The sequence below is a fragment of the Scomber scombrus genome, chromosome 2 (assembly GCF_963691925.1).
Source record: "Scomber scombrus chromosome 2, fScoSco1.1, whole genome shotgun sequence".
NCBI lineage: Eukaryota > Metazoa > Chordata > Actinopteri > Scombriformes > Scombridae > Scomber > Scomber scombrus.
The window spans coordinates 29148512-29220600 of record NC_084971.1 but is presented as its reverse complement, the minus strand read 5'-3'; the positions used below and the strand labels follow the sequence as shown (position 1 = coordinate 29220600).

At 39.3% G+C, this 72089-nt stretch overlaps 1 protein-coding gene across 1 annotated transcript; it reads right to left on the bottom strand.

The window, feature by feature from the left end:
* Positions 1-20635: 20635 nt before the first annotated feature.
* On the bottom strand, positions 20636-53307 carry LOC133997379 (vasorin-like). The gene is made up of 2 exons (XM_062436958.1): positions 53135-53307; positions 20636-22777 (listed from the first exon to the last, which is right to left on the bottom strand). The coding sequence occupies exon 2, from the start codon at positions 22754-22756 to the stop codon at positions 20636-20638; it is 2121 nt and encodes a 706-aa protein (XP_062292942.1). The 5' UTR covers positions 22757-22777; positions 53135-53307.
* Between the last annotated feature and the right edge of the window lie 18782 nt (positions 53308-72089).

Below are 72089 nucleotides of genomic sequence, written 5' to 3'. Positions count from 1 at the left end.
ATAAGAACAAAAACAGCACATAGTAATTTTATTGGTCAATCCCATGCAATAGCAGTGACTACTTTTAAATTAAATTACAAAGACATATGGTTCAAATACAAAATGGTACAAATGAACTCTCCATTTTGTATTTTTTTTATTCAGTTTTTGTCCCTAAAAATGGAATACACACTCTTCAGCTGTAGTCTCTAATCACTTTTGGTCATATGGCCTGGAGCAGAGACTATAGTTGAGCTTTATGCATCATATACTAAGAATGCACCATCTATCCATCTAAGCCGTATCTTACCTGTTCCAGCTTCATGTATTTTCTCTTGGCAGAGCCTTCATTGCTGTAGCATTCCCCTGTGAACCCCCCGCCCCCGCCCCCTTACATTAATTAAGACCTGCATCAACGTCTGACGCCCACAGAATGATGGCTGATCCTCTCCTGGTCAGCGGGAAAGCTGGACTGATCTGACGATCTCAGAGGAAAGACAGAGAGAGAAAGAGAAAGGGAGACCTATAATGTAATTTTCAAAAGGGAGTTTGATTTCATCCTGCAGGTATTTGGAAAGGACGGAGAAAGGCAGGCTCCAGGGATAAGGCTCTCCTTTGTGTAAACTTTCCACTGTATGAAAAAAAGCTCAACCAGGGAAAAAAGGGACTACTTTAATTTCTGTTTGGAGGAGCTGCGGTGGAAAGTCGGGGGCAAGTGCTGGGCATGGTTTTGATTAAACATTATGAGGTACTGCAGGGAGCATTGCCAGAGCGTTTGCACATTTTTAATTCCGGCCGTCAGTCAGCACTCAATCTGCTCGTACTTTAAAGGGGAAAAGATGGAGACACTGAATGAGAAAAACAGATCTGCTACAGGAACATTACTCACATGGAGTATTAATCTCACTGGTGAATTTAAACTAAGCTAACTGAGTCTAAGTGGCAAAAAAAGGGACAGGAAAGTAAAGCTTTTCATCATGTCTTATAATCTTCTACAGCAGATTAAATTCGCCCATTTTCAGTGCAATTGTACATGTTCATATGTCCATTTTTGAGCACTTTAATCTGTTTAGCTGTTCAGAAACTCTAGATCCTGAAGACTCCACTCTCATTGGCTCTTGGTAGCGACAATAACAAGTGGACGCCAGTACTTTAAAGTTTTTTCTCTCCTGATAAGGGAAGTTCTGCATTTTTTGGGGGGTAGTTTCTTCACTTCATCACTTTGAACCAGTTTATATTTATTATTATTATTGATCTGTTTTGGGGTTATCTGTATGCCAGTGCACATGCACGCAGACTGCAATCAAAATTCAGGTTGGCCGACTACATTTGCAGGTGGTCTGACTCACATTTTGGTTGGAAATCTCTTGCATTCCTGGCAAAAAGTTACAAAAGGTTTCTGCCTCAGCAAAGTTTTTAAAGAAAAAGTCAGAGGTCATACAGCTGCACTGCCTCCATTGAATTCTGGTACAGCCATGTCTGTTGATCACCCTCTCCGCTTGCCAACAGGATGAAAATAACAACAACATTTATAGCCCATCACACTCAGCATTAACATACGATCTGTATTTGGATGAGGCAAAAACTCCGTCAGGTTTAAATGCATGCAGTGTGATCTGAATACGATCAGCCAAACCACATCTGCAGGTGATCTGGATTGTATGTGTGATTGGATCTCAAACGGGTGTAAATGCAAGAATAGCGTGATACTACCAGATGTAAATGGGGTATATAGTTACATCATTCTTCCACTGTTTAATGTACAGTAGCAGTACAAAGTCTGGACACACATTCCCATTCAGTTGAATCAGAAAGTGTATTGTATGTGTGTTTCTGGTGCTGGACCAAATCTACTGTCTGTGTCCTGTTAGCTGTTTTAATTCCAAACACAGACCTTTTCTGGTGAAATCATCAACTCTTTGACATGATAAGAAGACAGTGAAGCATACTTGCTGATATGCTGGTAGTGTTCATCAGTTTATAAGCATCTTATTGACTTGTGCTTCTTTCTGTACCGAGTTGCTGAGTCAGCCATTCAGTATAACATTAAGCAGAAATGCCTGCAGAAAAAAAGGGGGGTGTAGAAAAGGGCAGTAACACAAGAAAACATGTGAGTCCGATCAGTTTTTCATTAATTTGTTTTATATTCTCAAAGATTTAGCAGTCCTCTCCACCTCGAGAGATTGCATCATGGGAGTCGGAGTTGCAGCGGTGGTTTTCATTAGCCTGCCTTGTGCAATGCTAGCTCATGTTCCTTTTGTTTGAGCTCTAATCCCTTTATTCATAATGTAATTTCCAAACCTTATTAAAACATTTCATAACACACCTTTTAACTATTATACAACAGAACATGGTTTGGAAATCTTGGCCTACTGAGAACAATGACATAAAGCTCAAACTGGCAGGACTTGTTTGGTTTTAAGCCTGGAGGAGTGAAACAAGTAACAATAATATTATATGACCATTATAGACTTAAATATTATTAAGTTCATCAGGGCACTTTGGAACAGCTTGGTTGAAAAGATTGTGTCCATTATGAGCTGTTGAAGAGCTTCAAAACTTACACCTCTGTTTACATTGTATTACATTTATTCATGTCACGATATATCCTATCTTTTACTTTTTGCAGGTCCTCCCAGATTCTTCCTGTTTAAAAAAGAACAACAACAAATAAAACTTTACTTTCACACGGTTTACTAGTGTGAATGAAACCATTAAACCCCAGTATGCCTTCAATCAGTTTATCAAATTCATCTAAGATCTACACTGGAACCAGATTCATATTCTTCACATTATGAAACAAAGGTTTGAAGATTTGAAAACAAGATAATACTAAACAAATATATTAGAACTGTAACAAAGCCTGGAGACTGTGTGGCACCAGCATCACGGAAAGAGCTGTTTTCACTGATGCTATTTTGTACTGAAAGCACCACAGACGTGCGTTGCGTGCCTCCACGCTCACCGGATTGCTGGTGTTAAGATCTCTGCCAAAAAAAGTTTGACTACCAAAGAACAAGCAGATTTCTGTAGAGCTTCACCATAGGCCTTGACACGAGGTTGTCAACAAAGTTCTGGTTTTAGCATCTGTTTGTTGGAACACACTACTGTTTTCTTTCATTGTCAGAGCTGAGTCACGCAACGTTGGCTAATTGAAAATGACAGACTGCAGATCAGTAAAGGTTTTAAGACTTTAAGACATTAAACTTGATTCATATGAGACTAGCAGGATGCTGTAGCTTGAGCAGGGAAAAGAAAGGTCATACAAACAGAAGCAAGGAAAATGTGTCATACAGCAAAATATAAAGTAGATGTCATGAAGGGATATGTGTTTGAAGTAAATGCTACTTTTATGCATGCATAAATATCCACCCACAAACCTGCTCCTCTTCTCTGTCACACATCTGTTTCAATGCTCTGTGCCCCATTCAAACATGTTCTCACTGTTTTCTCCAGGACAACCTATCACCACACACACACTGATCTCACCAACACTTCACAGGGTCTGCTCATTTCTCAGTATGACACCCTCTCATATCTCCAATCAGCGGGCTCCACACATACACACAGACTGCTGCTGGGTTTTAATACTCAATCTCCCACCTGCGAGCTTTCTCAGTATTCATACAGCCCACCGCTGATCCCATGCAATCCTAATCTCTCTGTGTATTCGAGGGAGGGAGTGTTGCAATGTGATTAGTTTGTCCAGGGAGAGCGTGTGTGTGTGTGTGTGTGTGTTTGTGTGTATGTGTTGTTTTCGGCACAGCACATTCAGAGAGACGTTAAAACGAGTTTCTTTGGAGTTTATATCCATGGCTATTTTAAAAATTGTAAGCATTTTTGTGTTTGTTTTCACTCCGTGCAACCAGTCATAAGAAATATTCATCATATAAATAATTACATACTTTGTTAGTATCAGTTGATTTTCCATATTTGGGATTACTTACTCTACCTCTGCTCAAAAACTCAACAGGATAGCTTAAACCTAACATCAGTTGAAGCATCTAGTAGCCAAGTGGATGCATACCAAAAAACCTCAATGTAAGTGGTTAAATTCTGGCTTGTGACCTTTGATGCATGTCATCCCTCTCTCTTTCTCTCCCATTCCTCGTCTGTATCTCTACTGCTTATCAAATAACAGCAAAAATGCCACAAAAATAAATCCTTAAAAAACTTAAAGTCAACAACAAGGCTCACATAACGCATCAGGATTTGAGAGACTTAATTTTTCTTGTGTGTGTGGACACTCAGCAGGCCTACACAGTAAACATGCTGGTGTTTATTTGCAGTTTATTACAACTTCACTTAGTTTTGGCAATCATTTTTATCTGTAATCATTTTTACAAGTTGTAAAGTTCGTAAAAACTGCCTGTATTTCTTGCTTTGTCAGAATTCACTGTAGCGATGTTGCTGTATTCCCAATTCCCAGATGTCAGGAATTAACTTAGTGAGTATCATAGAAATGATGCCAAAACTGCAAAAATAGAACTGAAGTTGTAATAAACCAATATTATCCCATAATCACAACAAATGGCTGTTTTTGCATGTATCCTGTTCGACGGTCGTATGTGGGAACATGTAGTGACAGAGAAAGTAAAGCAGAGCATGAACATGTGTGTGTGTGCTTTCAGTCTGTATTTTGTGTGTTTTTCCCCCCACAATGGGCGCATAGCTGACCTCGTCTGTCTGGTCTCCGAGGTGAAATCATTGTGCCATCGCCTGCACCTGCTAACAAAGTCTGTCCCTCACTGAGTCTCACAAAATTAAACATTTCATCACACTCAGCCACTTCAATAGAGAGAGACACAATGTCTTTTGTTTGAAGAGGAAAACCTCATAACTAAGAGTGGAGGTCACTTATTTGTGTAGAGGCTCTCAGGGATTTATCTATGTGAAAGGAAATGAACTGCTGTTTGTCATTCAACAAGCTTAAAGTAGCCAAGCATGACAGAAGCGCAGATGTAAACTCTAATAAAAATGTATATTAAAAGTGAATTGTATTATCATTACGGTGCGGCTCTTTTAATATTTTCAACATCGCTCTCTTGATAGTTTAAACATCCTGAATGTATTTGGCTGCTTTTCAACATGCGGTGTAACATGAGAAGATTTAATGCAGGAGGGGTCATTTTTACTCAGCAGAGAAATGGAAAACTATTTTAAATTTAATGAGGATGAGTGAAAAAAAATATAGCCATAAATGTGTAGGGAACAATATAGGTTTTATGAAATACTGGAGACAAGAGACATACTCCACCCAATATGAAGTCTTACATTTCCTGCTCTTGCTAAAAGTAAAGTTCATAAACGTCTGCTCGCTGCCCTTTGAGGAATGATTCATAAACTAATTCTGTATCCAATAGATGTTACAAATTATCACTCACTCAGTTTCTCTTTTCCTCTTCACCTCCCACTAAACACCACTCACCAGAGCCGCGGAAATGCAGATCAAACCATCTCCAGTAGGAAATGGTGAATCTAGAGAAGACAGACCAATACTTTGGTTACAGAAACCACACTGTAAATACATGATATTCCCTTGAGTTAACAAATATGGATTATGATGGCTGCCATATCTCAGAAGTCAAAAGCATGTAAAACAGTCTGACAAGAAGCAAGAAAAAGAAAAAGCCCAATGATTCTGTGCCAATTGAGAAAAAAAAGGACTCCAACTAGCACAGTAAAGCGCACTTATCAACACGTTGTTCATCAACAAGTCCTCCACATTAAATAACAGAATAGGCTGTTTGACGTTGTTGTGTGCTTCAGAGTGACACATAACGTAGAAGCGTTTTCTAATCTGGTGCCCGAATCAGCAGTAATCAGTAGGACGACATCATTTGTCTGTGTTTTCCAGAACTGTTACAAATCACTGTAAAAAACAAGTTGTTAAAGGTTAAGGTCTAGTTAGGTTTAGGAACAAAAGCCAATGTAGTTAGCTTTAGGGAAAGGTTTGGGTTAAAATGATCACTTTGTTAATGTTAATGTTAAATGATGTGGGTTAAAATGACTACTTGATTAAAGTTAGGTGACCTTTCACATCATGGCTACAATAATAACCGCAGGATCAAGTTTAGGGGATGATTAGAGCGCTTTGGTAGCCGAGTGGTTACAACGCATGCAACCTAATCGCAGCGTCCCTGGTTTCAATCTGGCAAGGGACCTTTGCTGCATGTCATTCCCCTCTCCCTCTTCCTGTTTCCTGTCAGCCTCTAAGCCATCTACTTTCAAATTAAGGCAAAAATGTCCAAAAACCATATTAAGGAGAAGAAAAAAAGGTTTAGAGGACAATCGAATTTAAAACAAAACATTTTTTAACTTTTCTGATCTGCAGTTGGAAATGTGACACTTGTGGTTAGAAATGGGAAATGAACAGCAGCCTCCTGTGGTAAAATCCATTGTTGGGTTGGGTTGGGTTATACCATCCAGCCAACCCACTCGAACATGTCAACATACTGCAGACTTATATAGTATTTAGACAGCTGCAAGATGGTATCTGTCACTTAAACTATAACTAAAACTATATGTCATTTGTCATTTTTGGGAAACTGACATTGCGTTCTATTGTGTCATTTCTTACATTTCATCGCATATATTTTTATACAAAAACCAAAGTGTAAAAACAACAAATTGTGATTTTGCAGGTTAGCTAGTGTGTATTTAACAAAATACAATAGTATTCATGGCAGTCATGTCAAAAATACAAGCTCTGTGAAACATGCTTATGTTTGAATTTTAAGGGGAATATGTAGTTGTGCTGCAATTTTGGAGTTTAATGCAAATCCTCTACAAGTTATTTGCATTGTTGTTGAATTAAGTTGAATACAGTAATTACAATATCAAGATATTATTAAAGTGGGGTAACCAAAACCGAAATTAAAAGCTACCAAGATTGAGTTTTACCAGATATATGATGGTTTAACCATGAATTGAAATAATTTATATGAAAACTAAAAGTGTTAGCAGGGAAATAAAAATAGTGCTAGTCCTTTGATCCACAGCTGAAAATGTGGCCAATAATGTTACATAAGATTTTCCAGCAGCTGTTGTGACTCCCTGCTTCATCTTTCTTTTGTCACTTAATGACTTTTTAGGTTCAGTTTTGATTGACAGGAAAGCGAATGCCAAAAAGAAGATAAAAGGTTCATATGTGGCTGCAAGTGGCAGAAAATTTGAACAGATCAGCAGGAATAAAGGAGAAATAATTGGAATCCAGACTCAAAGCCAAGAGGAGGCGTATGAAAATTAAAACATCCTTGAAAAATAAACAGGGTTGTGTTTGTAATTTTCTCTCTCATTTCCCACCATTACCCCATAAAAGTGCCTTATCTAAGTTTAGGAACAATAAAATAGAAAGGAATTTTTAAATGATCTATTCGACTATAAAAGTTCATTCTTGTAGGTTCATCCAATATTTTAAGTCCTAAAAAAAATACAGCAAGAAGTTCAAATGTATGGTCCTGATCTGGAATCTAAAAATCCTCTTCGTGGCAAGTGTGTAATAGAATCAGCTCATTTTGAATATCTGGTTTCCTTAGCTACAATAAACCCCTTAAACACAACAAATGCCATGTCAAACCTGAAATCAACTTGTCTGATGTTGTCAAAATACATTTACACCTCCTCTTCTCCTCTTCATTTTCCTGCCCCCTTCCCAGCCCTTCTTTCCTGCCAGGTCATGTCAAAACCTGTTTCACATCTGGCCTGACAAACATCAATAAAGCAGGGCCCTTTGTTAGAGGGGTGGCAGTTCAATAACTCAGTTGGTATCAATTTGATGAGGGGAGGGGAAAAGCCTAGAGGCTAACCAGACATTTCCTGAGAGCAGGGAGGAACAACCAGAAGGATGAAGGGAGAAAGGAAGAAGGAGAAATTAGGAAAGAATAAAAAAACAAGAACTGGAAAGTAAAATAAAGATGCTAATAAATACATTTTCATGTATAAGTGCATCACAAGCTAGTTGACTGTGAAATCGAGAGACTACTGAAATAATGTCTCAGAGCAAAAACTTGTTGGCTGGATTGATGAGTAGGAGAGAAAATTAAAAGCAGCAGAAGTGCAAAGTAATTAAAGCTGACAAGAGGATAGGATGAGTTCCTGAAAATAGCAAAACACTCCAAACACATCCTTTAATTGTTGCTATAAGTGGGCATAAAAAGGCAGGCCATGGCCAATTCCTGCCAAGGGTCAAAGGTCACTTGTTGAGTGGCGAAAGGTCAAGGGGAACAGGCCCTGCAGCAAGTGTTTAGAGAGGAGCTTTGTTCTGTAAAGCTGTGAAGGACAGACTAAGAGAACATCAAGAGAAATCCTAAATGATACATAATTAAGTGCTCATTCTGTGCAAACCTGGCAACGTCTAGAGGTAGGGCATTGCAGAGATTTGGCAAAGTAGAGATTCAACTATGAGCTTAAGCTGTGTTAGATTCTTTTTAGGTTTTTACAACTCTAAAAGTGTGTCAATTTGCATCACCGTATGAAGCACTGCAGTCTGACCTGATTGGCTCTAACAAGCACGCAATGACTACCAGTCCATTAACAACTAGACATATTAAAAAAACATATGTTTACAGTACAAGGTTGACCCTAACCCTAACTCTTCTCCTGTAGCACCAAAAACCTCCAGCACCATGACTGAGTACCTGCCTCCACAGGCGGCTGAAAACACCCCATCTGTCTTTGTACCAGTAACCCGCCATATTGTTTTATTTAAATGAAATTATCACAATCAGTGCAAGATTTACAAATTATTTTGTATGTTGCGTCCTATAGAGTTTAATCTAAGTTTTAATGTATCTCTGAAGGAGGCAGTATCAGTAAGCTATCTCCATTTTCATGTTTCAGATACGTCTGTATCATGCATGATTTATGCTCCTTGCACATTGTATGCATGTTTCTGAGCATATGGTGTTCTGGCATGTATGCCTATTGCTGTGTAGTATTAGACTTGTCTGTTATGCTTTGCATTGATGGCCTGAACAAGGTGCAGGTCCCGAGTAATCCCTGCTCTGTGCAGTCATGCTATCTCTTATCACAACATGACCCTGCCTGGCCCTGAGGGCCTATTGTGCCACAAAAATACTGGAGTCTAATAAACCCTCAGCTGCTGCTTGTAATGGCCAGTGTTCACTGTAGGGACACAACTCTTTCCATCATCTACCTGCAGGTCTCTTCTGATGATTTTCTCTTACTTCAGTTCTCCTTGTTCCTACTCTCATTCAAGGTTTGAAATTCCACTCAAACTGATCCCTGGTTGCTTCTTATTGCTGTTCTCTATCTCTTCTTCTTTTAATTTTCTGGTTTAGCAAACTTTTCATGACATTCTGTCTGCAGTTATTCTCTGCAGGCACACTACATGATCTGCTGTCAAAGAAGCTCCAATGTCAGGACAGGAAATGCCACCAAAATGAAACAAAACGTTCAAGATGATACCTCAGCTGTCAGGAAAAAAGACCGCAGAACTATCATCTGTCACAATACTTTCACAAAACTTCAAAATAGAAGAGTGTCTGTATGTTATTTGAAACATTGTATTTTCAGTATATTTTCCATAGTAATACTGAATAAATACCATTACAAGGTTTTCTAATAAATTCTCTAATTTTCTGTATATATTGAATAAAAGACACCAAGTCAGTCAGAGAAGACAGAGCTAGTGCTGAGTCATGATGCTTTATTGGCACATAGCCTATGGCTAACATGAATGCAGTATGGTAACTCTGGAGGAATACACACACTACAGAAACCTACATAAGTCGCACAGTGTGCAACTCACGACACATTACACTGTCTTTTTTAACAATTCTTTGATATAGCTACCAATAACCTACCAGACATTCATTGCCATACTGTATTTAGTATATAAAAACTGGATGTAGTCACCTTGACGTCACCCATTGATTTGTGGGCTGCCATTTTGAAGCTTCGAGTTTGGCAAATTTCGCCATAATGGATTTTTGGAGTCAGAAGTTACCATATTTAGACAAGAGGGTGAACCTGACCCTAAGGCTAGCTACTATCTTGGTTAGCACGGTGTATTTACAGTCTATGGTTAACTCAGGTAATGCGAATACTGATACTAATAAGAAAAAGTGACCAGCCGAATCCTTAGAGGGTCTTTCAATGCTAAATGCTTAACGAATGCTTTTTCAGAACTGAAAATACACTGTGTAATAGCGATGGCTATGGCTAAGCCTATACTCTGTTGGGGGTTGTGCCATGGTTACGTTATATAATCAACGTTGTCTCAGTGTGTCAATCAGACGGTGGCGATGCCCTAAAGCATACCCTGCTATATTTTACTCAAAATGGGGCCACAATTTACAAAATGAACAACATGCTGTATTGAAAAGTACTTCAAACTAAATATTGAAACCATAAACACATTAAGAAAGAATTAATAAAGTGAGAGCTAGGGACTTCCATACAATCTCACTTCTTTTTGGAGCCAGAGGAGTCGCCCCCCGCTGGCCGTTAGAAAAAATGCAAGTCACAGTCACGTTGTCAACACTATGTATGACTCTTGAAAACAACCGTGGGCATGCCTCACATCTTTCCTCTATGGTTTTTAATGCATGAAATAAAGCAACAACATATCTCCTGTCCTGACAGTGGAGCTGCCTTAAGAGTGGAGCCTACACCAGAGTCATCCCCACAGAGCTGCAGGCAGAACCCCCTCAAACTTTTGGAAAATTATTTACTGTTAAAAAAGTGATATTTTTTATTTTATATGAAAGAAATCCACAGAAAAATCCGTTCTCCTCCATTCTCATTTCTACTGTCTACAGAATTTCTACTTGTTAGAAAGCTCCGGAAAACATACATTTGGAAAATGATTTTAACAGTTCCAACAGTCTGTGAGATCTCGGGTGGTCCTGTGTTGTGCTGTGTTGTAGACTTTTTCATTGAACTTAAAATTCTGCCTCAGAGAACATGGAAGTCATTAAGGGCCCTGGGTAAGAGGAGACCTTTGGGTTCCACCGGGCAAATGAATGGCAATTAAAGCTAATTCAATTAAACCTTGTATTGCATTTCAGAGAGGAAAAGAGCGGTCGACAGCTTTATCCACTGTGTTTTTCTCATGAGAATCAGGAACATGAGCTCTCAACCCAGTAAGTGTGGTAAGCCATTTTGGAGAGAACTACAAAGTGAGCCTGCACTATGTCTTGACTTAGAGCAGCTCTTTGAGTGATTAATATTGTCTAAAAGCAGCTATCTAAACAGTTATGTGGCCATCAGTGTTCTATTTGTTTCCTTTTGCTGTGCTACCACCATATTTATATGGATAAAACAATCAAAAAGTTTCTATTACACCTTGCCAAAATTAATTGGGTTGTCTTAATTAGTGAGATCAACCAAACTTGGATATGTTTGGAAAATGTAATTGTGGTCAGCTTGGCCAGCATGACTGTATAAATAAAGCCGAAGGAGTGAAAGGATTGTATGTGTCAACTGTCATTGGCTTCATTTCGTCACTTTGTCATCAGCATTGCCAATTCCCACTGTCTCCAAAATGTTTGTACACATGAGTCAGAGTTTTCCATACAGGTGACCACATTCTCCAATAACAATTTTTCATTGGGAAGTTGCTTATATGTCTTTCAAGTCTTGGTTCAATGGTTATACTGTAATCGAGGCCCCTGTTCTCAAGATCGAGGACATCAAATCGTAGTGCCTGATTTTACAGGTGTCACATTAGTGTTAACCATGTGATTAATGGAGTTCAGGATTAAAGAAAGTTAATTAAATTGATACATTTAGCTGCCTGAGATGACTGAATGGATTTCATCATGAAAAAAAATTATCCTCGTTCTCAGATCCTATTAAACATAGGTTTAGTGTTTTTTTTCTTTTTTGTTTGTAATTTGCTCATTGTTTTTGTTTCTTTTCTTTATGTTGTCCTCGGTCTACACTTGGTCTCTTATGATGAGCTTGCCAGTCAACTGTGAAGCACTTTGAACTACATTAACCTGTATGAAAGGTGCTATTGATTTATTGATAGTGATTCTTCATGAATTGATTAATTAATGACAAACCAACCACAGCAAGAACAAATGTTAAAAGTTGGAGTTGGTTAGGTACAGTAGGTCTGTGTACAGGTAGAAGGTAAATCGGGTAAACTGTAGCTGTCAGTAGAAAGACATTTACCTCTCTGCCATTTGTTGCCATAATCAGTAGATACATAGTCAAATGTCCGATCAGATGACTCGCTATTGAAAGAATGAGGCCACTGTGAATCAGTGCGTAAGTCCAGTGTAAGTGGGTGTGATTCCGACTGGACTGGATCCAAGCTGGGACATAAAACTTCAATTCAGAATTCCTCTTTAAAGATTAGAAATGCATTCCGGAAAAGGACCATAGATCTGTGTTATGAATTAGTGCCAAAAGGTTTAGTACATTCATAAATGATTTTAAACACTATGAAGTATGTGAATCCCTTTTAACTGAGACATCCAAGCTCTTTAGTGCCAGAACTTTCTCTTCAAAATACACCAGTGTCCAAAAGATATAAACCATGCTTTTAGTGTGCTAGCAGCTGTAGTAAACATTGTCTCTCTCACTGGCCCTTACATACCATGCAGGTATGCCAGCATTGCATCGATAGAAAGATATATTGCAGCACAAATGGGTTGCATGTGGAATGCATGGCTGTAATATGGTAAGTTAGGTATATACACTCAAGTATGCACACACACATACACTGAGCCTGGGGTTTAAGAGGCTTGTAGGGTCCGTTTAAACCATTATCAAATCCAACAATCTGTCTGCAGCTGGATTTCGCCCCATACACTCTTTCTTTCAAAAACTTTTCTCTGCTCGCTTCATCCATCTACCCCCAGCAAGTCATGACTGCTTTCATTACAACCAGATTGTTCAAATGAAAATAAATCAATTCTCCCCCCGTTGCCTGCTTTCTTTTTTCTCCCTCTCTGCTTCTTTCTTTTCTCTCAGCACCCTGCAGCAGTCCATGTAGACGAAGGTCTGTAAATGAGAAGCACATTGTGGGGGTAATGAGGGTGATGGGCTGTGAAGTTAGGGTTTGCTTTAATGTAGGGGCTCATTGTGATGTATTCAGTTTATGTATTGACTGCCTATACCTACAAGGTTTGTTGGTTCAATCCAGTCAATTCATACATATCAAGAAACTAAAAGGGGCCTCTGATAAGGAGCACACGTCTTGCATCGTGAATATGTTGTAAGGTTGGTGGGGAACCATAGCCTACTGTACATTGCTGCCCTTCTGTCTGAAACACTATCGTTAGTCTTTCAAAACTAATGTTGCACTAATGAAACTACAAAGTGAAGATAGTTGAAGAAAATGACATGTCTAGCCTCAATTGCACAACATGCTGATGCTTTTTTAAAATCATACTGTAGTGCTTAGATATATGAGGAAAATTTTGCAATTTTTTGCAAATTTTGCTGTAAAATACAGCAGCTTCCAGCCACTAGTGGCAGCACTGAGCTCACTGCTGCTCAGCAATAGTGAGCATGCGACAAATCTGGTTTCATCTTTAATTAAACTTGTATTAACATAAATTGTTACAATACTTTGTAACTGACTGGCATTATTTGTAATTTAACACTTACATGACCTTGATTGATAACTTGCTAATAGGATTACTGTCCCTGAGTTTCAAATTTATTTCTGTTTTGCATTTTATGAATACCTGAGAGACTAATGTTCAGGTTATCTTTGATAGGTCATCCAGGGCTGTGATAAACGGTATAGTTTTAGATCAGGGATAGCTCATCCTATTTGTACAAGTGAAGGATCTTATCTTTATTGCCAGACATCATTTTTTACGTCTGTTCTGCAGTGCAGTGCTAAAAAAAACAGCTGAAGCATAGACTTCCTAGCTGCTGCTTAGCTACCAACTGATCTCATCTGTTAGATCTGTTTCTGTAATCTAAAAGTAATCTAAATGCTTTCCCAGACACATTGCTTGTATTCTTTGACAGGTCAAGACAGCGCAACACTGAATGCCATTCAGGAATTGCAACAACATCTGTTATGTTTCTGGGGTAACACATTGTCACAAACAAAGATTTATCATGGGTATAAATGTCAGTTTTTCCAGATTTCCTCCTCATAATTTTTTTGTTTTTAATTCTAAAAAGGTTTACAAACCTTTTATGTATTAATATAAGTGTTTAAATATATTATTTAGAGAAATCTACTGTTTACCTCTCATTCTCTGTAGTCTGTCAAGTTGAATAAGAACATGCTCTCGTTCAGGAATTATCCAGAGGTTTTTCGTGTTTTCTCAAGGTTGCTTAGGCAGTAATGCGTGAACGATGGGAGAGAAATCCTCACCAAGCTGAACTAAGGAGTCAACCGAGAATGCTCTAGGCCGTCACAAGTAGACTCACTTTCAGTTCCCTCTTATAGCACTCTGTACTATTATGACATTTTATTAGGTTTATATTGTCTTTAGTCTACACTGCCCACTATTTTGCTGAATCCTAAAAAAGAAGTTCCTTACTGCCACGGTTATAGTATGCCATCCGAGGCCACACCCTTTGAAAGTGGTTCTTGTTTTAGCAAACACACAAAACAACGAAACAAAAGTGCTTACCCCCCCAGTAATTTTCTGTGAAATCCAGAGTGATAATCTTAAAAACCCGCCCTTGCAGCCACAGTGGCTTTTGTCAGTCTTCCATCTCTTTAAAGGAATCTCCTTTTCATTAGAAACTGAAAGGGTATAATCTGTTCCATGAATGTATAATTAGGTATTTGTGTTTCTCTATTGACTTTCTCCAGTATTTTTTTTCTTCTTTTTTTCTGGGTATTAAACATGTTCAGCTGGCAAGCTGTGAGTGATGCAGGTCTCAGTATACAATCATGGTTCATTCATGTCCTCTATATGCATGTATTCTGTGTCTATCTTAATGCAACTGGTTGTATCTGATTAGGATTTATAAAATGAGCCCTGCTCGTTTAAACTGTCCAAATACCATAATGAACAACGAATACGTAAAACACAAATGTTAACTATATTTTGACAGTTAGTGCACAAAGAATTTCTCCTACAATTTCATGTAAATATTATAAGTTGTGATAACACTGCTACTTTTGGGAAACTACTAGAACACTTCATAAATCCTTACAATCCTTTTTGTAAAGATTTATTTTCTGAGCTGAAAGACAATCATTTTGTAATGTATCTAATGTGAACAAACTACTTTCTCACAACATAGAAATGTGTAATTTATGATTTGGCATTTAACCTTTGACACACTGAAGCAGGAAAAGCACAGGTAATTATTACCATAATGACTGTATTTCATTGAGGTGTCAAATCCAGGGCTCTGGCATTTTACTGGCTCACAGTCATGCCTTACTAGGGCACTTAAGTGACAAGCATAATTAACGTGATTAGTTTCATATCACAATGCTTGCCATAAAAAGCCCATTTAGAAAAATACATTTGTAAAGGTAGTTTTGTCAGAAATGTTGATATAAAGAAAGCTGAGATTTGCAGAAGTGCATTACATGCTTAATCTGAACAGCAGGTCCAGTGTTTTTGTACCAGAACGGACATACCTGAATAATGAGGTCACAGTCTCTGTTTGATTGTCCGGGAAACTGAACCATGACACAACTATGAATCACAAGTCAGCCTTGGGATAACGTTTGCTGTGATTTGTTGCTATAAATAAAAATCGAATTGAACTCTTCATCTGCTTACACCTCTCTGTGAAGAATGGTACTGATTTGATAATGTAAACATTCACTTGGTAGTAAAACTGACAAAAACTCACAAGAGAAATGTTTATTTTCTTCTCCGAGAAGCTGAATCTTGCACTCTTCACTTGAGGTTTGGGTTTTGTCCCATTACACTGTTTTCATTCCAATTTACTGAGAGTAACATGTAAAACACGTAAATGCTGAATTTACAAGAAAATAACCAATGGCAAAAATTAGCAGAAGAATGCAATCTACGTATGTGATGTTATTTTGTAATATTTTCCATTGGCATCTGTTCTTGGCTATTAGAGGAAAGTACAGAAAATGACCTCCATCCACAAACCAACATAACGTCACAAAGTAATCATGTTGTGGTTGAGGTTAGTGAATGTATGAGTGTGATGAGGTATTGAGAGATACAGGCTATGTGTAATCAGCTTCTGTTGTTACTGGAAATCCTTTCTCAGTTGTTGTGTTTAAGATTGCTCTATGACAACACCGCTTTTCATTGAAAACTGACTTAAAGCTCCACATCCACAAGGAGGAGGAAAGCTGCTAAAGCCATCACTGCTGAGCACATTCCTGCACCATTAAATAAGACTCAAGGCGTATTCTAACCTAGTTTGTTTGCCCTGTTCTGAATCCATGGATAAAATGTTAAACTTGTGCATTTTCCTGTTGGTTCGGTTTCGTTACACACAGGGAAACATTCAAGCAAACCAAAATGCATCAATACAAACCATGTGAGAAGACTCACTCCAATCATTGGTCCATGATTCTGGAGCAGGAGAAAGTATTGGTCCTGAAGATGGTCCTGAGGCGAAGTATTAAATATGCAATGTACTTCATTTGGTAGTTCAAGTCTGATGTTGACTAATTTGTCAGCTAACTAGCAGCTAATTTTGATAATCCACTTCCCAGTATGTAGGGAACCTGGCTAAAGGAGCTGTTTAGATCAAACTTGAAGAGTATGCCCTGCAGTTTGGTTGATTAAGGTTGGATCCTTTTTCTACTGCAAACAAACCGCTCCAGAGTTTGTTTGGCACTGAACCACATCCTCAAAAGATCTTGGATTGGTTGTTTTGATCCTCACCTGAGTACAAACAACTCAGATTCAAGCAGACTTAATAGCGGAGGTTTGATAACAGTCTAAAGCTGTGTCCCAATTCAGGAGCCGCATCCTTCGAAGGACACATTTGAAGGCCGATTACGTCACATCGCCGCATGAAGGCTGTCCCAATTCGAAGGCTCCTTCAAATGCACCCTACAAATGCGGCCTTCTTTTCCCTCTTTTTGGAGGATAGTTTTTGGAAGATGGAAAAAAATTAAAAATTGCTCTGGCTAAATCATTTTTTAAAACTTTCTGTCTACTCTTTCACTTCCTTTTGTTCTTTCTCTCTTACTTTCGCGGACCTGGGCTTCAGAAATCGTTACGTAACGGTAAGGGCGGGAACATCTGGTGACGCGACCAGGAAATCCTCCGAAGGCTAGACTGTCCCATTTAACAACGGTTGATCCATTCGGAGGTCCCTCAGAAGGAGTCACCTTTGAAGGCCGGGTCCTTCGAAGGATGCAGCTCCTGAATTGGGACACAGTTTAAGAGTCTACAGCCATTCTAACGGCTCTGTTAGGCGGACTTATACATAGTGACCCTTTGAGCTAAATGTTAATCTTAGCATGCAAAGATGCTCACAATGACAATGCTAACATCTTGATGTTAATGTTCATTATGTTCACCATCTTAGCATACCATGTTAGCATGCTAACATTATCAAGTTAGCACAAAGTACAGCTGAGACTAATTGACTGAAATGTCATGTTATGGATGTATTAAGTCATAAACAAGTATTGGACCCATTTTAAGTATAAGACCCATTCAAAAGATCACCAAAATGATAATGTATCTTGCCAAGGACATGAACGTATGTACCAAATTTCACAGCAATTCATCCAACAGTAGACATTTCACTCAAATCCACTTGTCAACCTTGTGGTGGCACTAGAAAAAAAGTGAGAAGATGACCAAAGTCAGTGGGATTCATCCTCTAGGAAACATGAATATCTGCACAATTTTTTATAGCAATCTAAAAAGCAGCTGTTGCTGTTTGGTCCAATTACAGTCTGGACCAAAGTGGTCAATGTACTGACAGACAAATGACTCATTCATGATAAAAGCAAGAAAACACGGTTCTTTTAAAATTAGGTCTTTTTAATACTGTTCTTTTTCTCAGCATTGCTTTTCTGGCAAACATGTACACAAACACATATCGACTTTAAATGAACAAAAAACAAAAAGGAAAAAAGGACAAATCGGTTTCCCTAAATAAACAGAGAAGGTACTGTAACAAGCATGTTGAAAATATTTCAAACATTTCCTGCCCCTCTCACTGTCCAAAGCAATACTAAAAAGTCTTCCAGTTGATATATCAGGGGAGAGCAGATTGCCGATATATGAGCATCTGTGTCTGTGTTTATACTGGAATATTGACAGAGTGAAGCCAGAGAATGGTAAGTTGATTTTGGACAGTGCTGGAGTGTAGTGCATGGATTCAATTATAAAGGAGACAATGTACTGTAAATGTGAAGCAAAAATACAGACAGACACACACACACACAAACACACACACACACACACACACACACACACACACACACACACACACACACACACACAAACACAAACACAAACACAAACACACACACACCTGAGCAAACTAACTGATAACAACCAGTCATCCAAGCTTTTCACTATTAGATAAGGCAGGAACTGAGAGCTCTTTTTCAAACCCTGACTAAATTAATTCTGCATTCAAAGTAAATTTCATTACATTTCATGTTTCTTCATTATTAGTTTATGATGTAATATAATGCAATGTCTTGTATCAGTGAAATAAAGGCCCTTTTGTTCTTGAAATACACATCAGCATGTAATATGACACAAGATGTCAATAAGCCTTGGTACCAATGTTCCTAAGGCAAATCTATGTAAATACTTTGCTATTTCAGATTCTTTCTCGTGAATGGAAAAGTTCTAAAAAAGAAAAGTAGGACTAAAAGCTTGTGATATTCCCAGCCTCAGACAGGAAAAAAAGACCAAATACATCACAACAGTGCATTTAGCCTGTACATTTCACAGTCTGGTTGGCTGTAAACAAGCAAAACAGTCTCCCAACACACAAGCCAATAATTGTTGTTAACCAAAAACACACTTGATGGATGAAGTAGTGTGGGTGGAGTGGGGAGGGGCAGAGAAGACAGGGTGCGAAAGAGCTAAAAGCTACAGGGGGACACAGTCTAGACCTTATCTCAGAAAGGATATGGTCGGCAGCACCGAGAGGAAACGAGTGCTTAAATCTCATTCCCTCTCACAGCGATATACCTCAAAGCACTTTGAAGTTGCTTTCTTTTCTTGGGACGCGTGTGCAGCTTTATAAGAGTGGGCTCTGTGGCAATCTGTGTTCAGGCCTTTGAACACAGATTTTGAAACTTTGGCGGTCAAAAACAGTCTGAGGCTTGTCTTAACCATGTTTTTTATGGAGCATTGGCAGACCTGGCACAGAGAATAAAGTGTCTGACACTTTACAGTTACATTCACTTGGTGAGTTCCCCAGACCTATTTTGGGGAACCTGAACATATTAAAATCACCTTGTTTTAATTTATTATTTTAATTACAACTTTTAGTTAATGTTGTTTGCCTTTAGGGTGGATCTTCTAAGAACTAAAGCTAGTATTTACTTCAGCAATTATTGCAAGGAGCTCTGGAAAGTTTCAGCTACATGTAACATAGAAAATTCTAAAACTATCAAATTCATAATGAATTAAGCAGGGACAACAATTAATAATGTTTCAACTCACAACAATAGCAATACTGAGTGGACATCAACAGCAGAAAAAAAAAGATAAAAAATACAAAAACACAATATCATAATATCAGCTAAACATAACAGCCTTCCTGTCATAGCACAGAACAATGCAGGCAAAGTCTATTCTCTATGGCTCTTCATTCAGTCCATTTATCTTTCACAGCAAATTTATCTCCAATGGAGCCAAAAGCTTTCGGATGTGTGGAGAGAATTATTATAGGTCTGTAGACAGAGAAGAATCCAAATCCATATGTGTAGGAACCTGAAGTTTTCTTTCAGATTAGATAATGTCAACAGCAAAATATGGAGTTTAAACAGCTTTTATGGACATCAACCTTTTAGATTTACTTTTTCAATTTTTCTTTTTTTTTGTCTTTTTTTTGTCATTGCATTTCATCATGTGAACATCAGTCTTGTGGCACTTTGTGACTGGGGCACTAGAAAGGAAAATGCATATCTCCCTTCAGTGCAAGTTCTTTTCATAATTCCCATGGAGCAGCTGGAGTTGGTTGAAATCCCATTTTGTACCAGGACGTGTGGTCAAGGCAAGTCTACATCTGCATCACTGTTTTCATTTATATCACTGTCATTTCCTCCAGTTCTGTAGACCAAATGCAGTATCTTCCAAATCCAGCAACAGGATTATTGCTCATACACATAGTTTCTGTTATATAAACAAGGAATCCATAAAAATGAGCCATCAGTTACAGTTGTGTCAATGCAAAAAGGCACTTTCGTTTTCAGTCTGCTACTAAGACCCTTCTAGTTGATTGCACTTAGTTTAATCACTTGGTTAGATTTCTCCATCATCAAACTCTGCTCGATGACTTTTAACCACATCCTGTTCACTGTCCCACAGTGGCTAAGCACATTTCTAATATGCTGTAATCTTAAATTCATCATTCAGTATCTCTAAAATAGATTATCCAGTCTGTAGAGATGCCATTTGGACAAAAAAATGATAATAAGTGCCTCTTTTCAAATTGTGGAAATCTGAAACTGGAATGAAAATTTGATTTTTAACCATCAAATGAGCCACAACAGGATCTTAATGGGCAAGCCCACTCTCAAAAATCTCTCCAAGTGTTTGTAATTTATTGCATCTTAGAAATAAGATGGCTTTAGGGATGCTAAATTGTTATTTGATGGGCAGTGTCCTTGCATCAAAGGTACTTCATAGTCCAAACCCCCATTTTGTTGCAAAGATGGAGCTGGCTGAGGAGTATGACAACGATCAATCTCAGCCTGTTTGTGGGGCAGCGTACCGTTTCCCCCGTTCTCTAGGCAGGTCTTGACCCCTTCCAGTTCCATGGGATCAGAGTCAGCAGGGCCCAGCTCCAGCTCCATTTCTGCCTTGGCCTGCCTCCTCTTCCGCAAACAGATGATTGTACCAATCACCAGAGCCAACCCCAGCATGAGTGTCAGGCCAGTCACAGGGGGTATAAGAGTAAGCTGGCTCTGTGTCTCCACTCTGGGCTCTGAGGATGTCAGTGGAACCCATGCAGTGCGAGCCTCTGTACATGACCCTGTTTCTACAGAGCTGTTAACCCTTGAGTTCATTCTCTCACCTAGGGGAGTGGCACAGACGGAGTAGGTGCAGTTGGGTCTCAAACCACGCAAAGTATATTCAGGGTATGATGCCGGCACACTCAGAATAATGGGGCGGCGGTCAGGGCCTGAGAGGTTACGGTAGGTCAGCCTGATGCCACGGATGTGTGGCCGTGTCTCGATGAAGCGGTGCAGGTCAAGAAGTATAGAAGTTGAGGTCACCTGGCGTGAGCTGATGGCATCAAGCTCAGCAGGCACCACAGGGTCAACTACAGACACTTCTTTTGTTGAAGGTTTTGGTGGCTCAGGAACCTCATCCACATTTTCACAGTAGGGGCCTGAGGTTCCTGAGAGACATAGGCAGCTTAGTTGCCCCAACGGGTCAAAATGACAGGTGCCCCCATTGAGGCAGATGTTTGCTGGACAAATGTGCTGCTCGTATTCCCCACTGGTGGAGCTAGGGGAGACTGGAGGTTCTGGTGGAAGGGGGTAGCTGTCTGTTTTTGAGGAGATGGTTTGCTCACTGGGTGGAGGAGGAGGAGGAATAGCATTGGTATGGGTGGCTCCTGGAGATGTGGTGGGCATCTGGGGAACAGGAGTACTCCCAATGGGGGAGCCAATCATCACCGTTGTGGTAGGTGGACACCCAAAATCTTTGTGCTCCAGTGCTGAGAGCTTCTTCCCAGAATTAACTGGGGGGAAGTGACATCTGGTTTCCTCAGGTCTCAGAAGATTTACATTCTTCTCTTTAAGCCAGATAGGGAACCAGGCTAATGGACACAAGCAATTGAATGGGTTCTCAGCTGCTGTCAGATGCGTCAGTCTTGGGAAGGTCTGGAAGAAACCCTGGGGAAATCCCTGGAGATTCATTCCACTGAGATCCAGATCTTGGAGCCCAGTAAGTTTCTGAAAGTCCTCCTTCTTGAGCCCTCCCAACGAGTTGGCAGCCAAACTGAGCTTGATCAATCCCTTGAGGGAGTCCTGTTTTAGGGCCTGGGGCACCTCAGTTAAGTGGTTCATGGAGATGTCGAGCTCATGGAGATTCCCCAGGGAAGCTATGAGATCCTCATCCACAGAGATAAGCCCAAGAGAGGCCACCTTAAGGGCTTCCAAGTGGGGAGTCTGGAGGTCTGATGGTCCCAGGGTTGGGATCTTGTTGTGGCTGAGGTCGAGAAGCAGAAGACTGGGGAAATGAAGGGATGGCAGTGAGGTGAGCTGGTTCCCTTGGAGCTTGAGTTCCAGTAGCATCTCTAAACCATCAAAAGCTTCCATATCAATACTCTGGATGCGATTTGCATGGAGATATAGCCTCTCCAGCTGGACCAACCCAGAAAAACTTTCCTTGGAAATGTGGGTGATGTGGTTAGAGGACAGGTCTAAGTTCTTCAGCTTTGACAGCATCTCAAATACACCATCTGGAACCTCTGCCAGCCCATTTTGGCTGAGATCTAACAACTCCAACTCCCCCAGACCTCTGAAGTCATCTTGGGCCAAAGTGTCGATGCCATTTTGGAAGATGTAGAGACGTTGGGTGTTGGTGGGGACCCGTGGCACAGTGCTGGACCGTCTCTGAATGCAGAATATTGAGCCCTGGGGTGCACAGGAACAGTCTGCCGGGCACTCAAAGGATAACACCAAACCAGACGAAATGAAGACAAGAAGGATATAAGGCAGCATGGTGGCGTCAGGCCTGAAAATCTGAAAGACATAAGAGAAAGGAAACGGTCAATGTTAATCACCATTTGCTTAATATAAAGAGAAAAACAGACTCTTCAGTCACTGATGAATAAATTCCTTTCTCGGTCTAATTCCTAAAGTCTAATTCGATTTGCTTGTAAATAAATACCAATTTTACTTTGTCCCTTTGTCATGATCCACAAACATCCATGCATTCACATTAAAGCATTCAAGCACACAGACATAAAGTGCAGTACAATAGATACAAGAGCAATTTAACCCAATGAACAAAACCGTACTTCCTCAGACACATGCACCCATACACACAGAAACACTGCTCCATTATAGTGAATTTGTTTTAATTTCCATAATTAGTAGACAACCAAAGGATCAGGACCCAGAGGCCAAGGCACCAGGTTAACACAGCCCACCCAGGGTGACCCCTCCTGGGGTAAGTGAGAAACCCATTCAGCCTCTTCCCTGTGTTTATGACATGGTTCTTAGCCCGTGAAACCGAGTCTGCTGTAATGCAGCTGGACACCAGCAGCCACACAGCTATTACATACAAACATACCCAAAGCAAATAGGCTGTGAGTGTAAAGGCACGCATACACACATACACACACTCAATCACTTTTGACATATTTGCCGAATCGTGTTACCAAAAACATGGGCGCCACATACAGGACTGCAGGAAATTGGGGAGCAACAGGAACTGTTGACTTTGTATGTGTGTTAGATAGAGAGGGAGAATGGAGGAGGGTGACTATGCAATGATCAGATCTGCAAGTGCTAAAAAATGAAACTCAAAAGTTCACTCTCACAGCTCATCAGTGTTGTAACAATAACATCACATAGATATAAAGTGCCACGATAAAACTTTGACAGAAGGAAAAGAGTCACAATTACAGCCCCAGGTCCAAAACCTTGTGAAACTGTCCAACTGTCCAAACAAAACTGTATAAAGGGAGAAATGTGTGCTAAAGTTTGGATCAAATCTTAGCATCCTTTTTTCCAACTTCTTCTCCAATGGAGTTTAAAAGTAAGGTTCTTTCTAAACAGATGCACACAAAAAAGTAGGATAACAGAGACTATGTTTAGATTCACTACCTTAGGCTGCAGCAGGAGTAGTGCCTCCTTAGTGTAGTTAATGCTGTGATTCACTTTACTGCGCAAGAATATCAATAATAAGTCAACTGTATTGACCGTTCTCTTACTGTATTGGTCATATACAGTCCATATACAGTAGCATACATATACATAAATGCAGACATACAATATTGTATAAGTAATGAACATGTGGCTGATGTTTCACTGGAGTCTGATCATCTATTGAGAAAAGTTCTTTGCTCAACTCTTCACCTGGAGAATCAAGGTTTCATTGTTTGCAAGTCTGCAATAATAAAAAAATCACCTTGGAACTTCAGACCTGTTGGAGCCTAAAAAGATATTTTTCAAACTTGATTTGATTTGATCAGGCTCATTTTGGATGGGTTTGCATAGTGAGAAGCTATCCAAGAGTCACAAAGGGGGAAACTTGAGAGAAACCCTGGCAACAGACAAAGGGAGGAAAGGATAAAAGATGAAAAAGGAGGAGGCAAATATAATTACAAATGGATCTGAAGGGACTTGGAAATTCAATTTTGTGGAATAAAATAAATTATATAAAATGGAATCCACATAAATATGCTACTATAAATAAAAGATGGCTCATATATAATGTCTCATGAGCTTGCATGACACATTTGAAAACTGTAATAACATGTAGGTACCATGGGATAAATTCTTTCTCCCTTTCCTCTCATCTCTCCCTCCCTCTTCCTTGCTCTCCTCTGACCTTTCTTGAGTCACTAAACTGTTGCACTCCTCTCTCTTCACTGCTATGTGCAAGACTCCTGGGGTAGAAGTTGAGGGGAAACCTAAGATGTTTCATTAAGTCAGGAGCGCACCTCTGGCCCCATGCCTCCGTTCCCCTCCTGCCCTCTTGTCTCCTCCATTTATACCTCTTTCCTTGTAACATATGGTGAGTGAGGGCAAAGCCTGTCAGCATAGCAGGAATTTATAATATTCCTTAAAATCTGTGTTTGTCAAACAATAGGAGATGAAAGGCCAGGAGGTGGTGGAAGAAGGACAAACGGATAGGTTAAAGAACTGATTGTTTAGAGAAAGAGTGCTGATATTCCAGCTGAAAACACCAGATTAAACTTTTTTTTAATTTTTTTTATTTGGTGTCTGAGGAACCAAACTTGGTACTTCAGCAGCAGCTAATATAAACCAGAAGCTCACACTCTTGTGGTAGAGTTTCAGTGTCTTGTTCAAGGACACTTGAAAAAGATCAAACCTGTATCCAGTTAGTCACGTGACAGTCTAAACAATAGACCAAAGTGCCACACTTTAATTGGTTGGTCTATAAATGCCAGATCTCAGTTTCTAATGCTTTTCTTCAATTTATTGTCACCACAACATACTGACACTAACAATGAGTGGTAAAAGCATGAGGTGGAATACAATGTTTTCTGAGTGTGCAGAATGAATCTGCCCTGTCTTGTTGTAAACCACAGAGGGATGTCTGATCTTTGACAGGCTCTTAAGTTTTATAAATCCGTGTCCAATTATAACTTGGTTTCCGTTAGTGTCTTGTTGGTGCAGCATCTCCCTCTCGAAAATGTGAAAACGGCAGGAAAATCGTTTTAGGTAGAAATAGTCATAAGCTTCACTAATAGATGCATCTTCATCCATGAAATGTAGCTACTCCTAAAATGCATCACTGCTTTGGATTTATTAGCTGCAACAATGGCTCTATCCACACCATATGTGTTCCCTTACTTGATGCATTGCTCTCAAATAATTTAAAGCAGTGAGATATTCGGCTACATAAAGATTATGCCAACAGGACTGACGAATAGTCAATAGAAATAATACAAATATTAAAAAATATATAACTGATAATTTTGCAGTATATATATATTTATTACCCATTGACACAGTACAAAACAATGACATGATCCAGTGTTAAAATGTATCAATAGGAACCTATGTTGTGTTATGACAAAACTGCAATAGCAATCAGGTGCTTAAATGGAAAGATGTTTGGCATTGGTAAAGTCACCAAACCACTCTGTCACATCAGCTAGAAGAACTCAAGTTGTTATCATCAGCATTATTCTCCCTAAGTCGTAAAGCCAACACAAACAACAATGCACACCTTGATGCACACGTACACACGTACGCACACGATGAAACTCTGCAATCCAACAGCATGCTCCACTGATAGCAAAGTATTACTGCTATGAGAAGGCAAATGACTGCTTTTGTTTGAGGTACACATCTCAGTTGAAAGACACGCTCTTCCCTGGAATCCGGATCTGTCTTTGTGTGCAGTCACTTACTGTTTATAGAATAGTAACAGGGTTATAATAAGATCTGATCATCATTCCTTTAAGGGTGCTGCTGCTGGCACACAGGCTAAGTGGATAATTTGATGACAGAGGAGGGGAGGAATGAATGGAATATGTATGAAAGAATAATTGCGTTTGAGAGTGAAGAAAGGGGGAGAAAAGAGAAACGAATCATGCACATGGGGAGGCTTTGCATTTAACAATTACTGTGAATAAAAATTAAAGTTAACATCACAAGCCTTTCCTTCACACCATTCAGGATAAATTATTGTATGAAACGCTCGTTTGCCATTTCAAATCCCAAGCAAACAGTGTGTATGTGGTCCTGTAGCTTTGCTGTTCCAAAAGGCTTGTGTCAGGACATGCATGGCAGGTAGTTAAACCCTCCTGACAGGGTTTGTCATTTGCAACCTCCCAGCGAGCCTCATTCAAGGAAACACACAGCTTAATGGTAAGGCAGAAACACCTTCAACCACAGAGGATAAGGATTCAGTCCTCCATGACAGCATGCATCCGCCCTGTTAAAGCATCGCTCTGTAAGAAACTGAATTCCTTCACACTCCAGGGCTGCTGCTCTGTAGCTGAACCTGACCTCTGACCCCCCTGTAGATGAGGGTGAGACAAAGATATGTTCCTTTTTGGGGGGTTAAAAAAAAAAAGTGTCTCCTAATTTTAGTGATTTTTTTCTTGCCAAAAACAAAATGATCTTAATGTAAGAAGAAAGAGATCAACTGCCAAGTCCATGTTTCTTCTCCTATTGTGGGTTTTCATAGTTTATACATTAAAAGGAATTGTTTTGGAGCATTTTGGGCATATTCATTAGATAAATATGAAGCTACTACCAGCAGCAAGTTGGCTTTGCTTAGCATAAAGACTGGAAACACTGCAAAACAGCTAGTCTAGCTCTGTTCAAAGATGACCAAAAAACCACATCATTCTTTGTAACAAATTTATGACGTTTTAACGCGACTTTTGTCTTTGCTCTTTTTAATATTCTTATTTTGAGTATTGTGCTTTGCTACATTCTACTGTAAATTGAATTAATTCAAATAAAAGTACTGATTTTTATAGTTGTATAATTAGTTACTTAATACCTTGAAGATGAAGGGAAGAGTGAAAATGTACAGCCCGAACTGTGCATGCCTATTTTATGTACTTATCTGCTTTTTTAACATCTTGGCCCTCTCCTGTTGTTGATACTGAGCGGGTGCCCACATCACACAGCCAAGAATCTGACATCTACCATATTAACCACAGCAGTCAAAATATGTGGAGCATTTTTTTTTCCTGCATGCAAAATATACAGTCACATAACTCAGTGCTGCAAAACCAGTTGTTTTTGTGCTCTTTCGTGAATTCCTAATCAAATGTGACAGAGTATTCTGGTGTTAAGACTTCATGGCACACAGTATTTCTTCAGCTATTTGTATCAAGCGTAGATAAGGCTGTATGATGAAAGAGAAACATTGCCATCTAAATGACATGAAACAGGTCAACACACACCCAAGACCTGCATAGGGACACAGCACACACGGCCATTAACACACACACACACACACACACACACACAGTCTACAACACAGCTGGATTCTGTTACCCACAATACACTGCTGCCATCTCTCACTGTGTGACAGAATGAAAGGCCCACATAAACCTTTGTCCTCCCCCATGATAAGAAAAAGGTAGAGCAATGAGTGAGAGGGGTACACTGAGAGGGAAAAGGACACAAAAGACTGAGAGAGAGAGAAATGTTGTGTTTTAATAGCTGGTAGCTGATGACTGAGTCCATTCATCCAAAATCTGCTGTAAACAAAGCCTGAACTCCTCTAAACTTAAAGTGCATGACAGAAGCCAGATATAACAGTGTTGTATGTTCTCTCAACCTGAGGTGGGGGGGGTCATAGAAAGTCTTCTTCAAGAAGAACTACTGCTTCTTGGATTATAAATATTACCCAAGAAGAATTCAAGTGTGAAACTAGCAGAAATGTGTATCAGGTCACCCGCTTGCTCCTGCATGTGCATCCTCGTGTGTGTGCACGAGAACTAACTAAAACATGGACCCACTCTTAAAAACATTGCTCCATAGCACTGTTAGTGGTCAGAAACTCTGCAGGGTACCTTTAAGTAACAAGTGCAACTGTGCAAACAACGCACTTACAGTAACCCCAGGGCTCTGGCAAAATGCTTTTTCTGCATAGTTGTACTTGTTATTTAGTAAAGATGAACTACTTAAAGAATATTTATATTCTTTTAGTGATGAGCAATGGTTCACTTATAAAGTTGAATCATTTAGATTACTGCTAATTAATTTAGATTACTTCTGGTCAAGCATCAACTGTTTTGATTGTGAGTTTGGTTTTCAGGTTTCAGGTTTCTCATTAATTTCCAAACCTCATCTGGAATATCCCAAACACTATCCAACATATTTAATAAGTGGTTCTTCTACAGCAGAACTTTTTTTTCTCCCTATTGTCTTTTCATTGTATTATTCTCTTCATGCCTGTCAAAGGGTGAGTATCGAAACATCAAATGAAAGCAGCCCAACTCCTGTGGTTATATCATGCCAGGAAGGGAGGTGGTGGAGGATTGTGAAGATAAAATAAGTCACAAAGGAAAACTGGAAATACTGATGACAAAAACAACTGTGATGGCTGCAATAATAAAAAAAAAAAACAACAAAAAGGGTGCAGAGATATGAGATCAGTTGTAATCACTTTACCACACTGTAGGTGTGGCTCAACGAAAACTCAACACACGTGTCATACTTTGCACAAAAGTATCCCCTAAACTGTAGACGTAGAAGAATAACTTTTAGGACTCAACATTAAATATTTACTCTCTACTGCAAATTGAGAGATCTTCAATTAAAGTATATCCATCATGACTGCACAGACACTGATTAGTATTACTTACAGAAAGTTACGGTTCATTAATATAAACTTTAAGGAAAAGGATGTACTGTGAGTGAAAATATAACAACAGTCATTAGAGGTGAGGAAAAAATCAGTTAATAAAGATTTGCAGGATTAACACTTTAAGGAAAACGGGTGAGGAAGGATTTGGAGGGACTTTGGGAGAGGTGAGGGAGGAAAGGAAGGAGGGAGAGGAACCGGAGAGTCAGGAATTAATGTGCAAAGAAGCAAAGACATCATAAATCGTGTTAGGAAGTTGGTCCAAAGGGAGATTACCTCATTTTCATGGAGAGAAAAAAAGGGGACGTGAGTTAGTGGTACAAACCTTACCTCAACTCCCACACCCCCGAAACTCCCCAAAGTGGAATATCCTGTTACATCATGCCTGAAAAGCTTACCAGTAAAATCCGTTTAACGACTTCAATATCTCTAAAACTCTTAACACGAAAAGCTTTTGTATAAGCAGATAAAGTACTATATGAATATCTGCTGCCTGGATGTGTGTGCACATGCACCAACGAGCATGGGTAAAGATATTATGACACTCATTAATCCCAAACACAAATAGACACACAAGTAATGTCTCAACAATTGCTTTTACGTTTATCTTCAATTGGTGTAGATTAGCCAAACTTTTTTCATCACTTGCTACTACAGGTGTAAATTACCGAACTGTGAAAAATACAATGTGACACATAAATGAACTGACTGACTTTAACCGCTGCACACTTCAGCAAATTTACATGATATGCAATCCTGAGCACTGCAGCCTTAGCACACCACAAACTCTGCAGCCTTTAAATGAAAGTAATACCAGTACATAACACAATCCAGTCCTGAAAAGACGACAACTATTAAATGCAGTAGAATAAAGCTCAGGGAGTCTAAGAATGCATTCAGAAGAAAAATAAGCACACTTTTAAAAAAGGGGCTTCACTGAAGTGAGCATGTTGTTTCAGGTACCACAGAAAAAAGGTAATATAATCCAGGAAGTTCAGTTTGAGTAATACATCCATGAGTTTGATGCCTTATCAGATGCCAAAACACTGCAAAACTATTTATAATACCACTAGTTGGGATTTTACAACTCTGGAAAGTTATTACGCCAAAAATCATTTCATTCTCTGGCATAGTGATTGTAAGTTTTGCCAGCAATTACACCATACACACTGCAAAGTAATCTACTTAGAATGTGTTGGCGCACTTGCGTAATTAGAAAACTCAATGAGGGACTGAGGGACTACACTTTTTTTTTCTTCTTTTTTTGGATGACCCTGCATTTTGTTGCCCGAGGTCTCTGCATCGGCACTCGTGCTTTGTCAACACAGTGGTCTCATTGAAATCAATTTCCTTTTTTTTTTTTTTACATTTTTGGACGATTTTGTGACGAGATACTGTTGTTGTCGGCACTCACTTGTTTGGGCTAAGTTGTAGTTGTTTAGTACACAGTGCATACCTGTTAATGGCGTAACGTCACGTGGATCCAGACAATAATGCAGACATTCAAAGTTGTAAACCGTTGCCAAACAGTAGCCAATGACAAATGGAAGAAATACAGAATATCAAGCGAAAGGGTAAATGAGACAAATAGGAACCAATGAAGCTGAGGTTGTGCAGACATCATTTCGCTCGTTTCCACTGAAGTCACAGCGCACAAATGTTCTTAAAAGTTATTGCTGTTAGTCTTTGCTTCCAGGTCTCCATCCAAAAAATGAGCTGTTTAGTGCAACAGCAGCCAAGCTTTATGATGTAAACTAAACAGAGACTGTGAGAGACATCGCAGCAACTTAGTCATCCTCTATGCAGTTAACACCTTGGTGGTGACAACTGTTGTCTAGACGGGCCAGTGACAACTGGATTTAGTCTATATTAGTATTATGATGATTGATGTAGTTACATTTTGCAGGTCATCGTCTATATTTTTGGCTCCCCTGTTCTTCACCCTGGATGACAGTGAACCAACTGCATGCCTGCAGTGAGGCGGACAAAAGCCAAACTGCCTCTTGACTCAATACAGGCACACAGATATGTCATTAAACACAGTAGAGCGCGTAAAAGAAAAACAAAAAACAGACACTTAGTATTTGCATGAAAGCCCAAGTAGATACACTGAATACAATCCTCTCTTTCTCTTTCTCAAGCAGGATTGGAATTTAGAGCTTATCTATTCTTCTATGTCTTAACGTCTTTCTTAATGCTGTCATTCATTCTGGCATTGTGCACTCACACAGACAAACAAACACACAAAGGGAGCATGACTCTTCACCTCTGGGACAAATTAATAACAGTATGTCCATCTCCACCTGTTATTTGAAACTAAAACCTCCATCTTTGAGCTTTTATCAGCTGCTCGATCAAAACCTGATTTGAGGCTCATATTTTCTTACCTGACTTCTGGTGCTCTATCCCCCTCTCTGTCTCTGCCAACTCTCCACTTATATATGCATTAGCAGGACTGACCAGCAGCTTGCTGGAACATTTATGAACTGACAACTTCTTTGTCATGTAGGAATCAGTGGCTTCACAAACAGCACAACAGCTTTTTTGGCCTCCATGTGGACGTCAGGTTTCAGAGGTCATGGTCAGTTAGGGATCCAGTGTCTGGCTCAAGAATGTTACAACAGGTGAGTCGTGTAATACAGTAAAACAAAACCACCGACACCCTGGACAACCTGTTACCCACTATTCTTTATTACTTGAATGAATAGAGCATTATGCATGAATGTTAAGGTTGATTACACCTCTGATTGGAGCAGAAGTTCAATCAGCAGGCATTGATTTAAAGGGGGCATATCATGCACATCTCCAGGTCTATATTTTTATTCTGTGGCTCAATTGGAATATGTTTGCATGATTTACAGTCCAAAAAAGTCCTTATTTATCTTATACTGGTCATTTATGCAGCGCCTTAGTTCAGCCTCTGTCTGAAACAGGCCATTTTAGCTCCTGTCCCAATGAGCCCCCTCTGCTGTGATTGGTTAGCTCCCGGAAGCTGTTTCTGGAGGCCAAGTAAACTGTAGAACAAACTATTTTTCTTGTTCTTTACACAAAATGGAAACTTCTCAAATACATCCAAACTGAAAAAAATTTGCAACAAAGGCTACCAACGGATGGTCATTTGTTGGTAAGTTGATGTCAGGAAAATATAAAATATAAAATAAGATAATAAACAAAGTGTTCAGAGAGGGTTGAATCCTGAGCTTTTACATGCAGGGAACATTTTTACATATGTTCATCTCAAATTTTGCAACTTTGAAAATGTTTAACCCAGATTTTAACAGCATAAAAAAACAGAAAATGACAAAAAAGCACGATGTGTCCCCTTAAAAACATTTAAAAAGGTGTACACATCTGTTGATATGCAAGCAGGGAGTTAAGCGTACTATCAGCACGCATTAACAACTGCTTAACCTGGTTACTCCCAGTAGTTAAATCACTGATGCGGAGATAATCATACAGTATAAAATTACATGGTAGTACCAGCCAAACTGGATTTCTGACTAATAATCAATCATCACTGACAGCGACCTTGGCCAGCTCAGTAGGTGGTTTTGGTGTCTGACTAAGGTATGGCACAGATGCCAGCTATGCTGCTGCTATGATGAAAATGCAGAGTGTCATTTAGGTGTGCTTCTCCTGCTGCTACCGCTTGTCAGACTTCAATTCTCCTGTTGGCTCAGGAAGCGTTACTGTAAGAGGATTTAACCTCTTTCACATTAATATACCAAGAACAGTCTGTTTACAACATTATCTGTCTTTAGCTTAAAGTTTTTTGTAGGTAAAAGTCAACATATGGATTTTTTGATAGATTTTGAAGTGATTCGGTCCATTTTAAGTTGGTTTTAGAATTAAATGATAGCCTCACCATCTTTCAAGTATGCCCTAAAACAATATTTAGATGCTCAAATGAACATTTTGAATGTTTCTTGCTGCAACCATTCCTCCTGTTCCCACTGACCATTATGAAATCCCTTCCAAATGCATTTCCAATGTCAGTGAAAGTACCCTTCCACTCAAAAATGTAAAAGGATCATTAGAAGTCAATATGAGGTTTCGGCCAACTCAATTAGTCATTTCAAGTCAATGTCATTCTTTTTAATGCCAAATTCCCTGTTTTTGTTAAGATCCTTCCACCACAGCTGCATTTTATCTTGCATCACTTACACTGAAAGTGCATTTGGAGTGGATCTTCTCATGGTCAGTATAAACAGGAGGAGTGATTACAGCAAGAAAATGTTCATATGGGCATCCAGCTGTTTTAAGACAGACTTGAAAAACTGTGAAACTATCCTTTAAGGTTTGAATTACATTAGGTTAAGGTAAAGGTTGGGGTTAGGCATGCACACAGGTGTTTAAGTATAGGTTTAACATCCATGGAACACATGCCAGGGGCTTCCAACCCCCCGCCCCCCTTTCGCAAACGTGTACTGGGCCTCACAACATTTGCTACCAGGCTGTAAGTGAACCATGTGTAAAAGAAAAAAAAATAAATAAAAAAAACCCTTTACAATACTTATTTAACTCTGTAGGCTATGATGGGCCATTTAGGGGTAAATACTTTGATACTGGAACAGCCTTTACTGCATTTTCTAATTCACTAGAGAACAAAACAAATTGCAAAAGAAAGCAAAAGCAAAAGAACCTGGTTTGATGTTCACCTGTGGTAAAGTTTGTGGTACGTTTGGCACAAACCTTGGTTCAGGAAGCCTTAAGGTGACACCGGTTTTTCCACTGAGGTGATAAAAGGGTGTATGCCAGTAATGACATTCCAGTGGCACAATCACTGAGGAACACAATAACTCCTGTAACAACTACAGAAGTCATTCCAAAACAGTAATGAATGTAGGAGGTTTTGTGAGTGTATTTGTGTGTGCGTTTGTCTTGCCTGCCTCCGAGCCTGTCCTGTCTGTCAACAGTTGGAAATAAGCATGTCACCTGACCTCTACTTTACAGGTGTGCCAGCGGGCAAACTGCAATAGGAAGGATCCTCTCAAACATGTCTGCTCTTTTCTTGTCTCCTCTCTTACTGCTTGTACAAATTTGCTTAATCCTTAAGTCACAAATCCTCCAGCTACTACTGTTTTCTGACTACATTTTAAAGTCTAGAGTACAGAGTCATTACTTCGTTGAAATCGGAGCAGTTAGTACATGACGTTTGACATTTATAGACAAAACATTTCACTCAACTAGTTCTACAACTCATCAAGTACATAATTAATTACTTTTTCGTGTTAGCTTAAGCAGATTTTTTGTAGGATGAAACTCTTAGCTACAAACTAATAAACCTTTTCACCTTGAAGCAGTCAACTGTGTTATTAGTCGTCATCTCCCCCCAACCCACCACCCCCGCCCCTCAGATCTGTCAAGTCCTACCCTGCCATCACTTGTCGCTCATTTTAATGAGCTGTTTACATCTGGAAACAGCCTCTAGCCTGAGGCTGAGATGCCGACAGACACTCACACAAGTACTTAATGCTGTTTAACAAAGGCAAAAGTTCACTGAGGCTTTAATTTGCCTTGTTTTCTATCCAATAAACACCTCTTTTCTCTCCCGTTTCTCACTGCATCCTGCCATTATTGCTATTGTACTTGATTGTCTGTCCCGGTGGTCACCTGGATCTGATGCAAAGAGGGGTTAATGCATGAATACACCTTATTTTAATTCAATTTAAAGAAAGATCCACAAGAAGTGGTAGTCAGTAAAATACTCTGTCACTGCTCTTCATCCATCCAGGCCTGCTTCAACCTTCAGGCCTGATTACAGACTGATGATCACCTTTGGGACTCTTACTGAACAGGAGGCTCCTTCATGCCTGTTAAACCCAGCTGTCAGTTACCTAAGTCTGGCCTCTGGCAGGGTACAGGTTGGTCTGGAGTGTGGGGGTACGAGTTGGGGTGGTTGACACTTCCCCTCAACTTTATACGAGTCTAGACAAATACCGTATCACTATGTATTTCAACAGAAAAAACTTAAATAAACAGACTTCATGCTTCCTGCTCAGAAAGACAAAGTTAGCAAGATATTTCCCACTGGAGTTGGAAGTTACCAAAAAAAGATCTGAAAGGAAAGCAAATATTGAACTTACAATCATCAGGTGGACACAAATATGATTAAGTGAATGCTAATGTTGCTTTGTGTCTGTTAATAAGTCACTTTATTAAGTTTTAATGTTTTTTCAGGTGAGGGGGTGATATGCCCCCCTCCCCTCCCCCCCTATTTAACCATTGAACAGCATACACATAAGGTTTATGTTGTGCTGTTGCAGGTCATTTGGTAGATGCTTTTAGCCATATTTTCATTGGAATAGCACAAAGTGGAGACTTTATAGTTTCCCTATTGATAAACATGTTTGAATTGAAATATTTAAATTTGCTCGCCAGTTACTTCAATACAAATGTGTAAGAATGCCTGCAGAAGTTACAGTTCACCACTTTCGTTTTGAAAGCAGCACTTCAAGTTTGTGCTGAAATGTGCTCAGAACTTTCTTCAGACTTAATGAACAACCTTCTTTTCAGCTGGAAGACATAAATTGCATGCTGGAGCTCTGATCTCTCTGCATGGCTCAGTATTATCATGGGACCAATGTCTTCACTAAAACCTACTAAGTAATTTGCGCTGGAAATTTACCAGGATGGCAGATTTGCACCAGAAAATCAGCAACAATCAGCGTCGCTATTTACAATTACACAAATTCTCCAAGTCGTTTATGCCATGCATTTACAGCTTTGCGGCGTCATGAATGCTGCTTCGGCTACACACATTTAAATCCTTGTCCAGATGCATACACACACACACACACACACATACACCGAAAGACACACACATAACCTGAAACAAGCCGAAAGACCTCTACAAACCGTCCCCTGCTGCTGGATCACCTCATTAACCCAGTGTTAGGTCAGGAAGTGTGGACGGATTTACCGCTGAGAGAAACTTCTAGTATGCACACACACACACACACACACACACACACACACTTATGCAGACACACACACACTGACAATGGGATTATAATTGCCAAATTAGTTAATCTTCATTAAAATTATGAATGTAGAGCATTTTATGATAACATGACGCACATATAGTTAATGTTTGTGTGTAGAGTGTGTGTGTGTATGTGTTAGTGGTGAGGTGGGGTGGGGGGGCTACTTTGTCACTTATCTATTTACTTAAACTCCTGACATATCCTTTAAGTAAACACACACACACACACACACACTCACTCATTCTTGTCTCTGCTGGAAGGGGAATCAATTAGTGCAAACTGAACTGTGTGTGCGTGTGTGTGTGTGTGTTTGTTTGGCTCGGTTAAAGCCAGTGACCTCGCCTGGTTCATGACCCAGAAACAAAAGCTGCATTTTACACAGGAACAGAAAATCTGTTTTTTAACTCTTTGTGGTGCAGTTCAGACCCACACAAGGCCGTCTGCTCCATCAAGTTTACAAGACCAGACCTGATCCCTGCCATTACTTTCACAGTATGAAAGCAGCTCCAGACACGTAAACTGTGTCCAGGGAGGGCGACTCTGCTGAGAACCACTTGTGTCTGCAAGAAGGAACATTTTGGACCATTTTTCATTTGGACAAAGTTCACACTGTGATATTTGAGCAACCTGCCACTGCCAGAAAATCTATTATTCACAATGGAATATTTTAATATTGAAAATAATTTCCCTAATGTAAGGCAAAGGCAAACATTAATGCTTTCTCAAAGGCAAACATCACAGATAAATAGCAACATCTTAAGACCACATCACATCAGAGAGTGGAACAGTGGAAATTGTAAATTGATCTGCATGTTTTCGCCAAAGAAGTGGTTCTAGAAACTTAGTGACACAGAGACTGCTTTAGGGGACAAGTGGTAATTTACTTTAGCTGGCAAACTAACCGCTAACACACCACACAGCCAGCAACATGGAAGCACTAGTCCGTCACAACAGCTCCCTGAGATTCTTCTTATTTTTTCTTTCCTGGCATTTTGTACTCTTAAGTTAAGAGTAGAAGAGGGATAAAAAGCTCTCGTTCTGCTAACGGATCAATAAGTTCCCTGTTTATTCAAGACATTTATAGCGTTGACCCCTGCCTGTCTACAAATCATTCCTCTTGTGGTGGATCAGTTGATACTCCAGAACAGGAAGTTCAATAAAACGGTGCAAAAGAGACGACTTGCTCTTGGTCAATGGTGCCAATTCATGTTTAAAATTGCACTAAAGTTGAACTTGAAGAAAGGAAAAACAAGTCTGGCAGATTGACTTAGAAATGAACTGATTAAACCGTTAATTTTTTATTTTTTTAAAATGTTGGCGTGAGTGAAACTAATGCTACGTCTGCATATTTACCACATCTAATACAGCAGCTTGGTTTCAGGTCACTGATGGTGTCACCCTCAAACACACACACACACACACACACACACGATTACCTTCACTCACCTCACCGACAGATATTAAACTTGTGAACATTCCCCTCGAATGAGAGACAACATATTCAGACTCCAAAGTAAACTGATGGTTGGTCTAATATGTTGTGCTAGATGGAAAAGCTCTCAAGTTACCCTACAAGTCACTTAGATGAATAGGGTCAAAGGTCATGTTAACACTCTTGTGTCTTGCTTCTTGTGTTTGTTTTCTTTTTAGGTGGGATGGTCTTTTTCACCCCAATGATTTTAAGATTTATATTTCCTCTTATTTTGATACCGGTTAGAAGGAATCAACTTCATGGAAAAACTAGTAGGATACAATTTTGATTTTTCACAGTGAGACCAATGCAAGCCAAAAATATGAATAATACAAGCAGTCGCATTATACTGTTTGCCTGAACTAGGCAACAGTGTAGCTAATGAAGGATGGTGAACAAAGGTGTGTGGAAAATGTTTACACTTGAGAAAGTTAAGTAATGTTGATTGTAATAAAGTTCAATTCTATGCTTCGTTTTAATCCTGTAATTTGACTTGTTTGCGTGTATACAGCACCGTGTGTGGTCTAACTGTGGAAGAGAAGTGTGAGGAGCGGCGACGACGCGGTCCACTGCAAGCCGGGTGCTGACACACGACTTTGAAAAGAGCCCAGAGGCTTGTAAGCATGTTTGCAGAGGGATGGGGAGGAAAATTATGTTGTTGTAATTGTGTGAAAGGATGGAGTGTATACACAAATAAAGACACACACACACACACAAAAACACACACAGACTCCTACAGACGCCACAAGTGACCTCATTTGATTTTGCTCTGATAGCATAAATAATGCTTGCCCTTATGAAACATTTTACTGTTCAGGGTAAAAGATGGATTTTTATTTTTGGCTGGGCCGCAACCGCAGGGCCAACCCCTATAAATGCGAATGTCTGTCACTGACTGACTAAGAGAACCACTGACTAAGTGATGAAGTTGGTCGGCCGAAGGCAAGACAGTAACCACTTAGATTCCTATTATGCGGTCCAAACAACACCTATTTGGAAATTTGCTCCAATGTTTTCGGAGATGTGAGGAGCTGTTGCCTGGGTCAGACCAGACTCATCTCAGCTGTTAGCAGCCTGACTCCTGAAATGAGTCATCCCAGATGCGAGCTGATGACCTGATCTGTGCAGCTCTTTGGCTCTAATGTCTCTGCAGCATATAAAGTGAAGTGTCATGTTTTTACTGGACAGAACAACAGCGCTGAGTCTGGGGCTTTATATGTAAATATATATGTTTACTTTTTGTTGTTTGCTTTTTTAAGCCATAAAAAAACAGCTGGGTACAACTCGAATGTTTTGTCTTAACTTAAATCAGGTTCAAAAGAGTTGAAATGGGTCAGTGAAAGCGTTGCCATGCTTTCTTTCAGATTCCTTTTAAAGATAATATCAGATTATTTCAATTTCATGGGAAGATATGTGACTTTTAACTAGCTGAAGAACATACTGAGGCTCAGCTGAACTACAAACAGGACAAACATACCCGAGTATGTGCATTTCGGCCGTATTAATCACAAGTGTGAATCTGGTAGCAGATACAACTCAGGATAAGTCAGAACCGATTTTCTCACATTAGCGTTAACCACAGCTAATGGGGAGTAAACACACAGGTATGCACGCACAGAAGTGTAGATGTATGCACAAAGTCACATATGTTTTCCCACAGATGAGTCATATCACTGAAAAACAAAAAGGCTGAGTTCCCCGAATCGAGTTATTTTTCCTGCTGTTCACTAATTCAGTTCATACAGTCATTTTAATACCTTAATTTAATTTCTCATTCTTATGATTTCATTATTTCAAGTCAGATTTCTCTTTACAACATGTTGCTCTTTGCTCTGTTTTGCTGTATACAAACTCAGAAAATATGCAATTGATATAAAGTTGCATCTTTAAAAAGTGAAGCCCAAAGTTTGTCTGATAGAGTTCTTGTAGTCTGAGTCCATGTGGTTCCACTCTATAAACTCTGTGCATAATGGTGTTGCCTCTGAGGGTTTGGTAAGAACATACATTCACTAAAAATGCATTGTGCTAGAGTGTGGTGAGCCGCAGAGATGTTTAAAACAAAAACCTAGCTCAGTTTTTACCCAATGTCCACTGCAGTTTGCTGACTCAGCTGTCTGGTGTGCTGATGTCTTGTTCAGCTGGCAGACTACACTCCAAATTATATGACGGAAACCATAAAAAACAACAGGTAAAATGAATTGTGTGTTTTGTCATTGTCACTTTATCATTTGGCAAATTGTACAAATTGCAAGAAAACTAGTTGTTTCTTGTCCTGAACCTCTCACACACACACACACGCACACACACATGTAAACACACATAACCCCATCCCTTTGAATAATGGCAGCAGTCAAATTTTTAATGAGCAGGGAGTTTAGTCAAAGCCAGAAGTCTCTGAACTGACCAACAACCCAATCAAACCCAACACAGATATATTAAGTTCATTTTCTGCTACGAGGCTGTGAAATTGCTTCATCAATCTTTGCTACCTCAATTTGTCTAATGCGTCCCATCTGTTCCAGTGGACGACTAACTCCAAACAGTCTGGAGAGCTTTGGCTTCAGATGCACGGAGCAGCGTCTCTCCAGCTGACTGACCTGCTGACTGCTTGTCTTGGACTTGTACTGGTCTGTCTGTGTTTATGGAGTGTCTTGGTTTAGATAGCAGACATCGCTAATGTAGTGGTACATTACACATGACAGAAATAAACTCTCTCTCCTCTACAGAGCTTTAAAACAAAGCATGGCAGGTATCAGAGCAGAGCTTTTAATAGTGTAGCCTCTAATTAACTAATTGTACCCACAAATTACTCGATTTGTTCCCTCAAATTGATCGTTCATGCACACAAATCAAAAATACAGGAACAATTATCTTAAAATATGTTTAAGAAATGTCTCAGATAAAACAAACTTTGTTGGACAGACAATTACTGAAGTATGTTCATGTATCATGTAACAAAACTTTAGGCCTTATTAAGGCCACACGGTTCATTTGATTGGCTGTGACCTGACAAGTTTCCCTGTTTATATTGCACAGTGTTTATACAGCAGGTATTTGTAAAGAGTAAGCAAAGTGTGCTGAAACAATGCAGTATCAAATATAGCATGAAAATTGCTTTTGTGGAATTTATTTGATAGGATAAATTCAGTAGTTTGAGGGGAACCTACATCATGAAAAACAGTTGCTAGCTTGTTGCTTATTTCTCGATAACTTGCCACACTAGCAACAACAATATATAACTTTGCGTTGAAGGCATACAATTATCAAAAAGTTACTTATTATTTAACTTATGCAGCCTGTACATTTTTGGTTTAGTCTTTTAACTTCTGGTCACTATTGCAAACTACAGTAAATAACAGTAAGTCGTGGTCCTGAGTATTTTCACACAGCCTGCTATACATTTCAGTGTTTCCCCTATAATTGTACAGGGCTGGCAGGCTGCCAGGTCAACAAGACCCCCACTAGGCCAAAAAAGTCTTTTTTTAATGCTCCCAAAAAAGGCCAAATATCCATTTATTTGGAAATCATTTTCGTTTGGGGGCCTCTGTCTCATTGCCTGAGAGACTCTTGGTAGCGTAGTTCCTTTAAGGAATAGTGCAGTGCGTACTTGTATACGTAGTGAGTGTGTGCTTTAGCGAACGTGAGTGGCAGAAAAGCAGTGACACTAAACAGAGAAACAGAATGGAGAAATGTGTAGCTGCAGAGTCTCTCACGAGTTTTGCTCAGCGCCAACCTGGCAATCTAGGGGAAATAATGCATTTCACAAAGTCAAGAACACTTATCCACATATTTGAGGAGGTCACATGGCCTGACATGAGCATATCCACTACAGACAAATTTACATTTAGCTTAGTACTAACTCAACTAATTTACTCTGTGTTGCTGTAGCTGTTTCTGTGGTGAAAAACTTAAAGAGCTGTTATGCTAACGTATCGTATATGATCTAATATTATATAATATTTGTATTGTATTATATGATGTTAGGTTATTACCATATTTTGCAATCTTCGCAAACTAATAACTAAGCCAGATGGTATTTTATGGATCATATAAGTCGTATTAAATGATTAACTACACAATAAGAAGCCCATGCTACAGAACATTAGTGTAACTCACCAAATGAGACTCCACTTTGCACTGTGAGTTTTTGGACAAAGAAATACTGTATTAACACGGCCACACTTCTGATCGTATAATACAACACAAATATTTACACATCCTGATCAGTCATTCATGACTATAAAAACAGTAACGTGAGCAGATGGTCCAATTGCTGTATGAAAGATAAGCAGATGTCAATGTACATAATGTGACATATCCCCACCAGTGTAGACAAGAAGTATCATGGAGATGGAGCACTTCCTATTTGCTGAGACGCACCTGTCAGTAGTTTAATTTTGTTTACTTTGGGGTTATTTTTAACTATCTTGTACGCCTGCCGACTTTGTTTGCTATCATCATATAATACACACACAGTTGTACTCATGTGCAAAGTAACACCCACCTCCACTATTCATTACCCTGCCCGCCAGTGTGCATTAAAAGCTGCCGCAGCATAACTTTTGATCCGCTTGCCATCTCTTTGAAGTGGCTTTCAGTTCTCATCTGTGAACAAGATGTCCGAATTAAAAATACCGCAGGCTCTCCCACAGCCAGATTGCTATGCTGGATTCAGTGGGCATAGGATGTGCTAAGTGCAGAGTCAAGTGCGAAGTAATTTAGACTGATGCTTCATCTGAGTCTGCAATCATTCACACAGAGGCTTAAGTAGAAAGCAGGAGGGATGTTTACAAGTTGTGATGGCTATATTGTTTCCAGAAAAAAACAGATTTTTCTACATTTTGCAGTTTTTACCCACAATAAGAATTGTTTCTTTCATTCTTAAAAAAACCTCACAAAAGTGCATTGTCTCTAAAGTTTTCTGCGGATGTTGTTCGCTCTTTTCTCAGCTTTCTGCACATTGGAACATTTGAGTCCCTGGCTTACAGAAACACAAACATCACAGTCACCCACAAACAGTAAAATACATAACTCTGTCCTGCCTTTGCCTTTTTATAACAGCGGCCAGACACAAAGCTGTTACATGTTCAGAGACACTCACTTCCACAGTAGTTTTATTTGGATACTTTAAATTATAAGGATCATTTAGCCTGTCCCTTTGATGTTTTTCTTCCTTTTTTTCCTCTATGGTTTATGGTACACTGTTTTTTAGATTCCAGCAGTGGGTTCATTTTTGCAACAGTTCAGACAGATGTTGTGAGGCTCCAGAAAAAAAATATTAAAAATGTACAGTATTGTCTGTTACAGTGAAATATACACTGGTGAGAATTTGCTGACTAGCATTTAGACACAATGACAAGTTATTCGTATGGCATGAATCAAATACTGTATATCCACAACCAGACCAAAAAAAAACTCAAAATGCCACAGGCCTTCCAGGATGTCTGACATTTAGATGCAAAAAGACTCTGTTCTCATTTTGATAAACAAGTGAGTAACAGTTCTTGCACAAGCCTCAACGTGCTAGTTTGATCTGTTTGTCTTTCTGTGGTGGTCCCAGCATCATCAGATGGTCGGCCTCGAGCCAAGTGGAAACATAATGAGCCACAAAACGTACTGGGCTGTGAGGTCCTTGCTCAGTAGGATAGATTTCTTCTTATTTGGATTATCTGGATTCTGAGTTTGAGTCTGATTCAGCACTCTCTCTCTTTCTCCCTCTCCCTCTCTCTCTCACTCACACACACACACTATGTATCTCTCTCTTTCTTTTTCTGCTTTGTCAGTTTCTTGTTGTGGTCTGTGGGTTGACTGGTCCCCCCTTTGACTTCTGACCTCCTAATCCCCTGCCAGCTGCAGCGAGGCCTCCAAGGAGGACACTGTGATTGTGTGTGCGTGCATGTGTGAATGTGTGTGTGTGTGCCAGTGAGAGCAGAAACTGTGCAAGAACTGATGTGTGCAAGTGTACAGTACTGTACCTGTATGCTTTGTTAAAATCATTATAATCTCACTGTTTGCATTTTTCCCCCACATACTTTACCATGAACGTGTGTCTTTCTCTGCTCTTGTTTGGACCGGCAAGTGTCTTTTGATCTTAAGATTGTAACATTACAGGTTACTACTGTATGAGAAAAAATGAGTGTGGCAGCACTAGGCGTACACACGAACAGCATCCAAGTGTGCTGCAAGCAGGCTTCAGGCTGTTATTTACAGATAGGAGTGATATTTCCTGTTGTGCACAAACACTGAGCATCTGACTCAGGGCTCAAATCAACCTTCAAGCCAAATTTGTCTGGTTGAATTTGTTGAGTAGCAAGCATAGAGCCACACCTGCAACACTCATCTCATGACAGTCAAGGACGTGATTTCTCATTGCAGCTGACATTTAGTTTTGTTGATATGCTCATACTGTAACAAAATGTATTTTAGCCTTACTAACATACGATGATTTTCATGATCAATTAATCATTTTGTTTATAAAATGTCCTAAAATATCAACTGTCAATAACCTGAAGATATTCCACTCATATCATGTATGATATATAAAAGCTCAATATCTTCACATTTGACAGTCAATCAGCAATAGCAGCTTCTCCAATGTGAAGATACCAAGCTTTGTGTCAAACACTACATGATCGTAAAATAAAGATTTTGGATTGTTAAACAAATAAAACAAGGCATTTGAAGAAGTCACCATGACCTCAAAGAAACAGCATTGTTCACTATTTTGTAAAACCAAGATATTTGGGTTCTATCTTTGACATTTGACATTGCATCTTCGGCAGACAGTGATCAACATTTTTTTTTTTAATTTCCTGACATTTTATAGAGAAAATGTTTCATCCATCAATCCAGAAAAATGATTAGAATATTAATCCATAATAAAAATAATCATTACTTGCAGCCCTACAAATTATAAAAAAGGACTAGGCCTATTCAGTTATCAGAATAGTTTCTGTCAATTGACTGATAGACTAATCATTCACTCATTGCAGCTCAAATATCTTCTGATGAATTTAAGACTCTACAATCAATCATCTAGCTTCATTTCATCCTGTGAAATTAAGCTAAAATTTAAATCAAATGAAACACTTAGGAGCAATAATCGTCAGTTTGTGATGATGCCTTCCCTGCAGCAAATTCTTTCATTTCAGTAATCTCGTCCATCTAATCATCATCCTTTATTACTTCCATTCCTACTCATCCAAATAGTAGACTATAAATCAAACATGAACTTACAACTCTCACATTTTACAATGAATTGCCAGAATCCCTAAATCAATCTGACACATTTTACAACTAAAACAATCTTTCAACTTTCCATTTAGTGCTAGGGCGCTATATGTACACACAGCCCAGCACATTGCTAACTTTGCAAGCCATGCTAACTAGCAGTTAGCCACCATGCAGGCTGATAAAATGGTCCATTGCACACCTTTGTTTCCGACGGTTGTTTTCAAACCAACTGTTCTCAAGCAGGTTTATCCTGGTTGTTGGTGAGATGTGCACCTTTAGCCCAGGTATACCTGCTGCGGCTCGTCTTTGGCGTCCAGCTGGGTGGACAGAAGCTACCGGCACTGCCAGTGTCGCAGCCTCCGTGTCAGATGCTTAGCCATCTCATAATGACAAATACCAGTTCAGTTGGTTTGCATAAAATGAAACCAGTTGAAGCTTGTACACCTGTCCGGACAAGTGAGCCGACATGACATAAAATACTATCTACATTTAGCATTAATGAGGCAAAGCCAATTTATTTGTGTAGCACATTTCAACAATAAGGCAATACAAACTGCCTTGAGGTATTATGTGACCATAAATCATGATTTTTGACATGCTGAGAGTCTCCTGCCGGTATTCTGCAATATGTCTTTGTGTTGTGCAAACAGGTCAGCGGTTCAAAAATCTGCAGTTTCTGCAAGAAACAAATGAAGCTGTTGAACCAGGAACGCTCCTCAATCACACCTAATATTTCTCCTCAGCTTTAGGTCATTCCACATTCTTCTGTTTTCAGTCTGGTAAATTTCCCTTGTTTGCTAAAGTTACTCCCACAACTTTTATCCTTTAAGTGCAAGTCCCCCTTTTTTCTAGAGCTACTTCCAAATCTTTTTATTTTGTTAATTTCAGTCTTTTCTCAAGATTTGTGCCAAGCAAATCATAACCCCCCGCCAAAACCACCACCACCTCCTGTCACATATATCCCCATCCTATTACTGTTACATACGTGTGAAAAAAACACTGGTAAAACATTTTGCAGGCCAAAAGATGTCTAGACGTCTAAGTTACTACCAGGCTAATTTGGATGAAAAAATGTCCATATTACATATTGTTACAACAGCATTTTAGGTTCTAACTGTATGTTGAAATAGAGACGTTTAATGCAGCTGAATAAACAGTAAAATGTTGACTAGCATTTTTTTTTTTTTAAAGCAACCTTTTTAACCTAAATGTCTTTTCATTTTTCCATATTATTATCTTCTTGGTCACTTTAGTTTTACTCACATTAACATCACCGGAAATAGTTTTAAGAATGCAAATGAATGAAAAAGGCAAAAACGTATGAATGGCACAAAAAGGCAAACACAGACCTGTCGTTGCACAAAGGCCGGGTTTGCATGTCAACTCTACAACAAAAGCAGTGTAAATGATACAGGATACTACCTGTGCACCTAAATGCAGACACATGTAAGTGTGCATACGTTACACACGAGTGTGGACTTAAGCACACGCATGAATGGAAACCAACACCGCCAGTTACCTTCTGTTTGTCAAATGGCTTCTCTCCTCACCTGTTGTGCCTTCAAGTTGTTCAGAACATCACAGGTCCAGACCTCAGCCCTTTGAAGTGCTTGGTGAGGCCCTGCAGCCCCCAGGCCACTGTCTACCACCAACTTGATTGTATGTGTGTGTGTGTGTGTGTGTGTGTGTGTGTGTGTGTGTGTGTGTGTGTGTGTGAGTGAGAGAGTGTGTGCGCATGTAGAGGAATGAGGGCTGTTGAATGTGGATGAAAGGATGTCTGTGTGTGTGTGTGTACAGCCAGACTATGTGCCCTCAGAAAAAAGAAAGGGGCTCAAAAAAAGGGAGCTGGAAGGTGGGGTTCCCCTGATCTACCACACAAACACACACACACACACACACGGCCCCTCGCCCTCAGGTACTGGTATGGCTGTTGTCACTGGATGGAGGGGGAGGGACGTGTTATCTTAAAGGCTTCAGACAGATTAGGTGTCAAGCCAGAATATAAAAGCTTTCTGTACAGTACAGTCCCTGCTTCTCTGCGTTCTCACGCTGTATAGAAAAATCTGTTTAATCATTTCTTTAAAAATGTGTTAAATTCAATAATTTTCATGTTATAGATTCTCTACAAACAGATTGTCTGCTGTAAAAAAAGAAAAAGTTCAAAAAAAAAAGAAAAAATCAACTTGCTGGACTTCATGTAAAAGCATTTCTGTGGCGGCCTGGTGAGCTAGAGATTTAAGGCACTGACCATGAACTACAATGTCCCAGTTCAAGTTCGGCTAACTACCTTTGTTGTATGTTTCTCCCTATGTCTTTCTCCTCTCATTTCCTGTTATGACTGTACTGTTGACTCTATAATAAAAAGCATAAAATGCCAAAAAAAAATACTTTAACAAGACTAAGAGTCTATATAGCCATGCTCGCGGCTCTATGGAGGTTGGTCTTAGGCGCAGCTGTGCTTTTAGCTAAATAGTGAAGTTAAAGAAAGTACAGCCGAGGCTCATGGGTGTGCTTACTTTTGCAAGTATTTAGTCATAAACCAAAGAACTGGAGAAACTAAAATGTTGACCTGATGATCGCACTAAATAAAAAGTTAAAGGATTATCAAGATATTTTAGTCTGGACCAGAGTGATACCACAGAGCCATGCAGCTAGCGAGGCTAAAAACAGTATTCTTAATTCAGTTTTCTTCAATCTTCTTTAGGGAACTTTGTTGAAACATTGTCTCTTATTCTGCATGTGTGCTTTGCATCAAGACTACAACCATGGAACTGCTTTTTTCTATAACTGGTTCTCTCTTCACAGCACACATTTTAAGATAAATCCAACACAAAACTGGTCTAAATATATATTCTGCCGACGATGTGTACTACTTGTAACACTTTATTGAGAATATGGTCTGAGAGAGAAATCGCTGATATCTGGTAATCCAAACGTTAATCCTTGTTATAACCTCAGCCTGTTATTTCTGCATTAAAGGGGACATAGCATACTTTTTGTGCTTTTGTTATTCATATACTATTATGATGTTGGATATTTGTGCTAAACATGGTCAAAGTTTCAAAGCTTGAGGTAAATGTATGTAGAAATGTTCCCTCCAAGTCAAAAGCCACAGCTTCAGCCTGCTCTGAACACTTCATTTGCAAACATTTTTTCTACCGTGCTGACGAGCTGACATCATCAATGGGCATCCATTCCTAAGCCCTGGTTGCTAAGGGTGTTGCTAAGCTTTTTTCATGCGCAGTTTGTGTTGTCCATCCTCATATTTTGGATCAGATTTGGGCTCTAACATGTATGGATGTATTTAAGAGGTTAACATTTTGTGTAAAGAATGAGAAAAATGTGTGAAATCCTACTTCTATAGTTGCATGGTTTGTTGACGTAGCCATCACGTCCATTGCAAGTCTGTCGAGGGGCAGCTTCAACTGGCCAATCAGAACAGAGTGAGCTCCTCAGAAGAGGCGCTTTAAAGACACAGGAACTAAAACGGCCTGTTTCACACAGAGGCTGAACTAAAGGGCTGCCTAAAAGGGCCAGTATAAGAAAAATAGTTTTTTGAACTGAAAATGATGTAAATATATTCCAGTATAGCCCCAGAATCAAAATGTAGACTTGTAAATGTGCATATGTCCCATTTACATAATCCGACCACAGATCTGCTGTTCGAGGCATCTTCCTCTCCCGGTGCCTCCTGGTACCATCAGAGGAATGTTACAAGGAGTCTATATGTGTCACGCTCTTTACCTTCCTACTGAACCACTGTGTTTATACAACACAGTACGAGGATGAGGGGGGAAGGTACTTAGAGACACGCTTCACGGGTTAGTAAAGGAGTAGCAACCCCTAAACCCTCCCCGGGGGCGGAGGGTCGAGTTCTAGGAAAGTAGAGGTTCCCCTCTGGTGAGCATGTTAAGTCTCAGCCTGTTGTAGGTTTGAGTCAAGAATTCTTCTGGTGTCAAGAAAGCTTGTAAAGATGTAATATGAGCCTTTTTATGACACTGAAAACAGAAACCAAATATAGCAAACTGACATCATTTAAATAATATTATATTCAGCAAATGTGGCAAGATATTAATATACGACTTGGTTTGATTAATATTTAAAAAGACATTTACAGTGAGTGGTAAACTGACAATATTTTGTACAGATATTCAATATCTTTAATTTCTACAATTTTAGGGATAGTCAGTTGAGCATAAGTGACACCTGTTGTTTTGAAATAACTTTTTCCTGAATTATGGTAATCAATTAATTAGACTTTTATGTAATTTATCATTTAAAAAACAGTCTTCTGTCTAGTGACCGCTTCTCTCACTTAGGTATTTACTGCTTTTCTGTCAGTTTTATATAATTTATTGTTCATCTGTCTGTTGTTGCCCAGACAAAAGGAGCAAATCAAAGATTGTACATTTTTCACTCATCAAGCGACCAAGCAATGATGAACCAATAATTAATTACACAATTCCCTAGTTAGTTGTTTTTTATTCATGGTCTTGAATAATTTGGTGAAATGCATCTGGCAAAAAGTGGAGTCAACCAGTTAAACAACATAAACATACATCATCAAAATAGCTTGTTACTGTAAATGGTTTCAGGACGGTTGCTGGACTCGAGGTCGGCTTGTTCATGAGAAGGAAATTAGCCCTGAGCAGCGTAATGACTGTACTGAGCAGACTCATTTATCAGCAATCAGAGGCTTGATACTGGACGTCCGTTCCATCTGCATGGCCCCTGCTCCCTTAAACGTTTCAAAATGAGCAGACAAGTACCCTGCTGCACCTAAGCTGCAGAACAGCAAGAGGAGGGAGAGTCAAGATTTTCTGTTTTGACTGTATGTGCGTTTTGATTTTGTGCTTAAAAACTGATGAAGATTTTGAAAGATAAGGTTGAAAAGTTGGTATACTGATGAAAGAAAAGAAAGCACAAGCAGTGATGGATAGTTATTGTGTAAAGAATTTTTTTTATGTGATTAAAGCCTCTTTCAAATTTCTCTGATTTGTGCATTTCTGTGTCATTCATGATACTACCACTGGACAGCACCAGAGTGAGACATTTTGAAATCCTGCACACAGTGTCTTTAAATAATGTTATTAATAAACCTGCTTCTCCATGTTGTTGTTTTATTATTGCATGCTCTTTTGGAAGGAATCATCTTGAAATATAGGAAGTACTAGTGGGCACTCTAGCAAAGAAGTAAGAAAGGATGAGGAGTTTGGCGTGGTGGATGAGTGCACAGTGTGACTGACTTTCATGCAGCAGATATGTCCCCTTTAAAAGAAAGCAACATCTTTCGCTAATTTTAACCTCAAGTGTTTGAATTGCCTAACATTAATCATGCTGCAGTGTTCATGCACAAATATATTAAAACTTTGGAAGTGGACATTAAAAAACATGAGTATATAATGAGGGGCTTTGCAGGATAATCTGACATCAACGATCTGTCTAGAGCGATAGGATTGGGAATTGAGGGAAACCGAGCTAGAGTCAGTTTGACGTTCTGTTCCACATCAAAGAGAAACCCAGAGAAAATATTAGACCAAGAGCAGAAACCAAAGATGGAAAACAGATCGAACACACACCAGAACAAGAGAGCAGGAGGGTGAGGCTGGAAACGAGCCTCTCCGCAGTGGTAAAAATGTCACATCTGCACATGTCAAAACGCAGAGGATGTGAAGAACAGGAACAGAGTGGCCAAGACAACAACAGCAGGGAGGCTGTTTTTGTCCTTGAAAGCCAAGAATAACTTTGCAGGCGATGCATCAGTGCTTTAAATGTAATTAAAGTTTTTGAAAATAGCAACAAGTTCCAGTTAGGACAGCTAGTGGTGTCATTGATTTTATTTGCCCATAAAAATCCACGCAGCCAGTCGTAAAGTGACCGACATCTGACCTGAAGGGAGGGTGTGTGTGTGTGTGTGTGTCTAACATCAGAGCACCACAGGGCACACTTAAATCCCGCTAAGAGGAGGGGCTTTTAGTCGGTGTGGCTGATAACAACTGAAATCTCATCTACACACACACGCACGCACACACACACACACACGTCCCACACACACACTCCCCGATCCACGACTCAATCCCCTTCACCTTGTACCTCTTAACTTCCTTCATGGGGTTATTAACTTCCCTGATTGGGGAGCTTTCCTCCGGGTTCCCCTCTATTTAGTTGTCATGGTGGCATGACCCGAACACTTATTAGCTGACCCTTGGGATTAGTCCAAGCTGGAAACTGGGGGAGGGGGGGTCAGAGTTAAGGGGTTAAGCCTTCACCTCGAGGTGCTCGTTGCAGCATCTCACAAAAACCTTAATTAAATTGCTGAGACACCGAGTCAGGAATGTTTGCTTTGCTCTCCCTCTCTCCTGTACGTACATCGTTCCACCCCTCTGTCTCCACCTTTCTTTGCTTTTCCCATACCCATACTCCACGCTGGGCTTCTGCCAGCTCACCAACCTATATTGATGTGGAACAGACTGTATTGTGCTCCAACTCCTCGTAGAGCACACAGACAGTTAAGTCAGCAAGTTGCTATGTGAGGGAAAGACAGCAGGTCACGGTCAGCGTATCACTGTCTAGATATATCATCATTTCTCTGAACAACTCAGCCATGAATTACAAACTCTCCCTAACATGTTGTTCATGCATTACCTATATATGACCATGACCTGCAGTTTTATATGAAGTTTAGACATGGATAAAGATTACAAAGATCTTCATATTTTTACATGTTATATGATGTGAAAACAAGAATAAAGGATTGTACATGCAAAGATCTCATAGAGCTGCAACTGTGACTGTTTCAATTAACAATCTCTTAACCGAATCAAGTGTTTATTCTCTCAAATGTAAGAAGAAAATAGTGAAAATGTCCAGCACAGTTTCTCAGAGGCCAATATGACATCTTCAAATTCCTCAATTTGTGTAATTAGCAGCCAAAAACTCCAAATTTAAGTTAAAGCAAAGAAAAGCAAGAACTTTTCATATTTGAGAAGCTGGAAGCAGTCAATGTTTGGCATTTCTTTTCAATAAATTGTCAAGTCGTGATCACAATTGGTGTCAGCTGTAATTTTTTGTGTACCAACTTCAGTCAACTGACTTACTGCTGCAGCTTCACTCTGAACAACTCCAGATGCATGAGCATAAAACTTTGCCTAACATGTTGTTCATGCATTTCCAATCAATTACAATGATGTGCAGATCTGTTTAAAGTCTAGACATGGATACAGATCAAATGTGTGTTTAAAAATGCGATTTGATGTTAAGGATGATTTTGTTTCTCTTTATATCAATCTACTACATCTCTTAATTAATTTCTCCATTATTGTCCAGATGTATGCTTTAATATGTCAGAAAATGGTCAAAATGCCCATCACAAAGTGCCCAAAGCAACACCCTCACATTGCCTGTTTTGTCAAAACCCAAAAGTATTTAATTTACAATCATATAAAACAAGCGAAAGCAACAACTTCTTACATTTTAGAGGCTGGAATATGTGAATGTTTGGCAAATGTGATAGATTAACCAATTAACTGGCTTGACAGTAAGCAAGTCTTGCAATGTTGCAGACGATTTGGAATAAAAATATAGAAATAGAACAGAAAACACAATTTATAACATCTAATCCATAAATTAACACCTGTACCCAGATGTAAAAGTCACCTATAAAAGCGCACTTCGACAGGTAACACCACATACACACACACACACACACAAACACACAATAAAGTAACCGCTACAAGCCTATTTGTCCCAGTGGGAATATCTTGATTTGTCACTGAGGATCAACAGTCAATCAGGAAGATTAGAGTCTTCCCTCTGAGGTGAAAACAAACAGCCCAAAGTGAGAGAAACCATGGAGGCACAGATAACGACCTCTAATCCGAAACATTCGACACAAACACGGTCTGAAGCAGCGACAACGATAAGAGCTAATCCTGTTTCCACATATCTCTACTGGAAACACTCCTCCCAGTGTCTCTCCTCTCCGTGCGTCCCTCTGAGCGCGTCTGGCCGGCAGATCCTGACCTGAGATAGTGACCCGTGCGCCGGGAGAGGAATGCAAGGATACGCTGACAAAATCACCGACCTCAAGGGAGGCTTTAGTAAAGGCAGTAAAGTAGTGTGAGGCTGGATCAATTATCGGAGCCTCTCAGAGCGTCCAAGTTTACAGGATAACTGATTAACTTCTTGGTCCTAATCGATATCACACAGTCAGCATCTAAAGGAGTTTAGGGTTTCTCTAATATAAGATGCAATACAATCGCATTAGTCTCAATTTGGGAATCAAATGAGGTTTTGAGCTATTAAATCATCCCCATTGTGCACAAAATGCACATTTTCACATTTAAAATCAGTAGAAGAGAGGTGCAGGAGACGCTTACCTTGGTAAAGTAATCCAAAGTCCGCGGGAGTTCGTTCGAGCAGCTTCTGCCCAAACTGTTTATCCACTTTGTCGGTTTGTGTCAATGCAAAACTTCCCGAAACTCATCTAAAACTTCACAGCAGAGTTAGTGTCCACAAGGAGTTTAAACCGAAAGGTGTAGGTATCACTGCAGGGCACTCGCTCAGCTCCGTCTGTCAGGTTTTGGAGACCCTGCTCTGGCTGCGTTCAGGGGCGCACAGTCTGTTCAACAATAGCGTTCATTGAAGCGGAGGAGGCGAGCACTTAAACAAGCTGGACAAGTGGGAGGTACCGAGGGAAGCCTGAACGCGCAGCCGGGCGCGTCCCCGAGGCTGACTGCACCTGCAAAATATGTCCTCGGCAGCAGGGATGGGGTTTTTTTTTACAACCTCAGATATTCAAGTATGTAATTAAAATATATATTTAGATCTTCACATTGTCACACCACATCACCTAAGGTATGTGAAAGATAAAGGTGTGCAGATTAAACGCATTCTTGGATAAATGCCAGCATAGTGGAGACCTGGGATGGTTGTAACAATGTCACTTTCATGTAATAGCTGCCTCCCTGACCTTGTATGTGAATTTGCATGGCTGTGTGAAGAAGTGTGCAGAATGACAGCAAATATACACATTTTCAGGTAAGAAAGTACATTTTTGGACAAAGTCTATATCTTGATTAATACTGATACTTTAATACTGATAGTTTAAATTTGAATTATGTAATTTGAATTAGATTAGAGATTATGTTCTTAGGTAAAATGTGAGGTATTTTATCTATGCTCATCTTAAACCAGCATGTTGCTACAGCCAGATAAACAATAGCCTACTGTGGGTGAGGAAAATGAACAGGTGTGTGTCTGCACATGTACTTAAGGCTGCATCAGATGGCGTGAGGCAAGGAAAGTGAGTGAGGTCAATCACTAAAGACTACTCCATCTGACACTGAGCAGACACTGCAAGAAATTCACAAAACCTCAGAGAACAAGGTTCAAGAAAGCTGCCAGCATGTACAGTACAATAATTAACTCAGCCATGATTAAGTGTGATTTAGAATGACAGTGTGGGCTCACAGCAGTCAAAAAGTGTTCGATGCACAGCAGGAGGAGGTGTTGACTGGTTACCTGATTGAGTCAGCGGATTGTACTATGGACTCACTCCACACAAGGTAGATCTACTGAGCATCTGACAGGTACAGATTAGCATGTCCTCAGTAGAAATTGGTTACTAGTGTCCGTATAATTTCCTCTGAGACAATGATTACTCTGATTAGATAACACACCTGTTGGTTTATTAATTGTGAAACATCTTCCTGGAATCTTATGTGGATTATGAAGAGCTGCTTCTGACCTCGGAGGTTTCCTAGTGGAGGTTTCTGTTCAAGTGTGTTTGTGTCAGTAAGTGTTATTGGATGGTGTGCTCTATGACAGCTCTCCTAATGTTAGGATCCTCATTACTAACACTTTTCCTTATTTAGCCTTAGTCATTTTTGTTTTTGGTGAACCACAAGAAGATGTGCAGGTTTTGGCATATGCACAGTAAACTTATTTAGATACATATTTTGTAAGGTGGTCTCAATTTTTAATTCTTCAATCATACTGTTACAGTTTACTCCAGGTTGTATTACAACATATCCTGGTGGTGGGGTAGGTTGTAACAATGGTACTCCTTGAGTGCTCTGGAAGTTATAGGTGCTGAGACAAAAAGTGTCACAACCATCCCTGGTCTCCCCTATTGTACTTAATTTAAATGAGGCTATCAATTTTGAAATATTCTTCCAAAATGGGCTGTGTAGACATGTCACACCAGCATGTTTGGAGCAGTTGAATGAAGCTGTGAGGTTAATCATTTGTTTTCCGACCACTCAGGATCATATTATCACCTTGGAAAGTTTATATGCAAACAGCTGCCTATTTACACATTGAAAAGAGTAAATATTTGTTTGCAGATGTCTCCACCAAACTCTGAGGAAAATATCTTACCCTTTAATGCTCCTTTATGTTCATAACTTTGTGTGTCAGCTGTTTGGATTTGGGTCGTGTAAAGTTGGTTTATTAGTTTGATTTTTTAATCACCTGAAAACAATATTCATCCGAGCAGTAAGAGTTAACCAAAACAGTAATGCAGCAGGCTGTAAAACTAAAACAATGAGCTGAAACATGTCAATATGCTCCTTAAAGCTGAGGGGAACTGCAGTCAGCTGACAAGTGACACTTTTCACTTAGTGTTTTGGTTCATTGTTAATAACTGTGTTAAACTGTGGAGAGATTTGCTTAGAGTGAGAATTAAAGCCCTAATCAAAAACAGGAAATGACCTTGTAACTCAAGGGTTTATAAAGGGATGGATGTTGACGTAAGTTCCATTAGACTTGGAAACCTGAGCAGAGCAGAAATAAAGCTTCATTTTTTTTCCTTTTAAACCAGCATAACTGCAAAGGGAGCCAATTACAACAAATAGCATTGACATGCTTTGTATTCTTTCCACTGCTGCCATGGCCAGAACTTCCAAATGGACAAAATAAACTACTTTTCAAAACTTGTGAGATTTATTTACATGTTTTTTCATAATAATTGTCCAGATGGAATCTAAAGGAACCACTTACAACATGTTGAGCTTGAAGGCTGAAGTTGAAGGTGAGTTTAGAAACAGATGAAAAACAAGAGTAATGATCCATTTTCTTGGAGTTTCCAAAGCTTTCAGCCACATCTTGTGGCCTTCTTCAGTGCATGGAGTTACTCAGTTGTAATGGAGATGGTTTAGTTATTATCACATTATCTAAAATGTAAGTGCACAGCTGAAGGAAGACCATCCTTTAACAGAGACAAGGGTTATGACCACCTGTTATCAGAATGACTTACTGGGGTCACGTCATAACAACTAAATCATCTCTGTGACAACTTGGCAACTTCTCCCACAGAGGAAGGCCATGAAATGTGATTTAAAGCTTTGGAAATACAAAGCAAGTGGCCCTTACAAAATGCAATAAAACAAACAATAGTTTGAATGTTTTCAGCTGGTTGCAATCTGCAACCTCAACACTAGATGTCACTAAATCTTACACACTGGTCCTTTAAGTTATTTATTTAAAAAGCCACATGTTCAATCCCCATAATGAGTGTTTCCAGTTGAAGTGACACTGAACCTGTTCTTTGTGTTTAAGTAGCTCTAAAATTACTCAAACCTCCAAAACATAAAGATTTGTGTTTCTGTTTCTTTTTACAATGTTAACTATTCATGTAGAAAGAACTTTCTTTAATGATGAAACTTGAAGAGGAACGTGCCGTGCAATTCATTGTTCCTTTTAACATGCTTTACCCATGTCCATCCTAATTATGTCACAAAAGGTCAGACCTTAACATTTCTTTTCATTTACAGTTCAGTTGCATTTCCATTTTAAGCCTGTGTATTTATACAGTCTTGGGAAAGCGACTTTAGGTGCACCACTAACCAAATACCTCCGTCCAACACATAAGTTGTTAATGAGCTGTGGACGGAGACACTAAATTCAACTGTGGGGCTGCGCTGCATGTTCAAGAACACACTGAAACCTGAAACTGTCATCGTTCAGGGCTCACTAACCTTCGGCCCGCAAAATGGGTTTAACAGCATCACTGACAGCGAAGTCTTATCCGCTGGTGTCACGCATTCACATACTGCACATATATGTAATCCACACATACAGAAAAAACATGGCACACAAACATATGTACAAATGTCAATAAAACATGTAAATATCCATCCATCCATCCATCCATGGATGGACATTATTAGCTACATCACCAAATACACCAATGCCAACATACACACATATAATACACGATGTGTGACATCTGAGAGTCTAAAATGAGACGGTCAGGCAGACTAGCCAGGACATGCATGAGCACTGTCCAGATGAAATCCTGTCTCCATCTACGTGGCTCACACACAATGAAAACATAAAAAAGACATGTGCTCACCGTTAGCCAAAGGTGATATGTCTGATTTAGTAGAAAAAAGTTTTAATTACTTTGTCTACTAGAACTGTTTTCACAAAACATGAAGCCAAAAGTATCAAGAGCAAAGCCAATTTCCTTTTTCTATATATTGTGTCTGGATTGTCATATGAGGAACCAAATCAGCAAATAAAGTTAATTATAAACATATTGTCACATTATTTGGTATATTAACAGTTTAATATACCAAATATATTTTAAGTTTTTATTTGCTTGCAGTCTGAGAATTTGATTTACTGTGTGTTTATAAGTGCTTCAAGAGAGTCGTTGCACAATTACATCTTTTTTAAAATAATAAAATACTATTTGATCGGTCCAACATGCATTCCAAACACATTCATAATGTCCATTAAAGCTGACATTCAATGATTACTTGTGGGACTTTTCCTGTCATGCCCTCTTTAAGAGCCAAAACAAATTTGAGTTTTATTTTTCTTTCTTGTCAAAAGTTTATTCATCTTGTTTTTCACATATTGTTTTGCTTTCCGAATAAATCTTAAGTCCTGAACCTTGACAGTCCTCCACTGCTTCTGCCATTTTCAGTTAAATCAGATTCATACACCTTTTTCATTTAGACAACTAATAGGATAAGTATATAAGAATAATATAAGAAACTAATAACATGAATGATTGCAATGCAATGCAGTAATAATTAATGATATCCCTACAGTGCTTTTCCTGCAGTTTTGGAAAAACTGGCTTGTGGCAGTGGTGGAAGAAGCATTCAGATCCTTTACTTAAGTAAAAAATACCAATACAGTTAATAATATAATGCAATAATACAGTAATACAATACGAGTACAACTCCTGCATGAAAAATCCTACCTAAGTAAAAGTACATATGTGAGTTTTGACAGCAAAATGTACTTAAAGTGTCGTAAAAGTACTTGTTCTGCAGTGACTGATATATGATGCTATCTGACAAGTTACTGTTGTAGCTGCTGGAGGTGGAGCTAGTTTACACTACTTTAGCTATATAAACTTAGCTTTAGTACAGTGGTTCCCCGCCTAGGGGTCGGCCCCTCCAAAGGGTCACCAGATTAGTCTGGTCATGAAATGATTAATGGGAGAGGAAAGAATAAAAAACAATGTTCTGATACACAAAATTATTTTTTCAGTTTTTGGACTTTTTCTCTAATCTTTTATTTTTGGTGCAGTTTTTGATCATGTGACAAGTTTAGAAGGGAAAATCACTATTTGGTGGAGCTGTTAACAACTCACAAACATCTGAAATGTGACCCTGATTACACTCTGCTTCTTGTAAGAAGTGCGGTAAGCAGGAAAAGTGTTGATATATATATATATATATATAGGTGTGTTGCCATTGGTACTTGGCTGTCTCTCTATACCCAGCCACATACGAACCATATCCTTTACAAAAAAAGGACATAAAGGTTGTATTTGCCTTACCTTAATTACCAAAACCCAAAAGACCCCAAAAACAACTCATCTGAGAATTTTCTGATCCGACGCCTTGATGGTTTGGGTCTTTAGGCAACTGAAATGTCTTTCTTCATGGCAAAATGAAGCCTGTGTTGACAGTTTGTTGGAAATGTAAGATGAGCCATGGACTCCAGCAGTGTCAAAATCACACGCTTTTTATGACCACCCTAACCTCCTGTCCAAAATCTTCTGCAGCACTGATAACATTACGCTACTCCCGTCTTTGCTACTGAGAAATGACTGTCACTATTTGCACAAACACAAGAGGTCACTTATTTCCAGATACATAAACATTTTCATTTAAAGCATTTTGAAAAAACAACCAATACAGATATTAATGCTTGAAAATTTGATGTACTGATAACACATATTATGATGCAGTTCATAATATTGACATTACATCTTACAATCCAGCCTGTCTGCTGACACACAGTGAAGTGTGTTTGTGTTTGTGTGTGTGTATTTTACCCTGTTTAGTCAACATGTCCTATGACCTGAGGGGAACTTTGGGGAGACAAAAATAGACAGAGGCTCCTCAAACCAGTCAGTTCTTTGAGATTAGTCTGTTTATTATTACTGTGGATTTTACAGAAAAAGAAAAACATTTCCACCTTTCATGTACAGATGAGTGTAACCAGTGTGACAAATTGTACTTCCTGATAGTGCCGTCAACTCCTAATTATACTTAAATCTTCATAAACTCCAAAACATAAACAAGAAAAATGGAGATTAAAGGAATTATTTGCCCAAGAAACCTCTGCTATTAACCATATCCGTATATGATATAATAAACTATCACTGGTTTCAGATCCCAGAACAAGGTCAGCTGCGGGGATCAGTCACATTAAAGTGTGTTTGTGTGTCTGCATGTGTGTGTTTGTGTTAGTGTACTTGGGAGGTTTAAAAAGAGGAACAGATTTTAACAGGAGTGCGGGAAAACAAACACATTGACGCCGATCCTCCGCTGTCATGTTTGATCTGCTGCTTCACAATGAAACACTACAGCTGGGTGATTTTCTCATGGGAAGCGATCAATACACCAAACTGATAGGTCGGCCCACTTATTTCAGAGAAATGACAAAAAGAGATTAATGGCATCCTTTACTGATGCCTTCAATTTAAACTGAACTGAAAAATTGAGTTAAAGGGACATTCCATATTTTCACACATCATTTTTAGTTTACTAATAACATCAAGTACTAATCTGTAAGAACAGCTGTGTTTAATGTCTTCTGTGGCTCTGGAGGAGTTTTCATCTAAATATTATAAGATTTTTGGTGGCTTGTCAAAAAGTTTGCAGGTGGGGTTTGTGCTTTGGAAATATATCTCCTTGTCCATTTCTACATCCAAGAAGGGTCAACGAATTTTAAGTCTTGCAGGACTGTGCTGTCAATGGATGTACAGCATTTCCATTCCTAAACACTCTATTACAACAGTACAAAGTGGTGAGTAAGAAGCTTAGTGTGGCTCCTGCAGCGTGAGCACCAGAGGGAGGCTGTAGTCGGGTACGTAGTGTGAGTGTTGCAGAGTGTTTATGTGATTCACACAGCCGGGGCTGGGGAAAGCTTGACCCTTCACAGACCTCCCCAACTTAGCGGAAATGACTTCTGTGAATGTAAGACCCCTGCTTTTCTCCCTCAGTCCCTCCCAGACGCCTTGACTAGCTTTATGAGAATGTAAATATGACAGGAAAAGGAAAGAGGCAGAGGGACTGTTGATGTGTGTATGCACGTATCTGTGTATTGGACAGCAGACAGCATGCCTATATGTGTTTACTCGTGTGCATACAAGCCTTTCTGCGTGTGCTTGTACACCTCACATAGCTGCATATACAGTGTGTTTTACAGCATTGCAGACATTGGTTAGGTTCCTTTAATGAGGGCTGGTACACAGACTGTGTTTCAGGGAGAAATTGCTGTGGTGGAGAGGAAAACATGAAATAACACAAAGGAATTCAGGCCTGGAGTTACTCTCCCCAGGGGAGGCAGTCAGACTCTGTGTTTGGTCCTGAGCCAGGAACACTAAAGGAAGACGAGAACAACGTCCATGTCTTTTTTCCCCTGTTTCTCTCTTTCAAAATGCTTTTTGTGTTTGTCTTTATGGAAATTCAGGACAACTTGTGTCTTTTTTTAGTTTCTTTCAATCCATATTTTCTCCTTTCTCCATATCTACTATGTTTCCTCCCCTCCCTCCCTCTGTGTGTGTTGGTGCTCCTCTCAGATTCTGATATATTAATAGAGCTTTTCTCTGCTGATGATGAGGTTGCCTCCTGTTTACTGTCACAGACGCACACACCAGACCAGAGAGGGCACAGACAGGGTGGTAATGTGTATGTGTGTGCAGTACAGGAGTGCCACATCTCCAGGAATATTGCTTAAGTGGCTTTTCTGGCCATTGCAACATAGTCACTTCATTACCTTTACCTTCATTGTGACATCAACAAAACTGCTGCAAGGCTATGCAGTAATAATTAAAAAAAAAATACAGCTATGTTCCTTTCTGCATCTTCTCTGATCGTTCAGTGAGTTAAATTCTATCATGAATTTGGCCTTTAGCATTTGAGAGCAATGGATGCCAATAGAAAAACAACAGATATATCTGCTACACAAAGTCATGTTTATTTTTCCCCCCCGTTCTCTAATCTTTCAACACTTCAGATTAGAAATTGTGTTAAAAGAATATTCAAATAAAATGACACATGCAAACTGTAGTAGATGGACTGCTTACTCATTCCACTAACATTGTATTACATTAGATATATAATTACATTCACTTGACTTTTTATTTTGTTTGTATTTATTACTCCAAGTTCTTTTCTGTTTTCCTCATTTCCTGCACTGCCATTTTTATTTAATTTATAACAAGTAGACGCAAATCCCATTGTGAGGACATAGAAGCCCTTGAAATAAGAAAGGAAATGTAATCAATAACTTAATACTAATTACACCAAACCAAATTGCTTCACATTTGAAACTGATGAACATGGTTACAGTTACTGTACACCTTCAAGTATTCAAATGACAGAGAAGGTGAAGGTGAAAATCGGTTCTTTCTGCAACACTTTCTCTTCCCTCCACACAGAGGTCAGAAGTCATACATGCAGAAGAGCACATGCAGGTAATAGTCCATCAGTGTCTTACACAAGGGCACTTCAACAGGGCAGATAAATGCTGATGTTGAGGTCTGGATTCTCAGGTTGCGGCCTCACTTTACCACCCAGCTGCTGCAGTATTCCTCTTCACATCTCTGACAGAAAGAGAGGAGTGAAAAAGGGGAGGAGGATTGGAAAGAAAATGAGGAGGCATAGGGGGAAGCAATGGGAAGCAAAATAGGTTAGAAAGGGTGAAGGAAGGTAGAGAAAGAGAGGAAGGGAAGAAGGTGAAGAGGAAGAGAGGAGGAGATTTAATGAGGGACAGTGAGTGGGTAGAAGGGAGGAAGAAAAACAGCAGGGGAGAAGGGGGGTGGGGTGTGACACAAGGAGGAGGGAGGAGGGAGGGAGAAGACACAGTCATGGGAACCCATGTTTGGTCCATGCTCCAGACTCTACAGTTGTTAGCCTCGTCAGTGTTGTTTTGTTTTCACATGGCCTTCAACCTCGCTGTGTGGACCACAAACAGATGTTAATGACGTTTCTCACAGCAGTTTCTGCTCAGAGTCATCAGTGCAGCTAACGAGCTGTGGTGAGACGTTTTGTAGGGATGGACGCCATCACAGAAGTAACAAAGCTTGAGCAGAAATACCAACAATGTAGTTAGAAAAGTGGGCATGAATAATATCATAAAGGGAAAATGGTGTTCATAGCTTACAATCAACTGATTAATTATGACAGATTCACTAAATGAGTCACATGATGTATCACCACAGTATTATTTTAACAAGAGTTAAAAGTTCCACATACTGTATGTCAAAAGTAAACACAGCACACTAGCTCCAATAGTATATTGTTATTGAACAATTATGAGCAGGCTGAGATCAAATAGTGACAGTGACAGTCTGTGAGGTAACTGGTGGAGTTAAATTCCATAAATCCCACCTATGATGACAATAATCCTACAAACATATAATTACATTACAGATAGTACTCTACATTATAACTATAGACTAATGGCAAATTAGTCAATGGTGTCACCACAAAGAGCCACAGACGCTTCAACGTAGAGTGTTAAAGTCTGTGGACTCTTTGGAGGGATGAAAAGCTTTCCCCCCCAAAAAGATTTCTATTCCTTCAACTGGTGTTTTGATGACTGCGAAGGTCAAAGCATATGATCCACATCAGTCATTCAAAACTCACCAAACCCTTCAGTGTCCCCAGTGTGCAATGTTCTCCGATGTTTTACACTGATTTGTATTTCTGTGTAACCAAAGCAAATATAATAAAAAGCAGTAAATCTATCACTACAAAAAACAAATTCGAAATAAAATTGGAAACGAAAAATAAAAGATTGTTAAAAAAAACAAAGAAAATTAAATTTAAAAACATGTTGTGTGGAGCCAGAGTGCAAGCATTACTTTAGAGATGCATCAACTTTACAAGGGTAGCACCCATACAGTGATGTGTTGGCCTGTGCCCATTCATAAACATCTGGACAGCACAGGATTTGGTGAGTGTTGAAACAAATCTTCAGTGTTTCACAGGTTGTAAAGCAAATATCCACACTTAGAAAACAGAAGTGTAGCAACAGTGTTCGGGGGTTTACAGCATAGCAACGGAGCCTTCGCACATAGCCGCTGTAGCTGACTTGGACCTTCTCAACCTTGTTAACGACATGTTGGGGTTACTGCACCTTATGGAGGTACCTCATGATTGGCCAGCTTGAGTTGCTTGTGATTTTTGGACACAACTGGACATTTTTGACAGGAGAGACAACAGCAAAAGAAGTTGAGAACATTTCTGCAATAAACCTTCTGCTCACAACCGTCACTCTCTTCTTTCAACTATCAATGATTTCATGACAATATACAAGGAAAACCTCTGCATGGTCGATCACAAAGAGATTGGATGAATATTAACACAATGATGACCTTTACTGCCACTACTGCAGCTGTTGGACTAACTGCTACTACTCCTGTTACATCTACTAGTGTTTCTACTACAGTATTTCATAATTGTGACAGTGTGTCAGTATTTCCAAAACTACTACTTAGGTTACTACTAACACTACAGTGACTGTTAATACTTACAGACTTTTCATTGTAGGAATTATAACAGGCCCCAACCTGTATTATGAACTTTGGTTATAGAGCTGTTCTTTTGTTTGCATGTGGAAGGCTGTGCCCCTTTAAAGCCCACCCGCATTCAAAAATATGTTTTTCATCTTCCTACAGTTGAATATTTGAGCTTCTCTGTGCAATGATTGAATGAATGATGCATGTGCAGAGACACGTGAAGGTTTTTTCACTTTATCTAAAAAGTGGAAATTGAAATTCAGATTTTTTGGAACGAGCCAATGAGCAGAATATGCGACCTCATAAGTGGTTTGGGAGTAAATTCTGGTCCAATATTCAATTAACAGTATCACAAGTGTGATGTGGAAACCTGATGTTGTCTCCAGTGCACAAACATTCAGAATGAACTTTTTAGTCAAATAAGAGACATTTTATGTCCCGCAGTTAAACTTCTGAAATGAAATATATTTGCATAATCAAAAATGTGGGATTTTTAGTGAGTTAGAAGGAGTAGATGCCATTTTAAGGATTTTAAAGTAGTAATTATATTTTTGTGGAAAAAACATATCAGACACTCATTACTGTCCTATACATTGTAATACATATCTAGATAACAATAAAATAAAAACACAAACAAACAAACACAAAGATAATTGCTGTATTATTTTTGCCTGGTCAATTGGTCTCATTCTTGAAATAAGCTATCTTATTTTTTCTAACAGAGATATTTGATATTGTGTGAGGCCTGTGTAATCCACTGTTTAAACATATTTCTTGTCACCACTACCTGAAAAATGTATGAAATCCTTTATAACAAATCTTGAGAAAAACCAAGACTATTTGATATGGAAAATATGATTTAATCTTCCTAAAATAAGATATTACTTTTTTTAAATCCTTTTTGCTGTGCTCTGCCTGCCAGTGATGCAACAGCTACTATCAGTGTGAGTATTACCACTCCTGCAACTACTTGATAATTACACACTATGAAAAAAACCACTCAGCACTAATTCTAATTACATACAGTAAGTGATACATGTGATAATGGCTATAATCAACACAAAGCACTTCTTTAGCATCTAAAGCGGAGCAGCCTAAACAGCTGTGTTTGTTTTAAGAGAGAAGGAAAGAGGAGAAAGGAGGTTAGCGCGAAAGTAAGAATAAGCCACGTGTGCCATTATGTACGCTTGTTTGATTCTGCCTATATACAACATACGACGACTTGTGGCTTGTATGTGTTTGTGTTTGTGTCTGTGTGCATGCGTCGAGGGAGTCGACCGCAGCTTGAGGCCTCCGGCAGCCGGGTTTGCTGGTGGTTCTCACAGCCCACAGAGTGACTCCCTGACAGGGATCGTGAGAACCTGAGTGGCAGGGGTCCATGTGGTTAAGAGGAATTCGACAAAACGTAAAGAGAAGAAAAACATACAGTAGATAGTTAACAGCATAAAACAGTGGGAGGAAGAAGTCTACTCAGGCAGTGTCTTCTGGATCAAGGAAAATATTGCAAGGAATAAATACTTGAACCAACATTGTCACAACATTTTGGGATCTCTTTGACTCCTTCATGTAAGACTTTTTGTCAGTGAAACATTTTCGCAATTTCTCACATCATGGATTATTGCTTGTTTTGTGATTATGTTACTGTGGAGATGTGAATAATGTTATGAGAAGAACTGGTGAAATTTGGGAGCAAACAAAAATCACTAGGCAGCTTTGTGGTTCATATTCATTGCCTGTACAGCAGCTACCCACCATGTAATTATATTGTAAGATAAAAACAATACAATAAGTTTGTTTTGTGTGTCTTTTTCTGGTTTGTGTCATGTTTTGTTTTGTTTCATTTGAAAAAACATGTTACTGCTTACATGTGGTTGGCTGTAGTTTGGGACACGGGATTGGGATCATATGAGGCACATTGGAAGATATGTACAGCTCAGTTATGGAATCATTTACTTGATATGGAAGAAAGTACGTTGTTGAGACAAATGTTTATCCGCAGCTCTGGGTTTGCTGAGGGTTTTTTTTTATAACAAAAAGCTCAACATTTGTTTGTTTAGAAAGTCTGTGTTTACCCAGAACAAAGTAGAGTAGAATATAGACTAAACAAAAACTATGTGTCTTTATATTGATGAAAACTGAATATAGCACAGAGAATTATGTTAAATATAACTAGCCTAAACAGCAAATATCATTATGTGTGCAGCTGGTATTTTACCTCTGACTGTTGAAACTGGATGATATGTCAATCTAGAAGAGGAAAAGAGGATTTGTCCAATGTGTTAAAATGAGCCCCATTTTGATTCCTACTGTCCTGTTTATTGTGAACTGTGCAATACATTGTTTAGTAAGATAAAAACAGGCTTTGAGTTGAGTCAGCTGTTCACATATGAAACAATAAATAATAAACTAGCCAGTTATGTGGAAAAAGCCTGAAAGAGGAGGAAAGAAGCTCTCCATTGAGACAATCTGTAGATATGTAACAGTTCTTTATGTGAAAAGTTCATTTGGGGGGGTTTTTAAATTAAATTTTGTTTATTTCTTTATTTTCCTTTATCCAAATTGCTTTGTATATGCAATACCCGAAGATGTCTGTTTTGCAAAATGCTGCTGTCTTGTAGTCCCAAGTGGTTTTGCACCAACTGTTTGATATGACAGAAATACAAATTAAATTAAACTATATATAAGTGGTGCAGGCTGGTGATTTAATTTTAGATTTATACCTGGACAACATTTCTAACTAGATCTGCTGTAATATGCTGATGGTGCACTTCTCCAGATTTCAAATTGCTGACATGAGAGTCATAAGATAAAACAAAAAGGTCCTGTGTTGTGTTTTAGGTCCACTAGTACTCCTGTGTCATTATCTCATCTGTATTTTATCTGTTAGTCAAGTCTCCTCCTCTTTTTATCTGCACAGTAATAAATGTCCTCTTCTTAAGTAGTGTAGCCTAATTGTTCTTCACGCCACCTCAATCAACACTGATCACATACATTATTCAGACAGTGACAGTTTATCAATCAAAAATGCCAAACTGTTTCTTAAATGGGCGGATTTGTTGTGTTTCTTTTTGTTTTTGTTTTTTTGTGTTTTATGTTGTAAATTGAATATCTTTGAGTTTTGAGCTGTTGCTCAGAAAAACTATTTGGGCTCTCTGATGGGAATTTATTTTCTGACATTTTAGAGATTTATGGATTAAGTTATAAAGAAAAAATCTACAGTTTGATTGATAATGAAAATAATCACAACTATAAACGTTTCTGACAATCAAGACTTGTAAGTGATGTATTCTTCTATGATGTTTCTCTACAACATCTACACTGTCTGCTCTCAGTCTCTTCTGTCTGTCGTGAAAATTGATCCAACTGCTTTCCAACAGCATTTAACCCAGAACTGGAGCCAGCAGGGCGACTGTATTTCTCTCTTCCCCCACCTGTCTTCTTTCTCTCATCTCTCTCAACTCTTTCTCGCTGTTCATCAAAAGACACAATCTCCCCTCCCTCTTTCTCCCTCTGTCCTTCATCTCAAACTGCAGCTTCCCTCATGTCACAGTGTGGCTGTGTGATTATTTATGGGCTGGTGAATGGAGGGAGATAGTATGAGACCCAGAGCTTGGCCTCTACCCTCCCACTGTCTGCTACCCTTAAATCATCACAGAGTCTGGCTTACTTTCACATTAATGGTTTGTTCATGAGTGTGTGACAGAGAGAGAAAAGACAGGGAACAAAGTCAGCGGACATAATGACATGTGTTACAAACTTCTTCTTTTTTTAACTTCAGATCTACTTTAGATCTACTTTAAAGTATCGGCTGTGTGAGGATAGAACCAGCTAACAGATTATTATCCAGACATGATATCCACAATTGTTATATAATGTCATACTAATTCATTTCTAAACTAACATATATTTTCTTTCTAATGTCTGCTCTGATGTTGGTGTGACTCACTTTTTATGATTTTGGAATTTAAGCTTCATTACGATTCGACAAGCTTAATAGTTGATATTACTTTGATGTATTTATTTAAATACATACAATAATTTGACATTAAACCTTAGTGCAGAACTTTTACAAATAATGTGCATTACATTCAAGCTCTTGCCAAACAAGTTCAGACAATGCTAATCAAGCCTATCACTGCCAGGTATATTTCTCCGTATCTGGAGTTATTAAATCTGCTGTCAGGTTTGACATTCACGCTGACCTGAAGAATCAGCCTGTGCATGTCGTACGAGCAGAGCATGTGCCTTAGAGGAGACTGCCGCAGGCCGAGCAGCTAATTTGAACCTGTTAATCATGCAGCTCTTCTACAGCTTCTGTACTTATCATACTTATCATACTGGATGGATCAAATTCATATGAGTCATTTTGCGGGGGTTGTATGATGTTCAAAACTATTTATCCATCTTAAAACTGCAACAGTAGCAACAGAGTAGGCTACTGCAGAGCCTATGACGTAAGCATGTGTTGTCAGTGTTTTTGTAAATACTTTCACTGCCAGAATGGGGAGGCAAAAGTCCTGAACTCCAGCTTTAAGTAAACCAGTAAAAACAGTAATGATTTATTTTCTGTCCACTTGGGGGCAGAAGAACTAACTGTAAACACAACTTCACTTTGTAAAGTTGCTGTGGCAGTCCTGTAAACAGTTACCTGTTTACATGTTCTGCTGACACAGAGCAACATTATCATTCATTTCTAGTTATATTTCTGACAAATGTTTAATCCAATGTTCACTGTCCTTTCAACTTTGTTTGTCACCAACTCTTCCTTAGGGAAATATCTGGCTCTTTAGGCGCTAAATGGTCCACACCAGCTAGTTGCTAAGTTTAACTGGCTTGCTGTTTTGTGCTGGGCAGGAAAACTACTGCCTGCAGGGGATGAAACTCAAGCTGACGAGAGCAGTGAGAGTGAGCCAAAACACACACAAAAAAACAAATTATTTAGTGACACTAAAAAGCTCCATGAAGCTGAGGGAAACTGCAGAGTTTGGTATTAATCTTCTGTGGGTTAATCTCTATGAGTGACTCCACATAACACATAGTAATTTGACTAATTTAAATATAAATATTATTGATACTGCAGCTTTAATCCTGCATTACCTATTTTTGACCACTTGGGGGCAGCAGAAACAAGTTGTTAAAACAACACTGTGACATCACCTTTTATGTTGATATGTTGAACTTATTAGCAACATCTTGAAGTTATAGAGCAACATAATAATTTATATGGAGTTGTGTTTCTTTCTACCTGATGATTACAAGTACAATATTTACTCCCTTTTATCTCAGTTTTTGGTGTCTATCAACTCCTTAGGGAAATATCTGGCTGTTTAACTATTAAATGCTCCACTGTGTTCACCATTAGTGCTGAGCAAGTGGTGCCCAGTGGGTTTTTGGAGCTTTTTTCTGAAAACAGCTGCCTGCTGCAGTCAAAAACGACACTATGAGACAATGAGAGTGAATCAAAACAGTAAAGTTGCAACCGGACAGCTAATAAATTAGCTTAAACACGCTATAAAGCTCCATAATGCAGGGGGGAGCTGCAGAGTCTGTTGACAACTCTCTATGTTCTTCTCACATTGTCTTTGGATGCATTGTTAGTGTGAAAAATATCAATTATAGTCGCTTTAAAGATACTTAGCCAAACAAATGTGTTTTGCTTCACTCAACCATTGTCATTGTCTCTCCTTCGGAGGAGCCACTGTGCTTGTATAGTAAATCTGCATTTTTTTCACTAATTATAAAGGTGTATTCATCAGTGACACAATCTATTCTAGTGTGTAGTTGGCAACAAAAATATGCATTTTTTTGAGGTTACATAAAGAGTTACTGTATGTTAGAGGTGGCAAGTCCTGTGTGTATGTATGTGTGTGTGTGCCTATGGCCAAAACAGAACCAGCTGAAGTTTACGACCCTGCAGTGCTCTCTGTTTTCTCGAGGTGACAGAGAGGACAGCCGGTCTGCAGGGGGCTGATGGGGGAGCAACACCTGGTCTGCAAATATATAACTGGAGAGTGTTGGGGGGTGGATAGTATAATTTCTCTACATGTGTTGTACTTTAAAATGTGTGAGAACTAGTGAGATAATCACCTTTAGATCAACCCAGACTAAGTTATAATATGAATTTGGGTTTAAGTTTAAAAACAAAATTTAGATGTAGGCCAGGGTTACGATTTGGCAAAAGGCAGAATAAATGAATGAATAGTAGGCCCTGGTAATGATACTGGAAAATATACATGTGTCTATCACTGTCCAACTACAAATGAACTTATCTTATCTTGAAAACAAACTTGTTTCAGTAATTTGTCATTTGACAATGTCAGCAATTGCTTTTCTGTGTCTGCTGTGCGGTTTGAGTTCTGCTCTCATGTTTCAGTCTACAAATATCTCTCTGTCTTTCTGTTTGTATGTCAAAGTGGTTCTTTTTAAATGTCTCAGACCTTTAACAGACTGTCCATCCTCCTGGACCAAAGCAGTGAGAAAATATTTTGTTGTCAGATAAGGAAAGGAACATAAATAATATCCCATCCAACTTCCTGCTGCACACACACACGCAGATATTACATACAATAAATAATTCAGAAATCCATCAGCTCAATCCCGTCTGAGAGCATCAAAGGGGGAGAACAAGTTGAGCAATTTCCTCTGTAGTGTGCATGTGTGCGTGTGTGTATGTGTGTGTTCAAATGTCTGTGAAATCTTTGTGAGGGTTTTGTGTATAAACCTGAACCAGTGAGACAATAAATGGGCTTTGTTACTCAGCGGCAGCAGACACACACCCAAACAAACTGTCTGGTGGGCACATACAGGAAGGACAGAAGGAAATACACCGATCAGCCACATCATTAAAACCACCTGCCTCATATTGTGTACTTTCCCCTTGTGCCGGCAATACAGTTCTGACCCATCAAAGCATGGACCCCACAAGACCTCTGTCCTCTGGTATCTGCAACTAAGATGTTAGCAGTAGATCCTTTAAATCCTGTAAGTTGTGAGGTAGGGTCTCTATGGATCGGACTTGTTTTGCCAGCACATCCCTCACATGCTCAATTGGATTGACATATGTGGAATTTTGAGGCAGAGTCAACACCTTGAACTCTTTGTCATGTTTCTCAAACCATTCCTGAACAATTTTTGCACCGTGGCAGGTGTATTATCCTGCTGAAAGACACCACTGCAACAGGGAATTCTGTCGCCATGTAGAGGTGTACTTGGTCTGCAAGAACGTTAGATACTGTAGGTGGTACATGTCAAAGTAACATCCACAGATGCCAGGACCCATGGTTCCCCAGCAGAATATTCTCCAGAGCACCACACTGCCTCCGCTGGCTTGCCTTCTTGCCATAGTGCATCCAGGTGCCATCTCTTGCCCAGGTAATCAACACACATGCACCCAGCCATCCACATTTCATTGCTCTATGTTCCAGGTTTGACACTCCCATGCCCATTGTGGGTGCTTTCAGTTATGGTTAGGGTTAGGGTTAGGGTTAGGGTTAGGGTTAGGGTTCTTTCAGCAACTCTTCTGTGGGATCAGACCAGACAGGCTTGGGCCCACCTTGGGCACCCATGATCCTGGTTGTCCTTGCTTGGAACACTTTTGTTATATACTGATCACTGCAAAGACCCCACAAGACATGTTGTTTTAGAGATCATCGAACCCAGTCGTTTAGCCATCACAATTGGGTCCTCATCAAATATGCTAGATCCTTAACGCTTCCCATTTTTCCTGCTACTTTAAATTGAGATTTCCGACACTTTCTAACCATTATCACTGCCAGATGTAGACTTGCACATCTATAAATGGGGTGCATTGCATTGTGGGCAGTTAGCAGAAAGCAATGTTAATGTGTTAGAGCAGGATCTTTGACATGAGATGGCAGTGAAAAAATGAATCATGTGTGTATCCAGGGTTTGGGTTTTCAGCATCTGTGTGATTTATGCAAGCTACAGTCAGCAGGAAAAGGGAGAACAGGGCCTTTGACTTCAAGAATCCCCCTAATCTGACAGAGGGAGAACAGATTATAGACAGCTGGAGATGAATGAGAACACATGGGAGAGGATAAAACTGTTAGTGCAAAAGAGGAAGAGACCATAAGCCAAGGTAAGGTCACTGTCCTCTTTTTGCTTTTCCTTTTAGGACTTTGAGGTAAGGAGAGAGTGATCCTGTGTATGACCATAATTTGTTTTTGAAGTGCCACATAGACTTATAGTGACTAAATATTTTTATTTTGTTCTTAGATCAATCTGCACCAAACACCTGTGTTCAGATCACATTTTAAGCCTTTCATAAAAGTATTCACCTATGTTGAAACCTTCTTCCCTCTTTTCTAGATACA

Coding starts and splice junctions, on each gene's coding strand:
- LOC133997379 (XM_062436958.1), bottom strand. CDS start 22,756: ATGCTGCCTTATATCCTTCTTGTCTTCATTTCGTCTGGTTTGGTGTTA.